At 47.3% G+C, this 72089-nt stretch overlaps 2 protein-coding genes across 3 annotated transcripts in view; both read right to left on the bottom strand.

The window, feature by feature from the left end:
- Window positions 1-11227, bottom strand: part of LOC135804890 (inositol polyphosphate 5-phosphatase OCRL-like) — a 23978-nt gene extending 12751 nt beyond the window's left edge. Inside the window, exons 1-12 of the mRNA XM_065318860.1 lie at window positions 10577-11227; window positions 10227-10321; window positions 8728-8834; window positions 8255-8290; window positions 7614-7730; window positions 7083-7298; window positions 6451-6603; window positions 5718-5765; window positions 3821-4184; window positions 1721-1822; window positions 1239-1359; window positions 727-843 (exon numbers count right to left, since the gene is read on the bottom strand). Coding sequence (XP_065174932.1) covers window positions 727-843; window positions 1239-1359; window positions 1721-1822; window positions 3821-4184; window positions 5718-5765; window positions 6451-6603; window positions 7083-7298; window positions 7614-7730; window positions 8255-8290; window positions 8728-8834; window positions 10227-10321; window positions 10577-10642 — 1542 coding nt within the window. The 5' untranslated portion in view covers window positions 10643-11227. The remainder of the gene's footprint in view (window positions 1-726; window positions 844-1238; window positions 1360-1720; window positions 1823-3820; window positions 4185-5717; window positions 5766-6450; window positions 6604-7082; window positions 7299-7613; window positions 7731-8254; window positions 8291-8727; window positions 8835-10226; window positions 10322-10576) is intronic.
- A 7884-nt stretch (window positions 11228-19111) lies between these two features.
- On the bottom strand, window positions 19112-63499 carry LOC135804888 (GATOR2 complex protein WDR59-like). 2 transcript variants are annotated; one of them, XM_065318859.1, is made up of 24 exons: window positions 63088-63498; window positions 62606-62769; window positions 61818-61867; window positions 60230-60371; window positions 59538-59623; window positions 59136-59216; window positions 58365-58402; window positions 57166-57254; window positions 56785-56901; window positions 56267-56350; window positions 55676-55841; window positions 54593-54672; window positions 53850-54215; window positions 53456-53620; window positions 52827-52913; window positions 51466-51613; window positions 50187-50365; window positions 49740-49822; window positions 43030-43233; window positions 41253-41427; window positions 35858-36231; window positions 35171-35319; window positions 21154-21264; window positions 19112-20607 (listed from the first exon to the last, which is right to left on the bottom strand). In XM_065318859.1, the coding sequence occupies exons 4-24, from the start codon at window positions 60305-60307 to the stop codon at window positions 20492-20494; spliced, it is 2976 nt and encodes a 991-aa protein (XP_065174931.1). In that variant the 5' UTR covers window positions 60308-60371; window positions 61818-61867; window positions 62606-62769; window positions 63088-63498; the 3' UTR covers window positions 19112-20491. The 2 variants fall into 2 exon arrangements, with proteins under 2 accessions (XP_065174931.1, XP_065174930.1); XM_065318858.1 differs by lacking the exon at window positions 62606-62769 and having other exon boundaries at window positions 63088-63499.
- Window positions 63500-72089: the final 8590 nt, after the last annotated feature.

The following is a 72089-nucleotide window of genomic DNA, read 5'->3' as shown; positions in this document are numbered from 1 at the left end:
TCGAGTTTCCCTACTGTTTAGAAGCAGCGATTTCACGTGCAATACGGTAAGTTCAAGCCATGCCTGTGCTCATCACGTACAAAGCCATCCGAAGTCGCGGAGAAATACAGATTCGGAAGCAGGAAACCAAAGCAGATCAACAATGACTCAATGGCCCAGCTGGTTCATCAGTTTGTGGCCCATACTCTCGGGGTTATGTACTCTTGCTAATACGCCAAAATATTCTAAATCATTTATTGCACTCGTGGCTCATGCCACTAATCCTTTTACTGCTGCAAGGTCGAGCACCAAGCCAGATTGCCTACGCTGCATACAGCCTCGTCTGCACTGAACATACTGAGACCAGATTGCCTACACTGCATACAGCCTCCTCCCGGCTCCCTGTCAATATACAGTACCAAAGTACGTGCTGTTGAGTGTACCCACCCATCATGTGCACAGGTGTACGAGAAGTCGAGAACAAGAAGTCCGTCACACACGAGTTGTACGTCCTATCAGAGTGTATGGCACCCGTATACATTGGTATACCGGTATGCGCGCTTATGGAAGGAAAGTTCGTCTGGCGAAAATGGACAGTACTAACTAGGTGTACGAGCTACGTGAGTTCCACTGTGCATGTGGTACTCTTGATACAAGAGGTCATAGATCAAAATCAACCAACTTCTTCCAAGCACGGCCCTCAAGCCTCAGTGACACTGGTATCGAGACGTCCACGGCAGAACTTACCATCATGCCCATTAGCCCGGTTCCTGCCATCTGTGCTTCCACGTCTTGCACAAATTCCACGTGCTTGTCACGCACATAGACCACCAGCAGCATGCCAACCAGGCGAATGTGCTTGATCTGCGCAAATACAGTGAGCCAAGCACAGCACACACATACACACACACACCACCATGTACCATGTATGCGCCTGACGCAAGAGAAGCACGCAAATCTGCAAATGCACTGGATGTGCACCCACAGATTTTCTCTTATAGCACCGATAGCGGACAAAAACTGAATGAAACAGATCAAGACACGCGCCAGATAACTGCCTAATCCACACAATTGACGAAACCATGTGAAATTACAGACACACAGACACACACACAGGCTCATGCACACAGACACCGACACAGGCACACAGACAAAGTGACCAACTCGGTGCATTGTTTCAAGTGCGAGCAAACAAATGTTACGTTCAACAACTGTTCAGGCTCTTGAGGGGAGCATGCGGCCATGAAGATGCTTCTCACCTTCTGATACCGAGCACCACCTCGCTGGTTCAGCCCCACTTGGATGGCTCGAATCCACTCGTCTTCCCGACTGCTGTCGTTGAGCAGTAGAGCTTCTGCACTCAGGTCAAGCTCCTGAAAGCTGAAAGCATTCCAGCACACAGATGCATGGGTAGATAGTTTTAAAACGAGAGATAGAGAGAACTAAATGAAGGGTGTTCATAGCAAAATTACAGTCATACACTCTGCTGGTTGAGGACAAAGATGATTCTCCACCAACGCTGATTAAGGTGGACCGGAGTGGTGAATTCCACTGCAACTGCCGAACTATTAGCTTTTTATGCAAGCGTGCACGAGCGCGCGCATGTGTGTTTGTGATGGGGGGGGGGGGGGGGGGAGAGTGTACAAGAAGCCAGTAGCCAATGGGGTGAATTACGCGTAGGTAGTTCCACTTTATTTAGTACCCGGTACGAGCAGCTCATCGAACAGCCGTTTATACATACCCAATTGAATACATATCTGGTGCGTCCGCATCCAACCCAAGCCACGGCTGCAATCCTTCCTTTGGGTACTGGCCATTGACATTCCACGTGCCGCAAAACACACTGACAACAAGCACAGACACAGACACACACACACACACAAGTAAACCATTAGTATACCGAGAAACATACGCCAGGGCAAGTTTAAGTCCAATACTGTAACATACGCCAGGGCAAGTTTAAGTCCAACATTGTACAGCAGGGACTGCACATGTATCATTAGCGAGGTCAGACGCGTGACCAGTTCACGGACTTCGCTTGTCGCGCTTGGACCATCCCCGGCCCATTGAAAATCGATGATGTCATGGCACATAGGTTTTTACTCGATTTTTCGATTTTTACGGGAGGCATCAAAACTGACCTGCGTTTGAACTTCGCTTGTGCAGTCTCCTTGCTCTTTTTGGGCGATTTCAAGTTTCTAGTCCTTTGGTAAGGATATGGAGCAATGCCTCCACCCGTTCGCGCGGCGTCCAGACGTTTCTCTGTCGACGCGCTGTCTCTCGCTTTTTGCCAATATTCGAGGGCGGGTTTCGGTCCTTGCGCCTCTTGTTACGCCTTAGGTTGTTGCTGCATCGTGTTCAGCACCCCCTAATCCTTCGGACTACCAAGTTTCATTGGCGTAACAAGAGGCGCACTGACGTTATGGCTCCCGACTGGTGTCACTGTCCAGCAAGGAGGATTGCTTTGGGAAGGCATGTGCACCAATCTAAAAAGCAACAGAAGCAAGCGAATCGCCATCAATCCGATTAAACTTCGCTTGCGTCTGGTGTGCAGCATTTTGTATCTATTCAGAAGCTTGTTGGTGATGAAGGTAAGGAGATGGCTACTTCAGTCCCGGTCCCAGGTACTGTTTCGGAAAGCTATGTCTTTCTTACAAAGTTTTGTCCAATTGTATGCATCATTTCAGAAATGGAAACTATTTCCAAATTTCCAATGCTGTCAGTGTTACTCAATCAAGGCAACACTACAAATAGTTGTCAGCCAAACATAACCTGTGTGAGAGAGAAAGTGAGGAACGTTCACTTTCACACAGACCATGTCTCTAACAAAGTCTCTCTACTGTACTACTCCAGAACAAACAATACGTTCGAGCACAATTGTGTTTTCAAATTCCTGATCGTCTGCAGAAACTTGTCTTGAGAAAGCGCTTCTTCCGACATCATCCATCAACAGCAGCCACCGCTCCCGTTGCCACCAACGCGTCATTGGATCCCAAATATCTTACCATCACCGGTTCACAGCAAATAGTACATGCACTGGCGCTCCTTGAAGACAATTGCACATTTCCCTTCTCTGCAGAGGAACAAACATTTTCTCTTCAGAAAGTACTAATAGTTTTCGGCTCGAGTGCTGCACGCAGCGCTAGCGGTGCCGCTAGCCGCTAGCATAGCGAAGTACACGCACGTGACACGCAAGATTACATCATGCACTCTCCGTCGCGACTTGGGACCCGAGTGCCGGGTGCCATTTTTCGAGCTCCCACGCGTACATTCGTCGCGACAAAAAAATCACGTAGTCGGGCTCCTTTCAACACCCATAACTCTCTTCCAGTTGCTCTAACCCAGCCCAAATTTTAGATTTAAACGCCTGAAGCTCTAAGCTTTCCGTAGATACCCAATTCGATAGGGTTTTCCAAAATTTAATTTTCGCCTGACCTCGCTAGTATCATGCTGTACTGCGTTGTCTGCCTGCGCACATTGCAATATAGAAAGACATCAGCCATGGATTTGCACACAGTGGTCAAGGTCTGTGTAACTGTCCAGCCCTCTACACCAAAGCGGAAGAGCTTAGCCACATAGCCAGCACAACAACGGAGAGGAGTGGTTCGTCACCACCACTGCGAATGTCATGCTGTCACCAATTACCAGTGACATACTTGAAAAGTAGGTTTGCTATAGTGTTCAGGATACATAAATCCGGCATACTCAATCTCATGTACTTATGGTAGGTCGTAGTACGTACACAATTTACATTAACTGCATTGTTTAGAGCATTCTCAGCATTCTCAGCAGCAGCAGCAGCAGCAGCAGCAGCAGCAGCGGCAGCGGCAGCAGCACCTACCGGAAGCCTTGCTTGTACGTGAATTGATCTTCACGATTGGCCATCTTCATCCCTAGGAAGGAGTGACGGCTGTAGGTCGGCATGCCCGCAGCCGACCCAGTTTTCGACGTTGACGCCTGCGTAGCCTGTTTTCGACTCAGCAACGGAGAGTTGGCCAAGCGGCCAGCACGCTTCATGATGGTCATTGGGCTCTTTCCCACGGCCATGGCAGCATCGAAAAAGTCCTTCTTGCCACCTTTCTTGCCGTCGGTTACGGTAAGGGTGTTATTAGCCTGGCCATTGTCTCGCAGTACTAATGCTGAGTCAACACTGCCGGGAGATCCAGCCGCCGTTGTTTCCGAGAAAGATGCCGTGGACCGATCGCCTGAGGTGGGGACAGGAAACACAACCGGGAGCAAGAGATCAATGGGAGGTATGCATCTAAGGGTGTGTTCTTCAATCCTCTCGGAAAAGTTGGAGACTCTCCGAAAGGTTCGAGAGCTGTTCTTATATTCTCTCCGACTTTTAGGAGGCTGTCCAAAGCTCTCCAAGCTTCAGAGGTGGTTGAAACTTGGAGATTCCCGCGGTTTGGGATCAGCGCATGCGAACTACGGCTAAAAGCCACGTGTTGATCACGAGTGCACGCATTTCCCTTTTCTAATACGCACATGTGCATGCTACGGTCACAACTCAAGATCACGACCCCTTTGGCGCTTCATATTGCTTCACATGTGCAAAATATCTCCGAATTCTTCGAGACTCGTTCTACAGTTATCCCAGTTTCTTCGACTTCTATTTTCTTCTTCTCCTAGAAGCTAGAGAATATAAGAACGCACCCTAAGATGGCCGTCACGTTTTGTGGGGCAAGTTACCGCATACTTGGCAGGTACAACCCACTATAGTACATTTTATGAGTATGACCTCACAAAGTTCATGACCTTTTTTTCCAGAGTTGGTATCAATGTGTGTACGGTTGTGCAGTCGTGGACTTGCACCGCAAAACCTTTTCCTGGCGGGAAATTGATGCATATAGGGACCTTTCGCATTTGCTACGAATCGAATGCGAAACGAAAGTTTGATTCGGCTCGTAATGGTTTCGTTGAAAACAGATTTCAGGTTTCGCAAGTCGTCATGCAAATGTGCATGGCAACTACGAATACGGCCGGTAGCTTGGCGTCGGGTTTTTACACGCACACGTGCATGGATCATGGAATCAAGGGGAAATGTGTACCTTGCAAAACATGTGTACCTATCCAAATAAATGTGTACCTGACGGATTCGGAGCGCGCCACGAATGAAGAGGCTTCCATTCGTGAAAACGAGTTCTCCGCAGGGACTCTGACGAATCCTCGAACCCAGGTGACGAATCAGCATTCGTTTCGTATCCGTACACGTGGTGCGAAAGGTCCCTTACGTTCCATTTCCCCTCCAGATGCTCTGGTGCCAGTGCACTCAGTAGCAAAAATGTGAGAACATCAAGCTGACGCAAGGCATTACGGAGTCCAACGTTGCATTTCTGCAAGCTTCTTGATAACTACAGAAGGACAATACGTGTGTGTGTGTGTGTGTGTGTGTGTGTGTGTGTGTGTGTGTGTGTATCGTTTCCTGGATTCTGGCACCTGCCATAGGTGCACTATGATCATCACACAGTCCCAAGTGAAGAAAAGCCCTGAAATAATGTATGGCACTTGCACGAAATAAACATTTCAACATAATAATTTAGCGTGATATGGCTGGTTATGTATCACCTGAAGCATCCTGCCCTGACGAGTTATAAACATTACAGTCATGTAACTCGTGCTACGTGTATTGGGTGCCCAGCCAGGTTCATACTTTCAACTAGGTATCCACACCCTCCGGAGAGAGTCGCCAAACTCAAGCACAGAGCAAGTACTGCACAGAAAGACCCGGGACTAACCTGAAGACGGAATGTTTACTGGACTAGCACCTCGCGGGGAACTCAAATCTGCACAACCAACCAACCAACACACAGACACGCACACACAGGGGGAAATGAAATAGCGGCCGAAATGGGAAGCGATAGCAGATGTACACATACAGTATGTGGTGTAAGCTGGAAGGATGACAGTAGAAAGAAGAAGGCAAGGACCGACCTACACAAACAGCATACTTGCTAAAGACCCTGAAAACGATGACCAAAGGCAGCCATAGCATGAATGCAGGCACATGCACATCGCAGACTACAGTGCTAGGCGTCGAAGGACTTAGTACAAAGCACACTGAATATGTCCATGCTGCAAAGCGGAACACTACTATATTATATAGCAGAACTCCCCTTATCTGGGCACATTGGGACTGGGCACTGCCCGTCACTCAGAACATACATACTGACCAAATGTAAAAAGCCACTTTTGCCGACCAGTATTTTTTTGTGCCATTTCTCATTGAAAAGTCACTTTTTGTGACAGAAAAAAGGTCAGAAAGGTGCCCCAGCAGACAGGACTGAGGAGAGTCCGGATTATTAGAGTTTTACTATACTTGACAGCTTGTCTGCAGGCAGGAATACTACTTGCCATGATAAGCTTCCAGCATCCCAATGATCAGCAACAATAATTGTCTTCACCTCTTACAACCTGGATAATGAGGTGAAAAGATTTGATACACCCACTATTCAGCCAGCTATAGCTCACCAGTATCAACTGTCCGCTCCGATAATGAAGGAGATGGGCACCAGAAATTGGGGGAGTCAAACATGTCGGTTTGAGAATCCGAGGAAGCAACGCTACCAGTAGTAACATTGGTATCGGCTGCTGCTGCTGCCACCACGTCTGGAGCAAACGGATCTGCAGACGAGAATGAACAAGCTAGGAACAATCAACTGCAGTGCCACCACACCAGCAAGAGACCATAAGCAGAGGGTACGGGCGGCCAGAGACAAGCAGTCAACTGTTTACACCGGCACTAGTATGCCTAACTTGCCCGTCCTCTTCACGCCATGTCTGATTACTAGCTGTAGCGCCACCGCGACCGCCACACACAGACACACACAGACACAGACAGACACATACGCGCGCACACGCACACCAACGCGCTATGACTAGACCCAGATACATGTACATTGTGTCAAAGTATGCTGGGCAGTACCATATGGGGCTAGGCTGGGCAGTACCATATGGGGCTAGGCTGGGCAGTACCATATGGGGCTAGGCTGGGCAGTACCATATGGGGCTAGGCTGGGCAGTACCATATGGGGCTAGGCTGGGCAGTACCATATGGAGCTAGGCTGGGCAGTACCATATGGGGCTAGGCTGGGCACACTCACTTGTACTGTAAAACGTCGATGCACGAGAAGCACTGGGTGGGTCCGATGCCGACGCCGATGCCCGTGCAGATGCAATGACATCATCACCCAAGTCTATTAGTGCGCCGGTCTCTGGAGTTATCGTAGCAGCATGTGGACGAGCGAAGGACGTTCTCTTCAGTACCTTACCAGCGTAGGTATCAAGCCAGGACACATCTGTGTGGTGCTTCCCAAAGCCTAAAGAGTTTTCACAAGAGAGACAGCGAGACTTTAGGAGAGAATGATGATTCCAGAATGACACATACCAAGGCAACAAACAAACTGAAAAAGAAAAATGACAATATTCAGACTGACTCCTGTCCATTAAAAACGTATATTGCCTGGACAGGAAACTCATTACATTATAGTTTCTCTTGCCTTCACAGTGCATGACTGCTTGCATGCAATGTATCGTGAACAAAGCATAAAAGGTACTAAGTGCAACATATATGGAGTTGGGATGGCCACAAAGAGCATTGCTGACGACAACACCAAGAAAAGTACTGAACATACCGGCACGAACTCCGCCGTTGATTTCCTTCAGAAGAAACAAAAATGGCTGATCCGCCTCAAAAAGAAATGTCAAGCTGTCATTCGTCGAAATGCAAAACTTCACTGCCTGAATTGAGTCTGCAGAATAGCAATCACAAGGAAAGGCAAATGTTAGTACGAAGTAGGTGAAAGCAGCACATGATGCAGTGAGCTAGCAGAAACACAGTCCACTGAAATGTGCATTGTGCAAATGTGAGAGTAGGAGTGAAATAGATAGAGAGACGCGAGGTATCAGCAATGTGAGAGCAGGAGTGACATAGATAGAGACGAGGTGTCAGCAATGTGAGAGCAGGAGTGGCATAGATAGAGGGACGCGAGGTTTCAGCAATGTGAGAGCAGGAGTGACATAGAGAGAGAGACACGAGGTATCAGCAATGTGAGAGCAGGAGTGACATAGAGAGAGAGAGAGAGAGAGAGAGAGAGAGAGAGAGAGAGAGAGAGAGAGAGAGAGAGAGAGAGAGAGAGAGAGAGAGAGAGAGAGAGAGAGAGAGAGAGAGAGAGAGAGAGAGAGAGAGAGAGAGAGACGAGGTATCAGCAATGTGAGAGCAGGAGTGACATAGATAGAGAGACACGAGGTATCAGCAAAGTGTACAACACTTTACCTGGCTCCTTGATGAGGCACTCCGCCCGTTCGGTGGCTGCCAACACAAACAAGACGAAGAATTATTTTAGTTCATTTAGTTTATTGAAGCAAACAAGGAAGCTGTTGACCCCCCCCCCCCCCCCCCCCCATTCTTCCCCGTTCCGAATACGAATACTAGTACCACAGAGTCCCCCCGGATAAGCCATGGGGCTATCTGATTCAAAAGTCCACGGGACGGGCTTATACATGCATATGGGCATGAGTTTATACGCCGATCGAGATAATTATACGCGGGATTCTAGGGTACGGCCAATTGCAATTCCATATCGGCGACCAATCCACCGTATCGAACTAGCAAGCCACACCGGATGATGTAATACTGCAGTGGATGAAAACACGGGGGTGGGGGTGCTAGTATGCAGCATGACTGTAAGAGAGAACAAGACGGAAACCAGCAGCTTTGCATACAACTACACAGTACCTAGCACGTACCATTGAGGATTGTGACCGAGAACGCATCGTTGATGAAATAGACACCATCCAAGCTGTACACCGAATGAATGGTTGGCTTGGTGCCGAGAAATTTGTATATAAATAAACTGATGAACACGAAAGGTCAAGGGTTCGTAACGGCATTATGCATCCAAGCGGATGTACTACAGCTTTGATTGCATATGTACAGCTTTGATTGCAAACGACACAGACACAACACAGAAGAGATTGCATGCCATCTAAAGCGACTTGCTGGGGCACTGCAAGCAAGTTGTAGGCAACCGCCTGCAATGCTCAGTCAAGGATAGCCGCACGTTATTCGGCAAACAGCGTATACGGCATAGTATCAACTAGCAGCGGAGGCTGGCAGTTTGTACCGTCACAAGCATACACTCTCAGTCTGTGCCGACTGCACACATGTAGATTCACACTGGGACAGGTCATTTTTCTTATTATGGTTGGGGGAGATGCGGGGACTTCAAGAAACAGGCATCACTGAGTGCGTTCGATTATGCACTTGAATGGATTCATGAATCTATTCGCATGCATTCAAGTCGTTCGATTTTCATGTCATGCGTCCTGGAATAGGTTCGAAATTCATTCACCCTATTCACATCTGATGATGTGAATAGCGCGAATCGATTCATGAATGGATTCGCGGGCATAATCGAACGCACTCACTGTGTACGAACAGCATCTGCTGCTAGTATCAGAGTAATGGAGGCTATCCATGCGTCATCAGAGGTCATGAGTGTCACACATTACGTATACATTTCGCCGATACAAACGGGTAGTTAACGAATTCCTATTTTTAAATCTCTTTCTGGCAATGACTCGGATTTGGCACTGCGTTGCCCGAATGAAATATGGGGTCATAAAGAGTGCCGAGCTGTGTGCCACGGCCAGCCAACTCCAGTCATCCATCTGGATGTTTTCTTGTCAACAACTGTATTCAGTGTATTGGTATCTACATGTACTAGTAGAGAGATTCTGCCAAAAGAGGATGCTCCCAGACACGGTCGTGTCGGCAGTTATGAACAAAAGGAGATGTGAAAACTTCTCACGAAAGCGCTTTGTTTCAAATCACAAACTAAGCACACTGGAGTCAATGACTTCTTGAAAATTAGAATAAGACATGAGAAAGCGACAGACTTCCGTGCATTCTGAAGTATGAGAATATTTCACCGGTGCACCGCGAATGTTCATTTGGCAGAAACTTTCTTTTGCTCATACTAGTACTAGTAAGTGAGAGGCTTGAGGACATAACTAAACAGGAGCCATCACCTCTCCAATGATTATGTACATGATTTATGCCATTTGCCTCTGTTCGTGCACAGTACATGACACACACGTGTACACTGATTCAACTACAAGTCAGTGTACAATGACTCAAATTTCTCATGTGCCCAGACTCAGAGCAGATCCGGATGAGGACAAGTACACATCATAGTTTACGAATACAGCACTAGTAATCAATGGAAGACGGAAGAGGAGGATACGCACATTCAGAGGTCTCCGACTGTCCAGACACAACAGCGACTACTCTGCTGGATCGCAGAGTTCCGCGACCCTCAAGAAGAGTGCCGAGCACAGCGTAAGAAACAGAGCGTCAAGGAGAATATCTCTTTTGGACAAAAAGCAACATAAATATGACACCACCCGGTTTCGAGCCTTTTCTGGACAAACGCCAAATTTAAAATAGCCAAATTACACCTGCCTAAAACTGTTAGCAAGAATAGCTCCACAGATAAATCAATCTCTCTATTGCAGTATTACTAGTACTAGTATTCACAAGCTGATCTCAAGGGAAATACTACAGAAGTAAAATAATACCGCAGAAAGTGGATATTGTCCTACATCGTTCCGCAGGATTCAGCTGTTTTTGAATGTAGTCCTCCAGAAGTTGAAACGCCATCAGTAACAGTACTACGACATGTGGGACACAGCTGCACCACTGTTCTCACTACCTACATGTGCCACCAAAACACTGTGCTCTATGAGAAAAAGAAGAAAGCCACCACTCGGGGTCAGAAGTTTTGAACTCCTCCTCGCCCACAGGCCGCGCACTGCTGCTGAAGCGTCCTTGAACTACAACACTTCCACGGCAGCTCCACTTCGAGACACTAGTAACATTGTGTGACAAGTCAACGAGTAACGAGAGAAGGGAGGGTGGCAGCAGGAATAAAACGATTACAGTCAGTACAAGTAAATGGTTGATAGCTGTAGGGGATTACAGCCATCTCCTCCATCCGTCCACACAGACACGCACGGTACATAACAGCTCTTGTCTGTCTCTGAGCTGACACTCGGCGACAAAAAAATATTGCAAAAATTTAAAACCAGAGGGACATTTTCATGACGAACTTTTGAAGTCAGCATGATGCTACGATAACGCTGACGGCGCTTCCAAGGTAACGAGAATGTTGTTTCCAAAAGCGGCACATCATGCACCCGGCGGGGCCAGCGGCCGGCGTCGCGTTGATCAAAGCTACGGTAAACTGCATACACCGCATGGCTACCGTATCGCGTACCCGTTACATACAGCGTAAGCGTACTTCAAGTCTACATGTGGCTCTGTCCGCAGGACATAATTGAGCACTGTATAATGTAGTCTGCACTGTAGCTCTTACATGGTAATATTGCAGTTATTGAATCAAGAACTGCAATAACTGACGAGCTAAGACTACAATGTACATGTAAGAGCTACAGTGCTCAATGTCCTGCGGACAGAGCCACATGTAGCTAGAGAAGGCCGCCATGGGCCCATGGCCATGGACAGAAGTTAGTTCAATAGTTGGAAGAAAAAATACAACAGAAGACAAAAAAAGAGAAAAAAGGAAGAAAATATGAAATTACAGAGAAAGTATCGGAACTGAGGGTACTGTGTACAACAATAGAACATTTTATAACAGCATAATTAATTAAAAGTGTGAACAACAAAGGAAGTGCTACAGCATTACATAATAGGTGTCAAACATAGTGCTAACGTATATAACTGAGTGCAGCCACAAAGCAACGGTGACGCGGAGCAGCGGTCAAACGACTTGTGATGCTGGTGGAGATGATGGAGCCATGTTGGAGGCTGATAAGGAGTGCAGTGAGACTGAGCATCAAACGGATGATGAGGAAGTGACTGATGATGATGATGGTGGTGATGAGGACGATGATGATGAAGATGAGACGGAGGACGAGGATAAGGCGGAGGAGGTCGAAGGAAAGGAGCGGGATGAGACGGAAGAGAGCGACGTGAGCAAAAAGTCAGCTGTATTTTGTCACTTGTTATCACGTCCAGATTGTCTTGTTGTGTACGATGATTCTCACTTTTCTGTTTTGTGCCGTGCAAGTTATGTTAAGCAGTTGAAGGTTCTGGAAGCTGTATGTATTCGTGTGCATAATCCTGTTCTTTGTAAACAAAAGAAGCATGTAGTCGCGCTAAAGTTGTTCTCGTAGCTGGTTATCAGATGTAAATGTTGTGTCATGTTGCACTGTATCACCTCTTGCTTTGTGGCTGCACTCAGTTATATACGTTAGCACTATGTTTGACACCTATTATGTAATGCTGTAGCACTTCCTTTGTTGTTCACACTTTTAATTAATTATGCTGTTATAAAATGTTCTATTGTTGTACACAGTACCCTCAGTTCCGATACTATTCACTGATGAGCGGAACACGAAAATCGATTTTGAATTACAGAGAAAGACAAAAATTAACAACAATACCGTGACAATAACTAAAAAAATCATTGACAGACATGGACCCAACAGCGGCGACAACACAACATCGTCAACAACGACATGTCGACACCACCACCACCAACGACAACAACACAACATCAGCAAAATACAAAAAAAATACAAAGTCAACCCCCTAGCCCTAGCCCTAGGCCCTATCCGTATTTCCTAGTAAGTTAGTTGTAGTACAATCGTACATGTACGTAGTTCAAATGGTCGTCGGGAAGTGTGTGTGTACTCAGAGTCATGCTCTACTGACAGTACATGTACTGTATGTCTATGATCAAGAGTACATAACCCTTATGTACGTACTCTTGCTATGATGAGTCTACAATGTACTAGTACATGTACCGGTACATGTACATGTATGTCCAGGGAGTCGTCAAATACCGTGTTACCGGTATTTGACGACTCCCTGTGTATGTCCATTACATGGACTGCATCATAACAAGAGTACATAACCCCATGCACTCTTGATCATAATTATTATGTATATTACCAGGGAGTCGTAAAATATTTTACGACTCCCTGGTATGTACATGTAAAAGTCATGCACATGGCTAAAATTAAAATGATAAAATAATGTTAAAATGTACTTATTATTACAAAAAATGTATTATCTACGCATGCATCTACGCAAGAGTCACCACCAGCCGGACATGTGTCAAAGTATTGAACGTTTTCGTTCCCTTCTTGTCAAAATACTACAGGGAATGATGGAAATAAGCTAAAAGACTACAACTATAAGGAAAAGAAGTTCAGAAATATATCACTCCAATTATGTGTAGAAGTGACACGAAAGAATAGATGTGAAGAATCAAGAAAACAGCATGCAAATCCAATAAGTGACAAAAACGTAGTGACAAGAAAAAGAGAGAAATATCAAGACTGACAAGAGATCTATTTCGCACCTTCACGACGAACAGTGCCAAACAACTGCAAAGACAACACATTCTCCTTCTGAACACAAAGCTCAGGGTCTAACTTACGTATGTACAAAGCTTCCAACACGGCAAGATGTAACAAAGACCTACCACGCGACAAAACAGAGAATACATCATCGGAATACCACTCACGACAACTAGCACTGCCCGACAGGTGACACTTGATTGCCGAGGTACCGTTTCCCTGACCCGACGACTTGGCCGTTGTCACCTCCGATATTGCCGCTTGCGAATCTCTCCCATTACGCCCTGCGTCCCTCCTTACATCCAGCATTAAAATTCACATCAGATGGTGAAAACAATGGTACCCTTTCTTTCCTGGATGTTAGTATTTCTCGTAACATGGATACGCACAACATGGACACGACCATTTATAGAAAGCCCACTTTCACAGGCTTGTAAGTTGTATATCCCATGGTCAAGTTTTACTCCAACTAAGTCCAAAACACACCTCGTCAAGGCCCTTGTCTACCGTGCACATAGGATACGTTCCCCTCATCTGCTGGACGAGGAACTAGAACGACTCTTAACCATAATGACAAAGAATGGCTATCCAAAGACACTTTTAATGAAACTCATCAACCAGAAACCGACCTTGGAAAAGACGATCACTTTTGGACCAGAGAGATGCCCTGTGGTACTACGTTTGCCATGGGTTGGTGCCGGTTCTTCGCGCGTCGAGAAGGAGGTGCGGAATATTGTTTGTTCCTCTTATCCGTGTGTCAAATTGTATGTCATCTTTGGGACGACCCGTGCGTTCAGCGTGAAGAAGGACGTTCTACCTACCCTAAGCAAAAGTAATTTAATCTATTTCTTTCAGTGCCAAAATTGTGAAAATCGGTACGTAGGTAGAACCTTTCAGCACCTGGGCGCACGGATTCGTCAACATGTACCGTTGAATCTTGACCCTGTAGCTGCACGTGGTTCTCGACCTCGGCGTGGTCGTCCACCGAAGTGTCCAGTGCAGTCTGAGGTGGACTTGTCCAAGTCCGCTGTGGATACGCTTGCCGACGCCTCCTCCTTTTCGTCGGGCGGAGGGCTGGAGCCAACCCAAACAACAGTCAACAAGAAGAAGAGACCGATACGGAAACCATCGAAACTGACATCTGGACAATCGAGCCCCGGACGAGTCACCAGAAGTCAATTGAGGAGACAAATTGATGAAGAATCAAAAGAACCAATACTGGAAATGACAACAACGGTTAATGTGAAGAAACGAGGTAGACCACGGAAGCAGGACAGACTGGACGTGGAGCAGCACACTGATCTCGACCGAGGCAATCGGAATTGCAGGAGGGCGTAATGGGAGAGATTCGCAAGCGGCAATATCGGAGGTGACAACGGCCAAGTCGTCGGGTCAGGGAAACGGTACCTCGGCAATCAAGTGTCACCTGTCGGGCAGTGCTAGTTGTCGTGAGTGGTATTCCGATGATGTATTCTCTGTTTTGTCGCGTGGTAGGTCTTTGTTACATCTTGCCGTGTTGGAAGCTTTGTACATACGTAAGTTAGACCCTGAGCTTTGTGTTCAGAAGGAGAATGTGTTGTCTTTGCAGTTGTTTGGCACTGTTCGTCGTGAAGGTGCGAAATAGATCTCTTGTCAGTCTTGATATTTCTCTCTTTTTCTTGTCACTACGTTTTTGTCACTTATTGGATTTGCATGCTGTTTTCTTGATTCTTCACATCTATTCTTTCGTGTCACTTCTACACATAATTGGAGTGATATATTTCTGAACTTCTTTTCCTTATAGTTGTAGTCTTTTAGCTTATTTCCATCATTCCCTGTAGTATTTTGACAAGAAGGGAACGAAAACGTTCAATACTTTGACACATGTCCTAATTGGCTGGTGGTGACTCTTGCGTAGATGCATGCGTAGATAATACATTTTTTGTAATATTTTCTGCCTCCGTCCTACTTTCAAAGTACTTATTAATAATAATTATTATGATTTGTAAGAAAGGTTTGCTCCCCACACCGGAGCTCGCGCTATTCCGCCGACTTTACTTGACACTTGACTGACTCACGACTGCCATCCAGAGCACACGAGAAGTCCATCGAACCTTCGACTCGGCAAACCTGCAAGAAAGCACCACTCCCTGCTCAAAAGCAAGTGTCAAGTAAAGTCGGCGGAATAGCGCGAGCTCCGGTGTGGGGAGCAAACCTTTATTATTATTATTTAAATAGGCGTCGAGGCGACAATAGTTTTAGAATTGCGATCAACAGAACGAGCTGAACCGACATTTTCACAAAGGCTTTTATTGTATTCAAAAAACGAGTGGATACGAAGGCAGTGAAGAACATGGAAGAAAGAAAAAATGTGATATGGAAGATATTGTTTTAGTAGAAGCTTGTTCTGTCTGGCCATGGTGTCATATCTTGTGTCACAGCTAGTACTAGTAGTCCTTACAAGTTCGTTAAGTGCTTTCGCAGTTTTTCCTGTTATTACCTTAGTGCTAGGATTATCATTTTCATAGGTGTTGTTTCTTCTCACTCCATTTCTCTTTATTAGTATCTTTCTGGATTGTTTTTCATTAGTACAACGTAGCTTCCTGAGGAGTGTTGTGCGAAAACTAGTTCGAAGTACAATTTTTTGTTCATCATTTCTTCCATATCACATTTTTTCTTTCTTCCATGTTCTTCACTGCCTTCGTATCCGCTCGTTTTTTGAATACAATAAAAGCCTTTGTGAAAATGTCGGTTCAGCTCGTTCTGTTGATCGCAATTCTAAAATTATTATTATTATTATTAAGTAGTGGTTGCGACTTCGGCGATGATTTGTAAGAAAGGGTTTGCTCCCCGTGAGTCAGTCAACTTCTCAAGTGTCAAGTAAAGTCGGCGGAATAGCGCGAGCTAGCTCCGGTGTGGGGAGCAAACCCTTTATCATTATTATTATTATTATTATTATACGCATTCCCGCGTTGAAGTGTAGCAGCAGTATGCTGGGTCCACAGCTTCGCTTATGCAGAATGGCTTGGGTGAGAGGAGAGGGGAGAGAAAGCAACAAGGCAACCAACATCTATGAAGTAGGTCACAATAACATGAACTAGAACCAAAATGTACTCAAAGACATACTTTTCCTGAACATACATGTAGCCACGAGAAAATCATTACGGTTCAAAACAACTACGTGTTGCTCTGTGACTGCGAATGACTGCGTTCACATTTTCTTCAATATACATGTAGATAATTATCTACATGTACATGTATATTGAAGTTTCTATCTCCTCGTCGCCACCGAGTTCATATAAATGAGTCATAATGCCTAAATGTTATTGTACAGTGTACATGTACTTGCTGCAAAAGTCCATATTATGGACTTTAGCAGCAAGTACATGTACACTGTACAATAACATTTAGGCACCCAGGATGGCAGAGGTCGTATCTGTTCACGGGGGAGACAGATGAATCCCGGGACATACCACCCTGGGGCCTAATAAATTACAACTCCGAAGAGAGGGCAACTTTGTCTAATTGTTGTTTATTGCAGCGAGGTCGCTACAAACACACAAGCTATCACGGTATGTTACATGTACCTCGGTACTACTGGCACTGCTGGGCATGATCACAATTTTCCGCGTACTGTAAAAGCAGAAGTTAGTTTTCGGTGGTGTTTTATTTTCGGTAACTTCAGTGCCGACAGTTTTTACCGATAATAAAACGCACCGAAAATTTCGGTACAACCAAGAGTAGGTTTATGTACTCTTGGTACAACCAAGAGTACATAACCCCCGGCTTATGTACTCTTGGTACAACCGATACCAAGAGTTCATAGCCCCCTGGGGGTTGTGAACTCTTACCGATAGTAGGGAGGTTTAGTCCCACGTAATCCGTGGGTACTTTACGTGGGTGTACCACGTGATACTCAGTGACCCACGTACAGACGTTTTCTGATTCACGACATGCCGTGTATGGAGGCTCACCCACGTTCCGCCAGAACGTGGGTGAAAATCAGAATGGAGCGCATTGTGCAAGCTGTGAGGGTGCTCAGCTGAAGAAGTTTCCGAAGCACGAAATCAAAATATTCGATGAGCTTCTTAGGCCCGGGTAGCTTCGTCTTTGACCAGGTTTGGGCCTTTCGCTTTATGCTTTTGTTTGTTCCGTGTGAGCAACGTGGGTGCCCTTCATCCACTTTACGTGGATCACCCACGTACGCGTTTCCGTTACGTGGGAACTAAACCTCCCTACTGTATACAATAGTACTAGTACACTTACCTGGAGAACGGGTTTTACCGAAAAATTTCCCTCTACCGAACCGCTGATTTTGGAGAATACCGAAAATATTACACCACCGAAAATTTCTGCTTTTAAAATACGGTAGACTTTTAATACATGTACAAATGTACATGTACAGGCAACTTCGTTTATAACGACACTCGGCGGGGCATCAAAAAGGTGTCCTTATTCGCGAAGTGTCGTTATACCCGAAGTCTCATTATTGTATTACAGTGGGATGGGACTTTGCTCTGGGCATGGAAATTCTGTCGTTATTCGCGAATTGTCGTTATATCCGCAGTCGTTATTAGCGAAGTTGACTGTAGTTCCGTATTTTCACTGCGGCTGAGAGCGAAACAGAAGAAGCACGATTTGGAGCTGATCAGTCACTTGACCGGCACCAGGGACCGGAAGCGTAAGTAAAAACACCTTTTACTATCCCTGTTTTACTGTTACTCTAATTTACGTTCGTCATGGTTATGATTGTTGTCTTGAAACTGACAGCCCTGGTCCTTTGAAGTAAAATTATTGTGAATCATGATGCTTCCATGCCAATAGTTCATCTAATATTATGGCTTTAATAGACTAGTCTAATTTCAGAAATTTTAGGTGATCAATATTTTCGGTATGAGGGCAAAAGGCCAGGCTAGGTGAACAGAAATGTTAGGCCGGTACAGAGAGGCAGTTAAGAAAAAAAAAGTAAATTATCGTATCCGTTCCCGAAAGGAACTCAGAGAAAGAGAGGCAGTTAGCTATTGGATTATGTGTGTAAGTGTTTGTTCGGTGTATAGAAATTTTAGGTATGAAACAGACGCACCGAAAGTACCGGAAATAAAAGTACAATGTATACGGAAAAGTTGGGAAATTACACAGTATTCTATAGTGTAGGCCCGACTCAGTGCATGTACAGTGAATACTCCACAACCGTGTAGATCAAAGGGTCACCATTACTAAAATTTACTATTGACGTTACTCCATTGTACATGTTTGTAAGTACTAGTACATCATCACCCCCCCCCCCCCCTACTTGTACACAGCACTCAGTTCAAGCAGTCATAATAATAATATAAATCCACACGGTAATATAGGATTTCCTGGTTGCACAGTACAGACTATAGAGGTGCATATTGCGGGCAAGTGAACATGCTCATCAAAAAAAAGACCAAGTGAGTATAATTTAAATTATCTTTTACTTCACCTCCAATTCGCCTGATGGTGTCCTCCTGGGTGAAAGCTTGGAAACAATTACTGTACGTGGTGTAGCCAAGCCAAGGACTGTCCGTGTGTTGCAGATTGGACGTGAAGTAAAAGATGACAAGGCTACAATAGAGCTTCAAAGTTCTTTTAAAAAGTATAATAATTATTATTATTCTAAAACTTGTGATCCCCCTCCCCTCCCCCAGGCAGATTGGCCCGTCAAAAAATCTCCCGCCGAAAGGGGTCGGGGTTGGGTCAACAACTACAACTCGCTGCCATACCACTACAGAGAAGAAGCACACCAGTTTTCTATAATAAAAATCAAATCCACTGAAGCATAACTTTGTTGTGCACGAGCATAGAACGCCATGGCACCGTTGATAGGCCCACGGTGAAAAAGAAGACTTGAAAACAAAACAAACAAGACGACGATGAGGATTGGAAGCGGATCCAATTTCGAAATTTGAAAGTAGAGTATGCATTGATGCAATCCACACCAGCCATTTGGCTGTCTTAGAAGCATTGTATATTAATTTTGTAGTGAAGTAAGTTAGTTGGTCCCCAAATTGTGTACTCAGAAGGAAAATGGTTGTCACTTCAGTTGTTTGACGTTAGTTCTCGCGAAAGTTTTAGGAATGTTACTCCTCATTGATACGTTCAACGTGTTTTGGTCATTTCCACATTCATGGTGTTTTTGATACGCTGTCGAATACTTCTTCACTCCGGTAGAATGATGCTTCAATCACATTTTTCCCTATTTAGTTGCTCGGGTTTGACCATTTTTTTCCATATTCGCTGCATCAACTTCTGAAGACTCGAAGGGAACTAAAAACGTTCAGTTCGGAACCTTTGGTTCTGCTTTGAAGTACAAGACTGGGGTGGATGGCACTGATACATACACTGCTTTCAAAATACCACAAAAAATATGTATTGCAAACGCACCAGTATTTGAAAGGGTGCAGGGCATATACAAAAGAAATTGAAAACGAATAGCAACTGTCTGCAGCTCTTGGTCTCAGCGTGCACATGCCATGGTGAACACACATCATGCCAAACATACGGCTGGACAGAATGACCTGAGATAACGATGCAGAATCCCAGGGAGCGTGCGACGTTCTACGTGTGCAAAGGCTACACCTAGACATGACTTGTGACAAGACGACATGAACAATAGCAAAGTGTGATCAAGAAAAGCCTTCACTACCACCAAAAACTAAAAATATACTTAACTATTGTGCTGAACTATTGTGCTGAACTATTGTGCTGATACTGCTGAACTATTGTACTGAACTATGATAAAAATCTTCTAAACAGCGTATGTGCAAGCGTACCCTATGCATGTTTACATCTATCCCAATACATGTAATATGTACAAGAGATTGGGTTGGAGAATGAATACGTAGACAAGCTCCAATCTGTACAGTGCCGTACACAATATATTTACATAAGGCCAGAACGAACAGACCTATTTATGTACATGAGAATGGGTAGAACATGTACACGCACATCAGAGCGAACATCATACAGATAGTGACTAGTGCAGGTTGGGACACAGGGAAAAAGTATTTTGTCAATAATATTTTTCACAGAGTTTGGGAGAGATGCAGGCGAGCAGAGAGCAGAGTGGAGAGGATACACATTGGGAACAAGCAGCCCCTGGGCATTGGCATACTCACGGCACTCAGGACACGCAAGCACAGCCACAGCCGGTCGGACAGACCTTGGACGCCTCGAACCAGCTGGCCATGTGATCCCAGTGGCCGCCGTGGCAGCAGTCAAGGCAGAAGTGAGAGAGGCCTGCAGACAGGCAACACACATGGAAAGAAACGGACAATTTTAATTGGATACTAGTACAACCAAGAATAATTTTATTTTCGTCGTCATCACAACACAATGTTTATAGGATCAACGGTAATAGTTCAAGTATATCGATGAGTTCATAAGGCACAGCACAATGTGACTTATGAACTCATTAATCTATGAGTTTTGATCCTACGAAATTCAACCTACACTTTTATTTCCTGAGATTGAGTGGCTGTTCACATGCAATGTAACATTACGCATGGTCGTGACATGCACCATCTGTGAAAAGCTCAAGTCTAGGGGTCGGACTCGCCTACATACCTTCTATTTCACACATATAAATTGGAAATAGACCAGGCCCCACCGGACAAGCAACCATTTCACGCAAAGCACTGAAAGAGAATTGCAACAGCAGCACACACAGCAGCACACACACAGCAGCACACACAAACAGGGCCGGGGTGTCCTCTGGCACGTGTATTCTTAGTTACCAGTACATGAACTGCAAGCCGCAGCCTGCCAAGTCCTTGTCCTCCTTACCTTTGACTGGTATGTGACAAATTGCACATTTGACTCTGGAGGTTGTGTGACACCTGCTGCAGTTGGGTCCGGACTGCACCTCTTTACAGTTGGAACACAGCGTCTTCACAACTACATGTACATTGTGCAACATGTGAAGAGAGCGGAGGAGGAACACACAACCAGAGAAAATGCATGTCAAGTGCCACATGCACACTTTTTACCGTTCAAAACGGGTCCTGTTCGCTGAGCAGCCAATGCAACTCAAAGTACACAGGCTCTGTAGTGGTATGCAGCCATCCAAATAATGGTACAAAAAGATAAACATATTGTACCTCGCACAGCCTCCATCCTCCCCCCCCCCCCCTCCAAATATGTGGACTCTAAGGCCAGTTAGGGTTGCACAAAGATTTCGTGTCGTACAGTTGAATGCTTCTGGACTTGGTGCATCCATGGAGCTATGAAGTCGAGATCTCTGGTCGGCTGAGCTTAAAATGGGCCCCACCACCACACTCCATTACTCACCCCAGTGTCTGGAGATATGTGGATTTTGTATGAAAAAAATCCCAGCACGATGGAAGCAGTGTGCAGCAAGCTGTGACTGTGTTGTGAAAAGAAAGGGTACGCCGACTGCTACAGCCCACAGTACTCAATTATCATTCTTTATCACATGCACAATATGTGCCGGTACAGGTGGAATAGGAGTCTACGAAACCCAACCAAGGGCATAGGCCTAGCCCACGAAGCACTACAGGTGGTCTGCAACCTAACAACTCTACACACACACACACGCACGCATGCACACACACTAACACACACACACACACACACACACACACACGCACACACACACACACACACACACACACACACACACCATTTGACCATTTGATGCCCATCACCGGAGGCGATGATAGCGATGCTACAGCAGGAGCCATAGCAACTTGTGCTGGAATTGCACCATTCAACAGCTTGCAAGGCTGAAGAATTGACCGCCACTATTCAGCCTGGTCTACCCCACACAACTATGAAGTGGCTTTTTTCTGGCCATGACTGTGATAGGAAAGCAAGAGGTAAATTTGCAGCCAAAAGACAAGAACTGAATAGAACATGCGATTGCTAGCGCCACAAACACAATAATTTCTCAAACTACGGGTAAAAGAAGTGGAATGCCAACTGGCTATAGAGTGATCGATGCATGGCACAAAGAAATACTGTCGAACATACGAAGAAAAAAAAGGTCTACTAGAATCTAGTTCATTCTCCGAGCTTCTTTCGAAAGCAATCACTGGGCAATTGCATCAGTGCACGAACTGTGCATTGTGACGCTTCAAAGCCTGCTGACCAAGAAGTGCCTTTCCCCAGCTGATGATCTCCTCATCGCTGGGGAGTTTGGGAATGTCACGGGAGCCTGGGTCGAGGTGCAGCTGCTGCTGAGCTTCGGCAATTGTGTAATTTTTGCCGCCGCAGACGATGAGAATTTGGACAGATGGATGATGATAGACGGTGTTGTCGTGGATTTCGGGAGGAAAGAATAATTGTGGATGCTTGGTATCGCCGCAATGCGCGGTCTCCGAGACGTACAGGGATGATCCATTACGGAACACAGCTGTGATGTTGTAAAAGCCATTGGTGTAGGACGGGTCAGCATACATGGATGGTGCACCTTTGATTCCCTGGTCCAGGTAGGCGCGGACATTGTGATGGTATTTCAGCCCGCCGCCGCCTGGTTTCGGGCCCCAGCCATACACCTCAAAGTTGTGGTGCACTTCGTAGAATGTTGAACCATCGTCGTTGTCCATGCCTCCCTTGTAACCGCCGTAGTTGGACACAAGAAAGTTGTGGTGCAAATTATTGTAAAGAGGTATGACAGATGGCTCGCCGGTGCGAACAGTAGTGAGAAAGGGTTGCCTGTCCCAGCTATTCATTGGTCCATGGTCTGAGGACTCTCGGCATGTGTTCAAGATCAGATTGCCCACCACTTCAGACCCGCCGCCGAAACCGTCGTTGAAATTCACGGCGGTGCGAGGCATGTTGAAGAAAACGTTGTTCATCAGCAGAGTCTGGGCAGACTTTGCCTGGAACCAGGCCGATGACTGCTTCTCCCAGATACCTAGCTCACGTACAATGTTGTGTGCAACTGTAGTGAATCGTGGGAAATCCCCTCCAGTACCATCCATGCCATGGATACCACCATCACTCAGCTCATCAGTTCTACCCCAGGCAGTCATAGCTGTGCTACCTAACCAGGAGAAGTCGTTCCACGAGAAGGTGGCGTTGCGGTTGTACCCGTTAAGAATCAGGCCGTTGCCATCGATGCGTTCAAACTTGCTACCGTTCACCAGAGCCATCTCGGTTCCCTCTAGTACGATGCAGGCCATGCGTTCCAGTGCCCAGTCACCACCGCTAGGCACACCATGCGGGTCCAGATACGTGTATGCTGTGTCACGGAAACCCAGTCCGTTGAATTGAACGTTACGCACTGGCTTGCTCTGTGTGCCACTGATGTTGAACAGCACCTTAGTCTGGGTTGCAACAAACTGCAACGAGGCCGGTGGTGGTGTGCCAGCCGATGCGTTATAGTAGAAATACAGTTGTTTCTTAACCGAGTCATAGTACCATTCGTTGGGATTATCCAACTCGTCCAGTACGCCATCTGCATACCAATCTGAGCCGGGACCGCCACGGGAACCCTGGAAGCCTCCCTTCGTCCAGGTTAGGGTCTGTGTTTCGTAATCAAACTTGTCCAGGGCAAACATCCAGCTTGCCCAGTGGGCCCGACGCCACGCCTGGATAACAGCACCGTCATACTGTTTCCAGTTCTTCACTGTACCCGGGTGTGCTGTAAGACCCGATGGGATGTAGTACTGGAATCCACCACCACCCGCCGGCTTCAGTTGGCACCAGTAGCTGACAGGTGGGTCATAAACAGAGCACGGCCCACCAATGCCTACACCATAGTACAAGAAACGGTTACTGACGTTACGTGGGTGATCCGTCACAAGGACTTGTGTTGCATTGCCGTAGTCGTGTGCAGGTAGCCACTTTGATACCACTTCACTGGCAAACCAACCCTCTGGCCATAAGGTTGTTTCTGGGTCGCCATTAGGCACACGAGCACGGGGAACTCGCTGTAGATTGTCACCAACCCTCAGTCCAGTTATCTGCTCAAGATCAAACGCTGACAAGTCGGCAACGTAAACGTTCAGCGCCATAGGAAGGGTCTTGTAGCCACTAATATGATTGACTTCCTTCTTGGGACTCCATACTCCATCGGTGCGCAGGCAGCAGTTGTAGGCAAAGCGCCCAGTGTGCTCGTCATGCCACGTGAAGCTGGTACAGTTACCCTCCGACATACAGCGATCCTCACATTCCTTCGCTGTCACGGCCTTAGCACAGGGTTCATCGCTGGCGTTGAATCGTCCAATGTTGCTTGTATCGTTGAATACCACGAGGCGAATGGGTTGTGGCTTGCTGGTGTTGTAGACTTCCCACTTCAGATTGTCCAGCGGCCAGCCACCGCTTAGCCAAGCCTCTGCTCCCTGGTAATTCTGGAACGCAAGATCACTATCATCAGCACCCAGTTGTACCGTCTCCTGGATGTAGTGCGTTCCTTGCATGAAGTAGATGACGGCTGGTTTCTTACCACCTCTACTCAACTGCACAGCATGACTGGTAGTCTTGACTGGGTGAGCAGCATCTGTACCACTGTTACTATCACTACCCGATGACCAAGAAACATAATACTCCGCTCCAACATCGTCGGGCTCGGGCAGGTGCGGTGGGAATATTTGCTCGTGGGGCTTTCCCTCACGGCGATGGTGTTTTCCCTCCGACTCTGGTGTCTGGCAGAATTGGTCCAGTTGGAGGGCATCGTGCAGGTATTCATGCACATCAGCTCTCAAGCTAGTGCCATACTCCAGAGCATACTGGCGCCAGGCACACAGGAAACTTGCTGGAACAGTGCCAGCCGGTGGGTCGGGCTCATAAGTGGCCGAGCTACTAGCAACAAACAGTACGACTACCAGTGCCAATGCTGCCAGTCTGCTCCAAATATTTCTCCCGTTTCTGTCCACTGTACTCTCGCTACAGTCACCATTCCCAGAGTTTCCACCCATTCTTCAAAAATATTGAACGCAGCTCAAGGCTACCAATTACGAATCAATGATATTGATAACAGGAGACGAGATGTTCTAAGGACAGCAGATCGACTCGCTGTTGACGCTCTGGTCCAACGACTTTACTGTCCTTAGTTGCGTCAACAGAAGGAGCTGGGTAACGAAGGGTGACTTTTGCTCACACACAAACCTCGTCAGATCAATCGTCTGCTGGCTTGCGTTCGCAGCGGCTAATGAAAACGACGGACAAACCGAACGAGACAATCACGAGTACTGCACCCCACCAACGTTCAACGTACCTGAGTGTGAATAGACGATGTTCAGACGTCATGTGCCGGACGATTCGGTTGGTGGTTGGCACGGACAAGTGACCATTGCCATTGGTGACAGGAGTCTGCAAGTATCGATGGCCATGGTCGATCACAAGACTAGGAGATGACGTGGTCAGGATGCCCGGTGCCTTGTACTTGTACTTAGTTGTAGCGTAGACCGGGCCGTCTACGAGTTTTTAGGTTCTGTTGGGTTGCGGTCCACTCTGCAGATCTACCACAATCTACCACATGCACAATGCCCATGACCGGTGGAGGATTCATCACGACTGGTATCATTTCGTCGAATCGACGAGGCTGTTCTACCACTACTAGCACTAGGCAAGAGCGACTGTCGAGAGTGTGTCGCGCGCGCGGTCCATTCCACTTCCAGTGATCCTTCACAAAGAAAGGTTATTATTTTGGCAAACTGCCGAAAAAACCTGGACCTCTCCGGCTCCCTCTGGTCTATAGGCTACTAGTACTAGGCTAGCTCTCTATCTTGTTGCTTCGACGTAACCCAGGTAACCAGCCATCTCGTTGCGTGCGTTTTCAACGCGCATAATCATGATAATAAGAGGGCAACGTCGAAGAAAAGCGTGAGTTTACCGAAGTAATTCCAACTGTTTTGCTATCAAATCCTCGGAAATCTTCATTAGTATTGATTTACCACAACTCGGTGGTTTGCATTTATTTCGGAAACGAGCACGTCACCCTGGCCTGGGCCTCGTCGTTTACAGCAAGCTTGCAGTCGCTTTTGGTTGGAGAAGGAGGCAACGAGTCGTTGTTGCTTCAGTTTGTGGCTGGAGTTCAACATGACTGTATTACACTTGAAAGGCTTCAAAGCCCTATGGGTCTGGCTGCTGAACCAGCCGAACCGGCAGTGCTTCCAATTAAAAAAAATAGTTTTCTCAATCTCAGCGGCTATGGCAGCAACCAGTTCATCGTCGTCCAAATCACTAAGCCCAACTGCAGCAACAAAGAGAGCTCATCATCGCTTTTCAAATTATTTGGTCCTGTCCACAACGAGATGAAAACGAAAATCACTCTCGAAAGTAGATCTACATGACATGTCACCATACTACAGTACACATGTATGATAGCCTCGTTGACTTATGCATGGTTTGTATGATCAAGGTCCGCATATCCTTGGCTTGGGCAAGTAACTACCTACTTACTTTACTTACTAACATACAGTGCTGGCAGCTGAAATCCGACCACTGGGCGGCGCGGCGCGCCCCCCAGGGGGGGGGGGGGTCGGATTTCAGTTGCCAGCACTGTAGTACTGGGCTTGGTATAAACTACCGGCATGATGTGCGCAGTGTGGTGCGACGTCGTCGACTCAACCGACGGCGCGTCGACGATCGACTTTTCCACCCGCAATCTCTTTATTTTTGTGTCTTGCTCCAAACTACAGATTATGTTGTAGTGGTGTAAAGCAGGCCACCTTGATCAGAGGCTCCCTTCATAATTATCAGTAAAACCGAGCTTCTGCATGATATTCATGGCCATTTCCTGCTCTTGATGCTGCAGTCGACTAGTCGTGTGTCACAAGTAACGTTGTGATTCCGCGTGCAGTCCTGTCGCGTACAGGCCGACAAAAGCACTGGCGGCTAGCTGTCGACCACCGAAATGATCCGATGGCTACTTCTCGTCTAAGCACGGACGGTAGAGTGTAGCTGACCTTGTTCGTTGCGTCCGTCAGCTTTGTTATGAATGTACGGTGCTAACACTGGAAACGGAAACCAGTACCACCGACCGACCGATCATACTGGCCAACGTTGCAACGACGAGATAAACATTATTATTATTAATTTTGTTCCGTCCGTGAAAGGTCCCATCATCACTCCGTTCACGAACCTTAGCGCCAAGGCAGCATTTGGTTCGCTGGTCTTAGAGTAAATACTGGAAGGACAAACTCTGATCTCTGATGATCATTTATATATTTTTTTCAGGTGGAACTTCACAGTCTCTCTATGCTCAGGGCCAGTACTATAAAAACATTTGCAGCTCGAATCTGACTTTGAACGTGGAAGAATGATGGAAGACTGTTGGAATGATTCCTGTAGCTGGTGTCGTACAGGTGACAGAACATCAAGATATGGCCTTAGGAGGTTGGTGACATTGTCATTGGCACTGGTAGTTGTACTGTTTGTTACTAGTATTGGTAGCTCGGCAGCGCCGTATGGGCCCGATCCACCGGCCGGCACAGTTCCAGCAAGTTTTATGTGTGCCTGGCGCCAGTATGCTCTGGAGTATGGCACTAGCTTGAGAGCTGATGTGCATGACTACCTGCACGATGCCCTCCAACTGGACCAATTCTGCCAGACACCAGACTCGGAGGGAAAACACCATCGCCGCGAGGGAAAGCCCCACGAGCAAATATTCCCACCGCACCTGCCCGAGCCCGACGATGTTGGAGCGGAGTATTATGTTTCTTGGTCATCGGGTAGTGATAGTAACAGTGGTACAGATGCTGCTCACCCAGTCAAGACTACCAGTCATGCTGTGCAGTTGAGTAGAGGTGGTAAGAAACCAGCCGTCATCTACTTCATGCAAGGAACGCACTACATCCAGGAGACGATTCAACTGGGTGCTGATGATAGTGATCTTGCGTTCCAGAATTACCAGGGAGCGGAGGCTTGGCTAAGCGGTGGCTGGCCGCTGGACAATCTGAAGTGGGAAGTCTACAACACCAGCAAGCCGCAACCCATTCGCCCCGTGGTGTTCAACAACACTAGCAACATTGGGCAATTTAATTCGAGTGGCGAGCCCTGCGCTAAGGCCGTGACAGCGACTGAGTGTGAAGATCGCTGTATGTCGGAGGGTAACTGTACCAGCTTCACGTGGCATGACGAGCACACTGGGCGCTTTGCCTACAACTGCTGCCTGCGCACCGATGGAGTATGGAGTCCCAAGAAAGAAGTCTCCCATGTTAGTGGCTACAAGACCCGTGCTATGGCGATGAATATTTACGTTGCCGACTTGTCAGCGTTTGATCTTGAGCAGATAACTGGACTGAGGGTTGGTGACAATCTACAGCGAGTTCCCCGTGCGCGTGTGCCTAATGGCGACCCAGAAACAACCTTATGGCCAGAGGGTTGGTTTGCCAGCGAAGTGGTATCAAAGTGGCTACCTGCACACGACTACGGCAAAGCAACTCAAGTCCTTGTAACGGATCACCCACGCAACGTCAGTAACCGTTTCCTGTACTATGGTGTGGGCATTGGTGGGCCGTGCTCTGTTTATGACCCACCTGTCAGCTACTGGTGCCAGCTGAAGCCGGCGGGTGGTGGTGGATTCCAGTACTACATCCCATCGGGTCTTACAGCACACCCGGGTACGGTTAAGAACTGGAAACAGTATGACGGTGCTGTCATCCAGGCGTGGCGTCGGGCCCACTGGGCAAGCTGGATGTTTGCCCTGGACAAGTTTGATTACGAGACACAGACCCTAACCTGGACGAAGGGAGGCTTCCAGGGTTCCCGTGGCGGTCCCGGCTCAGATTGGTATGCAGATGGCGTACTGGACGAGTTGGATAATCCCAACGAATGGTACTATGACTCCGTAAAGAAACAACTGTATTTCTACTATAACGCATCTGCTGGCACACCACCACCGGCCTCGTTGCAGTTTGTTGCAACCCAGACCAAGGTGCTGTTCAACATCAGTGGCACACAGAACAAGCCAGTGCGTAACGTTCAATTCAATGGACTGGGTTTCCGTGACACAGCATACACGTATCTGGACCCGCATGGTGTGCCTAGCGGTGGTGACTGGGCACTGGAACGCATGGCCTGCATCGTACTAGAGGGAACCGAGATGGCCCTGGTGAACGGTAGCAAGTTTGAACGCATCGATGGCAACGGCCTGATTCTTAACGGGTACAACCGCAACGCCACCTTCTCGTGGAACGACTTCTCCTGGTTAGGTAGCACAGCTATGGCTGCCTGGGGTAGAACTGATGAGCTGAGTGATGGTGGTATCCATGGCATGGATGGTACTGGAGGGGATTTCCCACGATTCACTACAGTTGCACACAACATTGTACGTGAGCTAGGTATCTGGGAGAAGCAGTCATCGGCCTGGTTCCAGGCAAAGTCTGCCCAGACTCTGCTAATGAACAACGTTTTCTTCAACATGCCTCGCACCGCCGTGAACTTCAATGACGGTTTTGGGGGTGGGTCTGAAGTGGTGGGCAATCTGATCTTGAACACATGCAGAGAGTCCTCAGACCATGGACCAATGAATAGCTGGGACAGGCAACCCTTTCTCACTACTGTTCGCACCGGCGAGCCATCTGTCATACCTCTTTACAATAATTTGCACCACAACTTCATCGTGTCCAACTACGGCGGTTACAAGGGAGGCATGGACAACGACGATGGTTCAACATTCTACGAAGTGCACCACAACTTTGAGGTGTATGGCTGGGGCCCGAAACCAGGTGGCGGCGGACTGAAATACCATAACAACGTCCGTGCCTACCTGGCGCTGGGAGTGAGGAGGGCACCATCTTTGTATGCCGACCCGTCCTATACTAATGCATTTTACAATATCACGGGAGTTTTCCGTAACTCTACCGCGTTTTATATAGTTGAGCCACCACACTGCGGTAGCACAAAGCACCCGCACATGTTCTTTCCTCCCGAAATCCACGACAACACCGTCTACCACCATCCATCTCGCCAAATTCTCATCGCGTGCGGCGGCAAAAACTACACAATTGCCGAAGCTCAGCAGCAGCTGCATCTCTGCCCAGGCTCCCGTGACATCCCTAAACTCCCCAGCGACGAGGAGATCATCAGCTGGGGAAAGGCACTTCTTGGTCAGCAGGCTTTGAAGCGTCATGATCCACATTTTGTTTACTGATGTTGAAACTGTACTTCTGCAATTAATATACCAGTACCAGTTTACTAGGTTTTCAGCCAGCACTTCCCCCGGTCTTGTACATGTATTCGAGGAGGCCTTTGATTGTTTCAACCCTATCTTTCTGAAAATGAAGATGCAATACTGGATACGTAGCTTTACTGCTATAACGTTAGCTGTCCAGTATTTTGGGTCCAAATTCGCTGTCTGCTACTAGTAATCGAGCATTGTCTACATGTTTCTTCTAGGTCAGAAACGAACGATGGGATTGATGTTTTCCTTTGGAAAATTTGATGAGGCCTTTCACACCGTCATCTTCAATGAGGTAATAGTCACAACAGGACCAACGGAAGAAGTTATTGATTGGTCCGGCCATACCAGAGTCAATATCCATATTCAACAATAGAATTTCATTCCTATCAAACCAGCCGTGTTTTAATATTTTAGTATTCACATACTTTACCGCTAGCTCATTACGATACGCTTCTCGGCAATCAGAAATGCAGAAGCGGAATGAGGTATTACTTTCGCTACGCAAAATATTTGATCTCTATTATGCAAACCTGTACAATAATAATAAATAATAATAATACCAGAGTCCTTTAAGTTTATACGTTGTGTAAGATATGGCAGGCAAACATGACCTCCTTGGCAGTAAACATGGGCTGGTGGCCAAACAGTTGGTCCGGCCGGCTATGCCTCAACAGGCATCTGCAGTGTATGTGTTATCACAGTGCATGTAAGCGGCCGTCCATGCCTCAACAGGCATCCTGCAGTGTATGTGTTGTCACAGTGCATGCATGTGCTATGCGAGTTTCGCTGTAGTAAAGAGAGAACCACCATCCTCAAAAACACCACCGGCCCACTCGTACCAGAGAGGAGTCTCAGTAAAGTGTGACAAGCACCTCAGCTACCGGTAATAGCCAACCAGACAACAAAGTGATGGATAGTGCAGCTAGTGTGAAAGTCCAGGCACGGTGTAGGGGGTCGCTTCACACCACTGAAAGATCATACTCGGTGCTTTTAATAAGTTATAATACACATCTAGCTGCTGAGCGTAATTAAAGTGCGTTTCAAAAGTCCAGACCTCTGGTTTCAAAAAGCTGTTAGGCCAGCATCTATACCACATAAAATCTGTGATCACTTTGTGCATACAATTTTCGAAATTGGGTGTCTGCTATCCAATCGCTTAGAAATTTAAATGAGAAAAATTGCGTGTGCTGCCTGAGTAATATTCCGAAGAAATTTCTCAAAAAGCTCAAACCAAATTTGAATTATTCGAAAAAGTCTAGAGGTCTATACTTTTGAAACGCACTATAGTTTAACCTCTGTCAGTCACTCTGAACGGCATCATGTATGCTGGTGAGATTATAACAATGTCAAAAACAGCTAGCTGTTCGGAGACAGAGTATCATGCTCGCTCGCCTTCCTTCGCCCCTGGCTTGGCTGCACTCTTGCTGGCCAGTGTGGAACTTCTCTGCCGGCCTCCTGCAACGCTTGCTGTGTTTCTCACAGGCAGAGGCACTCTCAGTCTGACTTTGAGGCTTTGAGTTGATATAAAACTGCTTTGTTATTCACAAGACTTGACTGTACTTGGTCGACCAGCCATTCTGACTGGAAAATACTCATGACCATCAGAAAAACAAAAAATCTGGACCATGTCTTCTAAACCGAGAAGGTCAAAATTGGACTTTTCAGGACTAGTGTCGGCAGAAGGTCAATTGTCGGCAGGTCCTGACATGCCTCTGAAATCGGCAGTCTACCGACATGTCAGCAGGTGTGGCAACAGAGCTGATGAGACTTAAAACAATGTCAAAACAACAGCTAGCTGTGTGGAGATAGAGTAATTGTTTCTCCTCTTTATTGCAAGCATGGATGCAGTGAATGGGACTTTCGGTCTTTGGCCACTTTGGTGCGTCCGATCTCCTCACCTTCCACCGCTCTAGGAGCTGCGTCTGCGCCTTGATCCTTGCAGGGTGGTGGCGTTCCTACGGCTGCGGAAAACTCGGCCTCCAGCCGAGTCTCACGCGAACCTTGAAAAGAAAAGTATTGTGTTCTTCTTGACACTCTTCTCACACCATCAGTCAGGTCCTCAGCGCCCAGTACAGAGAAACATAGTACGTCTCCAGTAGTGGTGAAACGAATATCAAAACCCAGTAGCCGAATATTCTTCGGCTTAACGAACGAACGAACGAATATTATTTCGTTAACATGGATGACATCACATGCCCTCCTCTCAGTCATTTTATGGGATATTGTCACTATTATTAGGCATGACGAACGAAGGCATATACTTCTCCATCATTTCTAGGTCATTTTTCACAAAAATCCCCAGCTGAAGTGCCTTTCACAGGCTCAAAAACCAGCTTGAGACGTGATTTTCGTTCGAGCGCCATACCTCCCCTCCAGGACCTCGGATTGTGTTCGGGTGGCTTCTAAACAACAGCTGAGAGTTTGCTAATGCCGATAGATCTTTCAATGAAGCGATTCGGTCAAGTATTCACGAAGTTACGAAAGTTTGAAGTCGCCCGGTTGATTCTGCAGACCGGGTTAACGAATATTCGCCATGAGAAATATTCGTTCCAATGTGTCAAACCGAACGAATATTCGAACATTCGGTATATTCGTTTCACCATTAGTCTCCAGGTACATGTATTAAACATCTGTATATGATATGTACTTTATACATGTAGCAGAGGCATTCTACATAGCCAGGACTCGGCAGGAGGCGGGTAAGCAGCAGCAGCTTTGATGCCAGTATCTACTAAACTGTATAAGCAGAAATTTTCGTCTGGAATTTACTTTCGTCTTTTTCGTCCAAGGAGCTTTCGGACTAAATTAAATGCCGGACTAATGTCGATTTGTCCAGCTTCTCAATACACTCTTATGATCCATGGACGGAATCTACAACCGGACGAACTTCCCTTGCTTTGGAGTTGGACGAAATTATTGACCGACAACATTTTCTGCCTGTACAGTAACTGGGAGTCGTGTTGCTGGTGTGGTGGACGAGGTCGGTCGGAGAGCGCATGCGGTGGGGGAGTACGGGCTAAGTACGGTATTCTACACCCCGGAGGTCACATGATCGGAAAAGAATACGCAGCTAGGGTCCTCTACATGTACTTTACACCCAATGCCAAGCAAAAAGTATATTACGGCAAGGGTGCTTTACGTATACACGTCCTCCCTCGTTAGCAGACACATGCTTTGGCCATAGAAATATTAGAGAGACAACATATTTTAGATGCATAACAGGACTTGCAATTATACATGCAGTGAGCACTGATTCGTGCTTACCGCAACACGTTACCACAACTCGTTACTAAATAGTTTCAATTAAATATTTTCACAACAGGTTTGACTGTTCATATGTCAGATACGGAAGATGTGACGTTCTTTGAAAGTACATGCAGTCCTTCCAGACTAGAGAGGTTAAGATGCACGTTATTCCCGTAGCTATGCAGAAGACGTTACTTCAGTAACGTCTGGCGCTAGCCAGGGTCCACACAGCTTTTAATTTGGTGTTTGTTTGTTTGTGTCACGCCTGGCGCTATCCCGTATCTGTCCCGTACCGTACCATCAAACACAGCTAGCTGGCCACATGCAGCTGGCCGCAATATTCAAATAGGGCTTTCAAACGCAAGATCATAACGTGAAGCAACTTGGAAGAATGAGTATGAATGCGAAGTGTATGAGGGAATGCATGTAGGGCGATAGTGCGGGTTCGAATCCCAGGTTATGCCTGAAAAAAAGGAGAATTAAAAAATATATAACATCCCTATGCTTTTTTTTGGCTATGTCATCAATGCGGTAGACGGTGTCGTATTACGTCGACCGTACCTGTCCCGTACCGGGCCATCAAAGACGGCTGGCCACAATGCATATTCAAATAGGGCTTTCAAATGAAAGATCATAACGTGAAGCAACTTGGAAGAATTAGTATGTATGTATGCGAAGTGTATCGGGGGATGCATGCAGGGCGATAGTGCGGGTTCGAATCCCAGGTTATGTCTTAAAAAAAATGAGAAATTTATAAGAATTTATAACATCCCTATGCTTTTTTTGGTCTAGGTCATCAAGGCAAAAAAGCATAGCGTAGGGCCCTGAGCTTCCAAGCTCTCTCGTTTCTGACGTGACGCGAAAGTTCAGCTCGCGTTATTTGGCTCGCGCGTCGAAAAACAACGCGAGTGACCTGCAGCTCATGTCGAAATTTGGAGTTTTATGCCAAATTTGACGTGAAATTGCGCGTCACGTCGGAAATGAGGTGCATCTTAACCTCTCTACTATCAAGTATATCCACACTGAAGAATTAAGAAAATAATGTTACGTGTGTCTCCCTGCTTGATTATCTGTCTTGTACCTGCATTCGGAACATTTTGAATTTTCTACCTTATCAAGATGCTACCTTCCCCAGGGGCGAGGAAAGATGGTTGGAGTAACGGGTTTTTATCTGCACATGAATAATGTTGCGTCCGGACTGGTAAACAGTCACGCACACCGCATTTTAAAAGGGGAGAACCTAGATTTATACATGTATTTAGTACTATTTACTAATGCGGTTTCTGCACTAATCGGACTCGCTATAGCAAAGGAAAACCTATTCTGAAGCTTCACCGCACAGGCGAAGATGACCATGATGGCAGAGGTGAATTTATAGCCAACACCCAGTCCCTGCCAATACAATGATGCGCCTAGCAAGCCTAAGTGCCATGGCAAAGAGAAAGTACATGTACGTGAGCATACCGTGCCGATCGGTGGATTCTTGCGTGGAGATGGCACCGACACAATGCAGCAGCTCTGCCCTCTGTTCGAACATCTCCCAGCGGTGCAGTACCTCGGCATACCACCAGCAGCACTGCAGACACCTGTCTATCGTATCCGCATCCAGCAAGCTACAGCAGAACACACGCAGGCGTCAAGGTGACGAACACAATAGTCACGTAAACACACAGACGTCAAGGTGCATGACGAACACACTACATGTAATCAAAGAGCACATGCTGAGATGTACAGTCGTGGCAAGTGAAACTCACACAGGTGAAAACTACTTTCTGTGCTGAAAACACATTTCAAGGGGTGGGGTTTTCATTTCAAGTGGATAACCTTGGGAAGGGGTTTTCATTGCACATGGATTACTTTGGTAGGGGTGCAAGGCTGCATGACATTTGGCACTGCAAGTTTACATCTTTTCGGACTTCACTTGCCACAGCTTCAGCTTCCAAATACATTTTGCACGAGTTTGGTTTTATTTTAAGGGCAGGCAATGACCAAAATAATTTCAATAAGTGTATGGTGTTGCAAGACTGAACACGTTTTGACTGAAAGTCAGAATATATTTAAAGAAGCCTGAACCAACCTGATGTAACAGAAGTGGAGAATCAGAATCTCCTGGCCCCATTGCATACAAAGATCACGCCCTCTAAGCCCTACCTTGTCCGCAGAAAGTGCTCGTCGTCTGAAGGGCTATCTCCATAGCCCGGCGACATCAGCTCACCGGACAGGTTGTACGGGGTGCTGAGCGTCGGCGACGATGCTAGCGTGGTGGTGCGTGGCATGCGGGCGTCTGGCAAGGCCAGCGTCATGGAGTGGTACGCGCTGGCCAGTGCTTTCCCGATGCCACGCTGCTGCTGCAGCCCTCCACTTCCACCTCCACTGCCACCAACACCATGGCTGCCGCCGTGGCTGCCATGGTGATGGTGATGACTGGGAGAGGAGTTGCTGCTGTAGAGGTGGGCACCGGATGGTGTGGAGGCATGGTACGGGGTCGAGGCCGACGATGAACTGGAGGCGACGAATGATGAAGACTACAGAAAAGCCAAACAGCAGAAGAAAACTTGAGGGGGGGGGGGGGGGGAGACAGAGGCAGAATTACGCAAACAAGATACCATGAGCATGAGGGATGATGTGGAAGCGTCACGATCGGCGAGGGCTAAGGAGATTACATCTATCGTATGCCACTTTCCAAACTTGATTGCTCTTACGGGTGGCCACAGTACATGCGCATCGCAAAATAATATGAAGTAATCTACAGCATGTACAAAAGTGAGCGAACATCATGGGTATTCATTCCCCACAGCAGCCTGTACATCCAGTCCACTATAGCATCATCATGGGTATTCATTCCCCACAGCAGCCTGTACATCCAGTCCACTACAGGCAGCAGTGGAGACCTCTATCTAGTAGGCACGGAAAACACTGCTTGGATGGGATCATTCGACTAGCTAGGGGCAAACGCTGTTGGTGTTTTTAAACAATTGAAAAAGTGCCCTTTTTAGCCATGTCCATGCAGTGGTGGAAATCCGACACGTGCATTTTTATGTATGAGTGCTGCTGAGCCAAAAAGAATCATTGGGCGCGTTCGATTACACGCAAATCGGTCAATTCTAGAATTAGTTAATGTTGATGCACAGTTCGATTACACAAATTCCGTCGTTAGAATTAATTTTATCCAATTCCGTCAATTCTGAAGAGAGAGCGGAATTTCTCTAATTCTGGCGCCAGAATTGCACACTCGGTGTGTTACCGGTCTGGTCATGCATGACTTAAGGGGTCGTCGCAAAAGTTTTTCGTCGTCCCTGAAACGAACATGATTCATTTGGGGGGGGGGGGGGGGGGGAGGGGCTGCGAGCCAAAATCGCAAGTCGACCGACACTGTACATATGACATGCACATGCATGCGATTTTCGTAGTCCAGCATAGCAAGCTGTGTTCGTTTCAGAGGGAGGGGAGGGGGTCCAAGTACGAACTGAACGATGTTCGTTTCAGGGACGACAGAAAACTTTTGCGACGACCCCTAAGTCAAGGAAGAGCCTTCCTGGCCGGTGTGGCACGAAAGCAGAGCTACAACTGCATGTAGTTGCTACTTTTGTCTTCCCGAAAAGCTAATTGCCGCAGTTGAGTTCAGGGTCCGCAGCCAACCAAGCACACAAAATTCCAAACTTTTTCCAAACTTTTTCCAAACCAATTTCAAGAATTTCCAAACCCACTCGTGCAGGAAAAATAAATTATAAATCTCTTCTGCACGACTGTCTTCTCCACTACGAGTACAACTAGGGAGTCGTAAAATCCTCCCTGGTACTACTACCATCAACAAATTCACCAAGGTGCATTGCGATGATATCGCCTTCAGCAGCTAGAGCCCCTGAAAATAGCAGGGGAATTCATACGACGAGAGTTTCCCTCCGTAAGTTCAAATCCGCCTCCAGAGGTGTTCCAATGAAACATTTACATAGCTGGTGTCCATCTCAGCGCTAAAGATGGCTTCATCCTCGCCAGCAAACTCGTCTGAGTCCGAAAGGACCTCGCCATCCTGCTGTCCCGACTTCAAAGAATCAAAGTCGAGCGCGAGCGCCAGAAACAAAAAACGGCCAAATAAAAGTCATCACCGGCTGCGCTTGAGCTGCACTGAAATGACTGACTCGTACATATATGGACATGCAGTGAACACCACGCATCGCCAGCGCGTCTTCTATCGCGGCACTCAAAACGGCCACTTGCACTGCAGCAGTGCAGGAGTGCAGCACATCTGCGGCCAAAAAATCGAAATTCAAAACTTTTTCCAAACTTTTTCAAAAGGAGCGCCTTTTCAAAACTTTTTCCAGACCTGGAAAATTGAATTATAAAATCCAAACTTTTTCCAGACTTCCAAACTTCGCTGCGAACCCTGTGAGTTTCCGCTGGGAGCTGATCATTAGACCAGATCATTTTGGGTGGTCCTTTCGCACACGCGTTCAGCTTTATCGAAGCCCAATATTGTTGCTGACATTGAGCCTTCACCGGGATAGACCGGTACGCGAAGCTGGGTCCACGTGCGCGCGAGGGTGTACGCGATCTCTTTCTACGACCAATTTCGTTTGTGATATGCCATGAATAAAATGTGTTGTGAATTCCAGTCGTACGACCGTTCGTTTACATGGCCGGAATGCGTACATTCTGGTCATTCGAGAATTACAAAACCCAGTTCCAAAATTGTGTAAACGTGTAATCGAAAGCGCCTATTGAAACGTTTCCATAATACAGTTATACTAGTACTTGAAGTAAATCTAGAAAATATTTGTTTGATATTCGCATACTGGTATTGAGTGTGGAGGTGTACCAATATGGAGGTAACCTGGTTATACGATTACATTATCAGTTGAAATGCTTGTGCAAATCAATTTACTGGCTCATGCGAAACCTCCGACTCTGTCTGTTTGTCGGTCGGTCTGTTTGCCTGTCTGTGTATCTGTCATTATGTGTGTACGTGGTATGACTTTGGTTTCTGCTAAAGATCATCACATTCCCAGAGCTGGATGATCTGGTGGTTCACCAGCCTCGCTGGCTCCTGCAAGATGTCATCGGATTCATTTACTCTTCGCACGTTTTCCCATCCAAATCTGAAGGCGCAGGTAGAGTATTCAAGATCAGCGAGGACAATTTCATCCGTGCCCTGACTGCCTTTCCCAACTGGGTGAAAAAGTCCCACTCTGCGTGCACATGGTCTTGCAGCTCGGCTTGACCATTCGCCATGAGAAAGATATCCTTGCCCTCTCCCTGTTTCCTGAGTGCACACAGCCATTGCAGATGCACAGAGCCTTCATGGTTGGCTCTGTGCACACCTTCAATGGCTGCGCACCATTTCCCTCTGCACTCATTGTGCAATGCCAAGCACGTGTGTACGACTAATCCGCCTGCTTTGTCTCCAGTACTGATCTCATGTTCTTCAAGAATGCCATCATTGTGACTGTGCACCCGTATCCGCACACAACAGCGCTGCTTGTGTTTTCGTCCAATCATCAGCGTTGCTGTATTGTAGTGACGTCCAGTTGCAGTGGGTACCTGCAAGTAGTTCACCATGTCCACTGGCTATTTCAAGCTCTCTTCCGTGATCTACTCAAGAGATGTAGCCGTGGTACTTCTGTAGAGCCAACTGTACTCAGCTTGAGCAGCATGCATCAGCTTATCGAGCAATCGGCTTTACCAGCTGCCATCTGTTCAGCTGTTGCGTCCTACTCATCCGAAGCCGTCGTTCGTGCTGCCAACAGCCCGCAATGCAGACAGGTTCAAGACACCGGCGGTGAATTCGTTGATTGCGCGATAGATCTCCACTACGTTCCTGCCACGTACATCAGTATGCTTCCTGCCCAATGTATGGATCGACTGGAGAGTCTGCGAGATTCTGCATTCCTGAGTGATCTCCAATCACATGTAGACGTGAGTGAGAGGGAAATCAGCAAGCTTGCTGGTGCCACGTCAGTGTCATCCGCTGGACCCAGTCGGCTGAATGCCTCACTGGTTTTGCTGGCGTGGTGCAGCAAAAGTCATCGTCATACATCCACTCTGCTATTTAGCATGATAGCACAGCGCTGCTCTTCTTCACCATTTGCCAACTTCTACCGAGAGGTCTGCAGGATGCTTGTGGAAAATGAGAACATGGTGAGTGACAATTTGATTCGGAAGTTTTTTTTCTCATTTGTTGAGTTTCTCATGTCAGTTTTCTGGAGTTTTTCCTTGAAAACAGGAGATCACTGCCTTTTGGCTAATGGCAGGACTATTGATGTCTGTTTTCCCGTTTAAAGTTTTTATGATTTTAGCCTAGCTAGACAGAAGGATAATAAATTAATAATGCCTCCATACTTTGTTCTCCCGAGAAATCTTTGGTTTCTTTTCTAACATTTTTCTTGTGTTTATGTATGTATGTATGTGTGTGTGTGTGTGTGTGTGTGTGTGTGTGTGTGTGTGTGTATGTGTGTGTGTGTGTGTGTGTGTGTGTGTGTGTGTGTGTGTGTGTGTGTAGCATTTGGACGCCGGTGAGTTCGCGTGTCGTCTCATGCCGCCTGAAGTTTGAACTAGCTGATGGATCTGCAGAATGGCTTACCCTGGCGTGCTCCTATGCTCCACCTTACGGATATAGTCGTGCGAGCAAGGAACAATTTTATGACGACCTGCAGGTGTCCGGGACAACCACGGCATGGGCTCCCTGAACTCTTCAGGGACAGAGCTGTTGTCCTTTGCTGCCATGAACCAGTTATGTGTCACCAACACCTGGTACCCCAAGCGAGACGTGTTCAAACGCACTTGGCAGCACCCGGGTGCCCTGCAATGGCACTGCATCGAATACATTCTGGTTTGAGATGTGGACCACCGGCACTGTTCGGATGTATCTGTGATTAGAAATGCTGAATGCGGTAGCGATCACCAACTGTTATGCATAGTGTTTGAACTGTCCGGAAGGCTGCGGCCTTTGAAGTGCAGCGGCGGTAATGGTCCCCGGCGATACGATGTCGCGCAAATACGGGTGCGGCCTACCCGTGCGGAGGCGGAAGAGCCCACACCTGCTGAGATATATCAGGCGACTGTTGTTGGAGAACTAGAGCGAACATGGGTAGAGGACGCTGACGTGGACAGCTAGTGGCCTGTCATCAAATCCACGCTGGACTTGGCTGCATCTGCCACGCTCGGTCACACTAAGCGATACCAATCGGACTGATTTCGCGAGGCGATGCCTACGCTACAGCCGATTCTAAATGACCGCAATGCTGCCTATCGTTCCTGGGTGCACCAGGGTCAGCAGCGCGATACCCCGTCCCATTGCGGGTTCAAGGCGGCCAGGACAAGGGCACGGAGCGCGGTGGACTCGGCTAGGGTGGAGTGGATTCGGGCCAAGGCACAGGAAGCTACTGAGTCTCGCTTTAAAGCACCGAAACCCTGTTCTTAGGGTGCTACAACTCCAGGGGAAAATCCAGTTCTTAGGGTGTTGAAGACTCCAGGGGAAAACCCAATGCAAGTATACTGATAGCCTCGCGGAAGCCAGCTGACACACCAGACACAGACCCAGTGCACATACCCTAGTTTGAGCCGGAGCTGGGAGAGCTGCCGCAGTCACTGCTGCCGGCCCGAGAATGGCGGGAGGCGGGGGCGGTGGCGGCGGTGCGGGCTGCTTGCACCTCAGATAGGTGAAGCAAGCGCAGGCCAGCAGAGCCACTGCCTGGATGTCGTTGACACTGCTGTAGTGGCGGATCCTACACAGCGGAACAATACAGTCACAGGGACAGTCACAACTAGAGTTATACTGTAAGACCAGATATTTTTAAAACGTGAATTAAAGTTAACAATCTCCGGATTTTTGTTGGTTAGCGAGGTGAAATTCTAACGAATTCTGTCTCAAAAGCGGCAAATGACTGTACATGTACATATATATCGTTTTGCACATAACGACTTCAAATGCTAATGATTTTTTTAAATTCGTTAAATCGTTGGAATTAAATGTTCGTTAACATCACTGGTCTTACAGCAGTCATTATAACAGCAGTCGCAGCAGTACTGAACAGAAACAACCATACGCTATCATACACAAACAGGTTGTACAGCTACCAGTGAACGTGCATACATGTACGGACACCCATCCACAAAACGCATACACAATAGCACATCTGAAACATGTACACGACTTAGTGCAGTCAAGGCCAAACCTAAGTTCAGCATTGGGGACGGAACCTGGCGCTAAGCGGTTGCGGGACCACAGCATACACTAGGTCTAGGGCCAGGAAGCGACACAGTCCCCGATGCTAGCGGGCTGGATTTCTCCATCCCAGTGTCTGCTCCAGCGCCGGGTGAGCCGGGTAATCCACCCGGTTGGGCGGCGCTTGGACCCGGTTGAAAATATAGTACCGGGTCACCTGTGACCCGGCTGGTACTTTACACTTTCGAACTTTGAAAGGACTGACTACATGGCTTGTATGTGTCAGATACTTCTTCTCCTTTCGTAATTTTCTAATTCCTGTCCTCTCTTTTCTAAAGGCGGCTTATCCATTGGCCTTTATATCATTGGGCCTAGTTCCCGTTTATTGTCCGAATTAAAATAAACCAACCAACCAGTTAAAGCATGTGACTCGGCTGGTAAGACAGCGCCAGGTACATGTGTACCCGGCTGCAACCCGGTTGAAACGGTTGCGCCAGGTACACGTGCACCTGGCTGTGCTACAATTTTAGAGCCCCCAAAGTGACACAGTCCCCGATGCTAGCGGGCTGGATTTCTCCATCCCCAAAGTGACACAGTCCCCGATGCTAGCGGGCTGGATTTCTCCATCCCCAAAGTGGCACAGTCCCCTATGCTAGCGGGCTGGATTTCTCCATCCCCAAAGTGATACAGTCCCCTATGCTAGCAGGCTGGATTTCTCCATCCCCAAAGTGATACAGTCCCCTATGCCAGCAGGCTGGATTTCTCCATCCCCAAAGTGATACAGTCCCCTATGCTAGCAGGCTGGATTTCTCCATCCCCAAAGTGATACAGTCCCCTATGCTAGCAGGCTGGATTTCTCCATCCCCAAAGTGATACAGTCCCCTATGCTAGCAGGCTGGATTTCTCCATCCCCAACTGTAGCAAACACACAGATAGTGCAGACTCCATAGTGACTGAGACATGACAAAATACAACACCGGCGAGAGCACAAGACAGACGCAAAGACATGCAGACAAACACACAGACACACACACACCACACACACAGACACACACACCACACACACAGACACACACACACACCACACACACAGACAGACAGACAGACACACACACACACATGGATAGATACAGTGCAATTGTGTACAGGTACAGGCACGTACAAGGACGCTGCCATCTGCCGCCCGAACGGGTGCTGCGGCCACGGTGTGACCAGGTCTTTGCTTTCCGCCGTCAGCGAGTCCACACAGGTGTGAGACTCGGTGACAGCCTGCATCACCTGCCAGGCACGGCGCAGGTCATCGCGACCCTCCGCCAGTGCCGCGTTGCCATTGTGTGCACACATTGCCTTCACGTCCTCACTTAGTCTGTGCATGCATACAGAGAACAACAATAGCAGAGCACCATGTCCTCGCTTAGTCTGTGCATGCATACAGAGAACAACAATAGCAGAGCACCATGTCCGGTGAAAAACAAGTACCGTATTTTCAGGAGTATAGGGCGCACAGTAAACATTCTTAGTTCGCCCAAACACAACAGCCGGTGCGGCTTATCCTGCGATGGTCAAATGAACGGGTACACAGCTACACATACAGGGTAGATGTCTGTATTTCCTGACAAAAAATCTGGATGCGGCTTACGCTTCGGACAGTGCGGTACCAGTTTGTTGTGCATGGTGCAGCATACAAGCTACTGATCAGGCTGTACAAGCCGCAGTGCACACTGCACAGCTACTGATCAGGCTGTACAAGCCGCAGTGCACACTGCACAGCTACTGATCAGGCTGTACAAGCCGCAGTGCACACTGCACAGCTACTGATCAGGCTGTACAAGCCGCAGTGCAGACTGCACAGCTACTGCATACTCGTATGGGTACGCCGTGATTGAGGCATTCTGCACGGCGAGCAACGCCTCTTCTACACCAGTCCCTGCAAAGCAGAGGCTAGATAGAGGCCAGCATGGACTACCAGGCAGCCGCAGAACTGTCAGTACGTGACACTCTACTCTCAGTCTTGCCGCCTGGTCAAGGCACTCAAACACCACCAAAACATTGCCCATGATTGTAGCAGTTCTGCGAAGCCTATCATGACTGTGTGATGCAGCAGCTGGTTCTATGCAGTATGTGAAGTACCAGTGTACAGCGTACAGTGTACGCTCACAAGGTATGAGAAACAGACACACAATGTTAACGGAGAACACAGAATAATCCACACCGACTACTTGATACAGGTAGACTCCCTTTAATTCGAACCCTCGAATTGCCAGGCCCCAAATTATTTCTAATTATCCAAATGCAGCCCCATGCACTGATACGTATGTCAAAATGCTCAAAATCGCATGCTGAATATTTTGCACATTTTACTTGCATCAACGAAACATAGGGACGTGTTAATGTACAGACATGTACAACAGACCAGTTCATTTCATCAAAACACTGGATCGACACAGAGTCATTTGACAAATTATCTTCATCTTCTAGTGAAGAAGTTGTCAGTCACTGCAGCTGTCCTGAAACAATTTCAATCGAAAAGTACAGCGCTTCCTAATCCGCGTCATGAAGACCGCTGGACAGCAGCACGTCGTTCTGAAGAACGGAAGTGGAGCATACTCGGCATAGACAATTTTTACGACTTCCAGTGTTGTTGTTCGCCAACCCACTGAGATCCGCGAAGGGAGTCAGCCACCTGGAAGAAGTCGTCTCCAATCAAATCTTTGCACTTTGCCTCGCACGGGCTTGAATCAAATTTCGAGAGAAGGTGGGTTTCTTGAACGCTATTTTCCATCCTGGAGCGCATCAGGGATCGATGTTTGAGCTACTCTTGGCTAGAGAAGGAGACAAGAATGAACTTCGAATAACAGGTATGCAACTGCCTCTCACTTCGAAATGAGCGTTCGAAGGACATAGTCACTAGCACTGTACTACTGACCGATCCCCTTATTATTGTCTGGGTTCGAGCAAGGGGGCAACTCCGCAGCCGCGTGGGATCCTGCTGCACACACGCGACCAACCTCACCTCGGCCGGCTGTGCGTGACTTCTCGCATGCGAAGTGCAGAGCACGCGAAATCTACACGCAGTGAAAGCCTGTCTACAAAAATGCCACAAGGACTTTTGATTTGAGCTGTTTTGTTTTTGTTTAGATCTTTCTTTTTACGACTTCAGGATGCCTTCTCAGGATCATTGCTACGTTCCTCACTGTCAGAACAGGAGGACGAAGCAAACAAGTCATTTCACTCCTTTCCTCGTGTGGAGCCACAGCGGCCTGGAGCAAGCGGATCCAGGCTATTCCCCGTGAGGAAGGACGTAGTTTTAGGGTCACTCTGAATATTTGAGTTGCAGCGATCATTTCGATCCCGAATTCGAAATCGTTTTGCCCAGCTCTACAAGGGCAGGATGAGTCCAGGAAACCAAACAGCTGTCCTACGGTACTAGGTTTGCTTTTCGCAAGAGAGTGGAGTCTGGGCGCTCTGCTCCCCATGCTCGCAAAACAGTATTTGCTGAGCCTAGTGCAGTTCGGTCATGGAAGTGCAGCGTCTGCATCACGAGCTCCCCATGCTCGCAAACCAGTATTTTGCTGAGAGGCAACGGCATTTGGAGTTGGAAAGGAACCTGGCTTAGTGCAGTTTGGTCCTGTAATGGAAGTGCAGCATCTGCATCAGGAGTTGGCAGCAAGTAGAGCTCGTGTACAGAGTCTCGTGGAGCAGTTGGACGATGGGGTGAAGAAAGCCGAAAAACAGCTTACGTACAATAACATAAAGAAAGACTCTGAGCCGCTCCAGTTTCTGACTGGTTTGCCTTCAGGTGTTTGGACCGCTCTGTGGAACTTCTTTGAGCTTAGCCGAGAAAATGTACTGCGCCGAGCCAGATCTGCGAAGACGGAAGCTGAGGGACGGCGGATACAGTTGGAGGTGGCCGTAAATCGCCAATGAGCATGTAATGGAGGATCAGCTGCTATTGGCATTGATGTGTCTAAGCCTGGGCCGAATGGAACAGAAGCTGTCATGCGTGGCACAAGTTAATCATCCGTTTCACGGTATATACTATATAGCTAGCTGAGCTGGAAAGATGTCTTGTTCCTCCGTTTGGGCATGATCCCCATTTGGGCGAGATGTTCAGTCATCAATGCCATGTACCGCAAGACATTCTGCATTGTGGATGAAACAGTTCTATTTTGCCATGCACTTAGGGCTCTCGCACCGGCACAACAAGACCCAACAGATCTTTGCGCTCTTATTTTCGGTAATCATGCAGTTTAGGGTCCCAAATTATTTCGCACTTTCCCAGTGTTCAGTGTACTGTCACACGCGTTTTCAGTGTGCTTTCACTATGCTTCTTCTTTTCTCGTGTGAACCGTTTTGTTTCCTTTGTCAAAGTTTTGTTTCCTGTGGATTCTGCCTGGCTCACGCATCATCTCTGACGGCTGAGCCGCATACGCGCAGATCAGGAACATCGACGGTGGCGTATACCAGCACGACGACAACTTTGTGGATCCGGACGACCGAACGATCCACACCAACAACGTGGAAAACATGTGGATGCGGGCCAAGCGCCAACTGAAGCGCAACTTCGGCACCTCGCGAGAGTTGTTCCCGACGTACCTCTGCGAGTTCGTGTGGAGACAGAGAGTTCGCGCGGAAGACAACACGTTCGGCTCCCTGCTCCGCAGTGTTCACCAGCAGTACCCAGTCTGATCTGTCCTCGGTTTTCATGAAAATAAAGTTCATGATGTGAAAGTACGCTGAAAACGCGTGTGACAGTACACTGAACACTGGGAAAGTGCGAAATAATTTGGGACCCTAAACTGCATGATTACTAGTGGTGAAACGAATATCAAAACCCAGTAGCCGAATATTCTTTGGCTTAACGAACGAACGAACGAATATTCTTTCGTTAACACAGATGACATCATACGCCCTCCTCTCAGTCATTTTATTGGATATAGTCACTATTATTAGGCATGACAAACGAAGGCGCATATTTTCCATCATTTCTAGGTCAATTTTCACAAATTCCCCATCTGAAGTGCATGTTACACGCTAAAAAACCCAGCTTGAGACGTTATTTTCGTTCGACCGCCATAACTCCATTCCAGGACCTCGGATCGCGTTCGAGTTGCTTCCAGACGACAGCTGAGAGTTTTCTCATGCCGATAGACCTTTCGATGAAGTGATTCGGTCAAGTATTCGCGAAGTTATGGAAGTTTGAAGTCGCCCGGTAAACTCTGCATACCGGGTTAACGAATATTCGCCATAAGAAATATTCGTTCGAATCTGACAAACCGAACGAATATTCGAATATTCGGTATATTCGTTTCACCACTAATGATTACCTTATTTTCTCCCATGGTAACATTGCTGATCACAACACCCGGTAGCCAGTCGCAGATGCAACCAAATCAACCAGGTTCTCTTACTCTTTTTTTCCAATACTGAAACCAAAGGTATACCAATATTTGCATCGAATGCAGGATGATTTCAATACTGTCCACTAGTACAACGCATTACCAGACTGGCATATAATCATGATAATATTATCCATTTCGCAATCACTGTCATTGCTTTCTTAGATCTTCAATCATCAATATCGGACCATAAACCGTCTATCATCTTATATTATATCATCATTAGTATCCTGCTACTATCCTCCTCTAACGATGAGCTCGAAGAAAAGAAACAGCGGTCTAGAGGCGTAAACAATATCTGTCAACGGAAGTGTCCTTGCTGTGCTGGTGTGTTTATGCTTCGTGCATAAGTTCGGCCAAGAGCGCATGGTGGTGGCGGGTTGAGGATGTTAAATATACTAGAAAATAGTTCACTCTGAACATGCAGGGGGGTATATTCATAGGTTCGAAAGAACCGCACACACACTTTGCTGCAGACAGCGGCAAGCTTTGGCCCTTGTGCTTCGAAGAGGGAGCAATCCACTGCACTACGCTTGCGATTAACAGCAAGCTTCGACTTTTCAAAGGTACGACTCATCATTGGCTCTGGGGTAATGTTCCTGGAACAAATGCCCCATTGCCAACTGAGGGCCAGGGAGCACGCAATCTGCCTTCCTGGGCGAGAAGTGTTCCAGCACAAGAAGCAGCACGAATACATGCTGAAAAAGACCACCATCACCACCAGCCGGCACACAGCACACTGTTCTTCAAACACCATCCACTCCGTCCATGTGTTTGCACTGTCCTCCTCTAGCTCTTCACGCTCAACAAATACCACGCACTGCTCATCGTTTTTTATGCTTCCTCTGGGTTGGCTAGCCCTTCGACTTGACAAAACAGCGATCACCACTGCACTGCTATCGTCACCTCATAGCAGTCGCTTCCACCAGTGGCTTTTCCTGTCTTTGCAAGGTGTCCAAGGATGGCTGCTGTTGTCACTACAGGCAAATCAGAAGTACTTTAGTGGCTGATGTCCAACCAGATCGTTGGAAAATCGATTTTTCCACTTCAGGGCTGCTGATCGCGACTTGGTGACTTGGCAGCACCACGGTAACCTTCATAGAAGATGGCTCTGGAAAGGAAAAGACAGACCAGAAAAAGGTTACTATTATCTTCATCACCGATCGCAAGGAGAAAGAAATATGGTCTGCTGTAGCCTAGGCACAAAATAAATCTCACAACACGATTCGCGATTCGAATATTTCAACAACAAAAAAACTCACCTCTGGAGTAACTTCTGTTTGTGGCCCGAGATCATTCCCTCCCGCGCCTTGAAAAAATCCTGCAGCGGCATCACAGTCCATGTCTCTCTCGGAGACTCTGCTCCTACCAGCAGGAGGTTTAGCACCGCTCGAAGCCATCGCAAACTACTTGAACTAAGCAGAAGACATTCCAAAACAAACCTGAAACACACTGTCAAAGATGCTGTCACGTTCAAAAACTAGCTCGATCGCGAGTGAGGTTGCCCCCGTGCTCGAACCCAGTATAATAAGGGGATCGGTCTATTGTAAGCTGCTCTTCTCAGACTTCTGTACGAAGATTGAGTTCGATCCAGCGGGCACACTTTTCGTCTACCTGGCCTGTAAAAAAGCTGTATGTAGAACATGTAGTTTTTTTTTTACAAAATCCACATTATCTCCAGACACGTACGTACGTATGGCCGGCCATGGGGTGAACAATGGAGTACTAGTAATAATAATAATAGAGAGGTTCCGGGGTACGATTTTCCGTGCCAAAATCCGTACGGGCGCTACGGATTTTTTCCAGGCGTGCTCCATACGATTTTTCGGCACGGAGAATCCGTGTGGACTGGCTTTCATACGAACCATGTTTCGTATGGAGATTTTGCGTCATCGGGTGCAGAAAGATTTTTCGCGTACAAATTTGGTACGAGAAACATCGATTTTTCGCGGGAAGTTTTGATTTCGGTACAAATTTTCAAAATAAAAAGGCATTGCGCGGGAATGTGACGTGTTTGCGATCGTAACCTAGGCAATGACGGCAAACACATAAGTTCCGTACCCCGGAACTTTTCACTGCTCGAAAACGACGTATAAAAAATCCGTAGAGCCTCCACGGATTTTGGCACGAAAATCTTACTCCGGAACCTCCCTAATATTCGCGGGATCCGCGTCGGCATCGCTTGAATGTTCAGAAACACACAAACTAGCCTGGAGTACTAGTCGTACTGTAATTTTCACAACTTTTCGGTGTACATGTACTTTTATTTTCGGTACTTTCGGTGCATCTGTTTCATACCTAAAATTTCAATACACCGAACAAACACTATAATCCAATAGGTAACTGCTTCTCTGTACCTAAAATTTTTGTTCACCTAACCTTGCCTTTTGCCCTCATACCGAAAATATTGAGCACCGAAAATTTCTGAAATTAAAGTACTCAGCGTAGCACAGAACAGGATATGTGTACGCACCGTGCCGATAGTGCCAGTGACTTGTGCAGCTTGAGCAGCAGCGCTGTCTCGTAGATTGCTATGGGCTTGACTAGCGACGGGCCCTGAAAAGAAATGACAGGCATGAGATCAAACAAAGCCTCACTGGAGAGCACAACGCATGCATCATAGACATACATGATACCGTAATGTCGCGTATTAAAGCCGGGCGTATTCCTGTAGAAGCCGATGTCAGGGCTAGGCTTCTACCCATATCAGGCTTCTATTTCAAACCAGGTATTTCTATGTGCGTCAACACTAAAACCAGGCTTATGTGCCGACAGTGAATCTTGAAAATCAGGCTTGTAGATACATGCATATGCAGACAATGTGTTCCTACACTGTAATACTGGCTCACAGGGAAAGGTGTCAACAAGCCGAGAAATCCGCCATGTGGTACATCATGTGATACGGCCGTGATAGACTTACAGAATCTTGATTGAGGCGATAGTAACCGGAGATGGATGCCGTCCTCTGCTGAAGAGCGGATGGTGGTCCGGGCCGTCGGTAGCTGTTACAGATCAGAGCTAGTTCGGCCAGCGAACGAGGTGTGGTGACGTTCGGCGGCGCCTTTAGTGTCTCCGGACGCTTGAATATTACCAGAAAGCCTGCACCACAATGCAGTACACCAGAATATCAGAATAAAGGGAGTCTCGTGTATGATGTCAGTGCACCAAACACGGACTAGTCTTGCAATTTTCCTAGACCGGAAAGAAACAACTGACCTACATTGGACTTGCTCCAGTACAATTAATACTGAAGTATTAAACTTTGTCGTTCCCCAAACCAGATAGTATTAAACTAAACACTTGGTTATGGGCATCTATCACAGTACTACAAGGCCTCAGATCACGGCCATTATCAAATTACGCAGCTATAGTTTATTTGTCTTCAATGGATAGCAGTTAAGAGACCTTTCCAGGAAGCCTACGGTTGTGAAGATCGAGTGAGTAGAACTGAAGTTACGATATCCAAAGAAGAAGAGGTTGGTGCGACTTCGGCGATACTTGGGGAATTGTGTGTTGCTCCCTACATGGGAGCTCGTGCTTTTCCTGCCGACTCCAGTCAGTCAAGTGAGAATTCAAGTCGGCAGGAAAAGCACGAGCTCCCATGTAGGAAGCAACACACAATTCCCCAAGTATCACCGAAGTCGCACAAACCTCTTCTTCACATTGTTGTCCCCAGCGCGGGCTTGCGAATTAGATGGTTCGGAGGCAACAGCGTTGTGAATGGCCAACGGTCCCCAGTGTTTGTTCAGCACCTCCATGAGCGACACTGACTCACGCTGCTATCTGGTGTTCACGAGGTGTTTGTCGCGCTGGAAACGGAGCGTCTCTGTAAGTGTATCCCTAGTGATGTTTGCACCTGGAGAGCACTATATAAATGGTGCTCTTCACGCACAATATTCCTCAGCCTACTCAAGCTCAACTGATGAGGGGTGAATTCCCCGAAACACTGTGTATTGAGCAGGGAGTGGTGCTTTCTTGCAGGTTCGCCGAGTGGGCGGTTCGATGGTCTTCTCGTGTGCTCTGGATGGCAGTCGTGAGTCAGTCAAGTGAGAATTCAAGTCGGCAGGAAAACCGCGAGCTCCCATGTAGGGAGCAAAACACGATATCCAAAGAAGATGAAAATATATGCAGAATTTTGAAAATCCCAAGCGGCCCTTAAAGGGTTACGCCATTCCTTTCAGGCAACACAGCCGCCCTACCATTGCCACAGAACCGTGCTCCTGATGTCCGCGGGAATGGCACATGATCATCTAATGTGTTGCCGTAGCTGGTCACAACGGACGTGGCCGGCCGAGACAAGCCCAGGCTTTGCGCTCGGCTCACACTGTTGATGGGACGCAGGCCCGACTGAGGGATTACACACACGCACGCACGCACCCAAGCACGCACGCATAAACACAGACACACACACACACACACAAGCAAGCATGCAAATACACAAACACACAATCACGGATACACACCCACACAATGTGAAATGAATGTAGAAAATTACAACGAAACATCACTAAACCCAGCAACGCACAAGTGCAATACAACATTGAATGATTGTCTCAAGCAGCCTAGCCAGTTTTAACGTTGAAATCAATCTCTTCAGAACTCTACGATCTGTTCTCGGCCGACCCACTCCATTTGCACATCACCACTATAGCGAGGACAATTATGTCGAGATGTTAACATTGCCAGACCATCCAGACAGCTTTTCTCTCCAACAGGGCTCATAAGTGGAGGTGGTAGACCATGAATGATTGTTTACCGCAAATGGATGGTGTTATACAGGGAAAGCTGACACAACTACGCACTTTCTACGATAGAAAGGTTAAGTAGCATGCCCTAGGGAACTGAGGTGATAAAGGTGGTAACAGTTCTAACACAGGTGATAATGCAAGCACACATTGCTGGGACCTGCGCTAGAAGACAGTATAAAAGTGCGAGAGGTTCTTCTAGTGACCTACTTTGCCACACATACAGGTACGTACAGAAAGGAATATCTAGAGGTTGATGCACAAGTGTGTACTGGACCCGGTGATGTGACAAGGTCAGACAAACTGAAACTACATGTAGACAGACTCAGAGCAGGAATCTCGGAGGCTCCTGGGGCCCTTCACTGATGAGCTCTGTCGGAGAGAAACAGCTGTCCGGTGGGCCTGACAATATCAAAATCTCAACGGAATTGTCCTCGCTATGGTGGCGATGTGTAAGCCGAGAGAGCCCAATGTCAAGTGGTGAAGTGATTGATTCCAATGTAATGACTAAGTTTGTTGCAAATTTAATTTCTAGCTTTCCTCTGGAAATACCGTAGGTCGTACAGGGCACAAGATAATTATAACTCTGACCGTAGAGACCCAAACCACCAAAACATAAACACCATCCTCCACGTATGTAGGTACCCCATCTGCAGCTATGATGACGATGAAGTGGTTCGTGGGAGTGGAGGCCAGCTGACTTACCACCCGGCACACTCACACAAACACAGCTGTGTGTTGGCTGGAGGCACTGCATTGAACAGCAGTTAGAGACACTGCATTGAACAGGAGTCAGTACATGTACAATAACTCACTCGCATATGTGCCACGAGGTCACGAAGACACGGCTCCAAGCAGGGTCGATTCAAGCTGACAAGTGACTTTGATGTGCTGATGAGAACCTGCAGGGCACGCACGAATGCACACGCAAGATCTGATTGAAACCGAGCAAGACTTGCACCAGGTAACTACCCGATCCACATAACTGGTGAAGCCATGTGAATCGACCCCCCAAAGCACACCGGGTCTACACCACACGGAGCACATCGGAACAAACAGACCAAGACAGCTACCTATGTACACCCCACACTTGCTGGGGTAACCAGTATAGACAGCATTCTGCTCTTTAATTAATGGGAAGCAGACACTAGATGCACTGGTACAGTCAGACCTCGCTTATCCGGTCCTCTTTTATCCGGATCCCTCGCCATCCGGAAGAAAATCGCTGGTTACCGATTTACAGCATACATACAGTGTGTGTGTTCGATTATCCGGTTCCCTCGCCTATCCGGATATTTTTGTGGAAAACGGATGTGTGCGGTTAAACGAGGTCTGACTGTACCTTGAAGTGGAATTGGAGTTACCATCCACACATTTACAAGGAGCACGCAGAGAGCACCTAGTTCAATAGTAAAAGGCACGTTGTCAGGCCAGGAATGCTTACACTGGTGAGCTGCGACTTGCCACTGTTGTCGATGGTGGACTTGTCGGAGAAGTGGAAGGATGGTGCGGCGTCGTTGGGGTACAGCGCGGGAAAGCTGATTGTCACCTGGGCATACAGTTGTGCGCCGGTGACGGATGCAATGCAGATCCGTTGTCCAGCGTCAAGCTGCAGCATTGCAAAAAGCCAAAGCAAAAGCTAATTGGCGATACAGTCATGTACAATTATAAGCCCATGCATCAAACAATTAAAGCAGCATATACAATGCATGGCACACACCTACATTCGCGCACACACTCAAACCCACACCCACACACGCACACACATGAACACGGGCATAGAACAAAGAGCACACACGCACACGGTGGGACGCAGACGGCACGCAGTGCCTGCCTACCTTGTCGACGTGCAGGCCGTCGATCTGCAGGTTGAGCAGTGCAAACTCATGTGCCAGCGTGTGCGGCTGTGCAAAGACGGCCGGTACCGGTCCAGCACTGGTGTCAGAGCTTGTCAGCGACATGCCGACGGTGCTGCTGTCAGCCTGACTCAACACGGCGGCGCCCAGGGCCAGGTCGTGGCCGGACGGGGCACGCGACACGTTCTTGCCGTCGTCCTGCTCGCCCGCGCCGCCCAGCTCCATGCCATCGTGGAAGCTGCCGGACAGCTGCGCCACCGCCGACAGCGGCAGTGAGCTGGACAGGCTCAGCGATGTGCTGCTGCTGACGGCCAGGGCTGCCCTGTCTCCTCCTCCTGGCGTGCACACCTGAACACACAACACGGTGGGGGTACACAGTACAGAGAACCAGCAAGCAACGGTCTGATGCGTGCACACATGAATACAACATGGCAGGGTGGGTACACAGTACACAGAGAGCCAGCAACGGTCTGATCAGTGCAGGTACCCCTTGTCTTGTTTAAGTAATTAACGTTAATTGTCATCCACATGTTTCCCAGTAGGGCTGTGTTCATAGTAAAAAATATTTAAAAGATTATGTGCAAGGCCAATGGGAGCATACCCAGTATAGATCATGTGAACTGGCTGTTGAAAATCCCGTTTTGCTGACGAATGGCACAGTTTGTTGGGGCCATAATGGGCACTCTGTGAAATTAGGAATTGTCGCATGCTGCGAGGAAGCTCACCCGTCGAACCTGCTCATCAATCATCCAACTTCTCAACGTCTGATCCTTGGAGGCGGACATCATGATGTAGTTTTTGCGATCTGCACACAGCCATCCGAAAAGCAACCAATCAGAGCAAGTCACTTATTTATTCCATACCACATCAAAGAATACAGTCATACTAGTACATGTAAATATAGACATAGTGAATGAAATCACACTACAGCTGTACTTGTACTCAGCAACAGTACCAATGTGCACCGTATACAACCTCATTACTATGCTCACCCCAATGTGCACAGCCCTGCCCACCGGGCACAGCCCTGCCCACCGGGCACAGTCGCAACGAGTACAGAAAACGGCTCCTTCTGCACATGTGTGTGTGTGTGTGTGTGTGTGTGTGCGCGTGTGTGTGTGTGTGTGTGTGTGTGTGTGTGCGTGTGTGCACGCACGAGCGCGCGGAAGGATGGTCTGGAATCAGAATCAGTAGTAGAAATGGTGGTAGGATTGGTATACACAATTCAACCGCTTTCCCTTGGAGCAAGACAAGGCCAGCTAAGAGTCCACTCCGTCCTGTGTTGCTTCACACGGTGATAATCTACATCATCTGGCTGGCTTCCGTACGGATGTTTCTGAGTGGTGGCGTTTTGCTTCTTGAATCCCACAGTCATACCAGTGTTCACTGTTTGACAGTACATGTAGTCACCGAGTAGTGCAAACATATTCCCTGCACAACGGGGATGGAGATGCCTATGCAATGGCAAACTATAGTATACCTACTAGCCGATTGCCCGTACTTGTACTGTTGTGTACCGTAGAATCCCGCGGATAAGCCCATGGGCTTATCTGTTTCACAAGAACATTTCGGTGGGCTTATACAAGAACATGGGCTTATACACGGGCATGGCCTTATACGCCGACACCAGGCCCATGGGCTTGTACAACGAAGCTTCGCGATGCTCGAACTTGCCCTGGGCTTATGCGCGAGCATGGGCTTATACGCGGGTGGGCTTATCCGTGGGATTCTACGGTATGTGACTGCAGGCTTGAACTGGCGAGGCTATTCACACATCGTCACACAGACCGGGCAAACGCGCTACTGACCACCACTGTTTTTCGTCTGCCAAGTAAAGTCCAGCACAGCATCAGTGTGCCCACTGTAAGAATGCACCGGCGCTGAAACATCGGCGAGGTTCCACAGCTGCAGGTTGTGCTCCGGCACTCCGTGTAGCTGTGAACGCAGCGTTGTCACCATGCCATATCCAAATGGCTGCACAAAACGACAACGGGAAAGAGAGTCCAGAAGACATCAGCAAAGAAAACTTTCACGTTTTAACACAAATAACGGTAATAGTTTTCTACATTTAATAACCGGAACACTAGCAGAGTGCATCTTGCATTCAGACTTGGTACAGCAGCGATCAACATCAGACATAGATTATTGCTACCTGTACAAATCATGCCGAGTAATTGCATGATTTGGATAAAACTAGCATTCGTTTCTCGGAAAAACCACAAAAATAAAAGCGATAAAAGCGGGAACGACTGTGTTTCTGCACATTGACAAAACGACCATAACGGCATAAGGAGTAACCAGGCTGAAATTCCGGACAGTCACTCTGTTAATGCATGATTAACACACAATATCTGTAAGGCCTAGCTACGGGCAGTCAAAGAATCCATGGTGCCACTCACAGTGAATTTCGTTCTCCAGACAGGTGCTCCAATGTTTAGCGTGGTTTCTGGCTGTGAAATCCGAGCCTGCTCGGTATTCCACACCTGAGAGAAATACGGAAATAGATTTTTTTATAAAGATACGGTAATTCGCATCAGCAGCAGGACAAAGAGGTTGCAAGAGCCACACAGGCATATAAGGAAACCTGAGGTGAACGCATTTTTATTTTTATTGCGGTGGCTTTGTTGACTCCATGCACTGCATACAAGACCTTAGTCTAGGTAGACCTGCACTTTTCATCCATAGAACTTCAAGCTTGTTTGGTGGTGTGTGACATGCGCCTTGTAGAGGATGACGTCACAAGAGCAAAAACGAAACAAAACTGCAGTTGCTTAAAGTAGTACAGACGATCTCCCCAGGAGAGTTACATGTACGTTATGGGGCCAGCGCCGAAAGATACACACTGAGACCATAACTGTGGAATACGGTCATCACAAAGTTGCACGGTGGCCAACAACACACTGCCGTTACCACCTACCTGGACACGACCATCATGACTGCACGTACTGAGCTTGTGAGCAACGGTGGGACACCAATCCATGCCGTGAATCTGCTTGATGTGAGCGCTGATGTACTGTGATGCAATTTGGGGTTTCTGGGGGCACAAACAAAACCAAACACTTCGTCAACAAATACCAAATGCCACCATGGATACCATGCATCCATGGTGGTGAATAAGACACATATATGCCGCACGGCACCGAACTGATATACTAGCACAGAAAGAATCTCTTGCCTCGGCGGGAAAAACAGAACATGAAAAATGTGGAGGAAAGGGGGAGAAGGAGGGAATGGGCAGGGAATAGGCAAGAGTGACACGATCAGAGCAGATCAGTTCGAGAACCGGTGACCCACTCACACGTCTATCCCAGAGGCGAACATCCATGTCGTGAGCAGAGGCAAGGATGTTGTCATTGAAGCTGTTCCACTTCACTTGTGAGCTACCCGCTGTATGCACAGACAGCAGCATCAAACATCATCAATCATACTTCTAAATGTACGTATAACTGATGCTGTTTAACAGCAGGGAGTCATAGCATAGGGAGACGACACAGGCTAAATCATGTGGGTTTCGACCCTGGGCTGCCCGTTACATGGGGCAGGGCCGATATATACACGCTCGTTTATAGCATCGCTTGTCTGGGTCACGCTTGGGGTTAGCAGATCAAGGCCGGGATCTTGATCGCGAGTTGCACAGACCACGGATGGCGTAGAACTTCCAAACCCGGGGTAGTTTCAGAGTGAGCGTGCTGACTTTCTACAGGGAAAGCAACGCGTGTAGCAGATAGTACTAAGTTCTACCCGAAGTCTTTAACTCTCTTTGTAGCTTTTATCATGTTGACCAACATCTTATAGCATCCAAGTGCATACAGTACATACACCCCATGAACAAAACTAGCATAGCTGCTCCACAGCAGTCCTCAGACACAATGCTGCACCAACACACCACGTGTAAGTCACTCCGTGCCAATATTGTATGCAATTACACAGCAGCAGCAGCATCATCATCTACAGCAGCAGTAGCAGCAGCACCACCCCCAGCAGCAGCACCAGCAGCAGCACCACCACCACCACCCCCAGCAGCAGCAGCAGCAGCAGCACCACCACCACCCCCAGCAGCAGCACCACCACAACCAGCAGCAGCAGCACCACCACCAGCAGCAGCACCAGCACCAGCAGCAGCAGCACCACCACCACTACCACCAGCAGCAGCACCACCACCACCACCACCACCACTACCAGCAGCAGCAGCAGCACCACCACCACCACCACCACCACTACCAGCAGCAGCAGCAGCACCACCACCACCAGCAGCAGCACCACCACTACCACCACCACCAGCAGCAGCACCACCACTACCACCACCACCAGCAGCAGCAGCACCACCACCACTACCACCACCACCAGCAGCAGCAGCAGCAGCAGCAGCACCACCAGCAGCAGCAGCAGCAGCAGCAGCAGCAGCACCACCACCAGCAGCAGCAGCAGCAGCAGCACCAGCACCACCACCAGCAGCAGCAGCAGCAGCGACAGGCCGATACAACACTGGGTATGTACCTATAGTCTTCATGGCAGTGCACGGCTTCCTTGCATCTCTATACGGCACAACATAACGCGAACGCAGGCAAGACAAGCAAATACAAGAAACAGATCGACATGAAGATAAAAGAACAGACACAATCAAAAGGAGCGATAAAATCAGGTACCGCCCATACTAAATCAACTCCTCCTGATCAGAATGTACGGCGCTATGAGCTATCATGCAATGCATCACCAATCAAACTCCAGCAGCCATGTACATTCATGCTCATTGAGATCCCAGTCCTGTGAATAAGCTAGTGCCCAGCCCAGCGTTCTCAGGAACAGGGCTGCACAGCGCCCGGTGCTAACTGACTCGCACGGCTGGACTTAATTGTGCAGCACCATACTTCTCCTGCTCTCTTACAGGAGCAGGACACTGTATAGCAGGAAATTTTTCGGACGGAATTGATTTTCGTACGATTTCGTACACGGCCTCTTTTGTACTAAAATTAATTCCGTACTAAAATGTGTTCATGCGAAATTATGAACACTATACATGTACATGCGTGCTGCATGCGAACACTTGCATTTAGCATGCAGCACAGTAGGAAAATAAAATCCAAATGAAAGGTCGAAATTCGGCTTTGTCCGAAAATATTCCCGTCCGAAAATTTCCTGCTATACAGTGACTTGAAACTATTGAACACACAGCGGAGTGCAATCATGAAAATACCGGGGTGAGAATAGGCAACTCACGTAAAGAAAACCTTCTTGAGCACAACATACAATGGGCCTGCGATGACTCACCGTAAATCCCAGATGTAGACGAATGCATCCATGGAGCAAGATGCGAATAGATGAGGTTCGGTCGGCGACCAACATAAGTCACTGCAAGTAGCCACATGGAAACAAGAGAAACAACTGATTTTCAAACCAAACGGGCTCAATGACATAAAGGGAAAAAATCAGGCATTACTGCTGGCGTTGTGATGTGCCTATGGGCCCATTTCCAAGAATTCAATTGATTCCAGTTTCGGAGATGAACCAACGGCCTTTCCCACACACCTTACACCAGGTTGGTGAAATTTAACCCAATATGCAATCTACACTCAGTATAATCTCATTCAGCTAGGTACATGTATAAGAATGCCACACGGTACACAACATCACAAAAAACACTACTAGTATTGGTGATGCCTGATGACCTACCTGACTCTGAGGGTGTGGGCGCGCAAGAGTTGACGCTTTCCGGCATCGGCACTTTCTGTTCTCCACACTTCAATCTTGAAGTTCAGCTATGATATGCAAAGATCACCCGCATGCACACATTTTTGAATACAACCACACAAGTGAACACCAGAAAAAGGAAGAGAGACACAAACAAATAGAACACTTAAGCCCCCCCCCCCCCCCCCCTTGTTCAATTCCTCCAGGTAACAACCAGATGGTGTTGTTTTTACATTTTCCCCTTCTCTCACAACCTCGCGAGTTCTATGATATATCTGATTTCCGGCATACGAACCTACAAAATGTACAGCTTGGCAGAGCGATGCTATAATGATACATGTAGTACATATGCATGTACACACACAAAATACACACTCACACTCACACACGCGCACAAACACATACACACACACACTCACACACGCGCACAAACACATACACACACACACACACACAAAATACACACTCATACACACGCGCGTGCGAGCGCACACACACACAGACGCACACACACAAACGCACACACACACAGATGCACGCACACGCGCACACACACACACACACACACACACACACACACAGACGCATGCACGCACGCACACACACACACACACACACACACACACACACACACACACACACACACACACACACACATACACACATATGCTTACCGATGCCAGAAGCACATCGCTGTCGGACGCATGGGGGTTCCAGCGCAACGTATGCGTCTCCCATTTGCTATCACGCATCAGCTTACGCCGACCACTTGGTTCTGCAGCTTTGTCAAGATCGATGAGTGCAATCCATTTCTTACTAAACAGAAGAAGGAAGATGATAAGAATGATAATGATGGTAACTCATTAATGATACAATCTACACCCATAAAGCAAGAAACACGCCATGACAATGACTGCATTTCCAAACGCCATACTTAGCCATAGAGCCTGGTGGCAAATACAGTGCGGATCGGCTATAGGGTTGTCGGCTATAGTAATATACCTCTTATAGTGAACGTATTCTCAAATTCATTTTCGTAAACCTCCCCTTTCTATACATATCGGATCGGCTATAGTAATATATCGGCTATAATGATACGATTTCTTTGTCAAAATGATCTTATTGCATACATTTTTCATCGGCTATAGTGATGATCATAAAATATTATAAATCGTACATAGCGAGATCTGATCGTGGCAGCCAGGAAGCGCTGGTACGACTATGATATCCCTCGGAGGAAATTCGAACTGTTTGGCGTTGGCTGTGCTTGTTGTTCCGGGGCATCCTCGAGCGAGATTGGAGGCAGTAATGAGTACAAGCGCTGAAGCGCTACCGTGGTCTCCGCCGAGATGTTGGAGAAAGCATTAAGGTAACAGCGAAGACGATCAGGGACGCGGAGAAGCTTCTCCGTGACATACGACATCACGCGTCGATCGACCTGCCACTTGGAACGGTTTCAGTGGTGATGAGTCGAGCGATGGCGACCCAGACTGGGACTCTACTCCCACTAATCGATCCTGTAGATATTGTTGATATGTCGATTGAATGTGTTGAAGTGTTTCTCTTCCAAAAGAACACATTTGTTGAGCACAGCAACTCCTTGAAAACTCATGTCAAAAAGTCACTAAGTTTTTGTTTCCGCAGGAAGTAGCTCTGCACTGCGCGTATTGCACAGTCACATGCACAGCACGCTTCTGCACGCTGCACTGATTCGAATGACACCATACACGCATTTGTCAGGCATACCTAAGTATGCATATCGCCTATAGTATATCGCCTATAGTGATATTTTCACGAAAATCAAACACCAACGCTATAGCCGATCCATACTGTACAGACTCGGCAAGGGCAGCTATTGCCAGCTAACACACACCTAGTCCTAAATGCCCCCCCCCCCCCCATCTTTCTCAGCTGCAAACATCAAATCGCTAATCAACCCTTGGAAGGTTTTCGTCCTTGATCATTGACCTTTTTTTCGGGAAAAAATATTTCGCTTGAAGGTGGCATATGGGTAAGCCCAGCTTTGTTTTGAAAAGAGAAAAAAGCACCAGGGATTGGTGGGTGTATCTAAAATAAAACCTGTCCATTTCATTAAGAACTACAGTAATCGCAGACAAACTTTTAGTTAATGGTACAACCAAAAGACCTTGAGCTTCTCTCTCTCTCTTCGACTTGCACTCAGAATCTACACAGCTACATACATGTTAAACCCTGTCCTCACACAAAACACACGCAGACACACACACGCGCGCGCACACTTACGATGCTAGGGCTGCAAACTTGCCATTGCAGTCCACATCCAATGCCGAAATCTAAATCACAAGACATGGTATAACGACATGCAGCATAGAGAAAGAGAGAGAGAGAGAGAGAGAGAGAGAGAGAGAGAGAGAGAGAGAGAGAGAGAGAGAGAGAGAGAGAGAGAGAGAGAGAGAGAGAGAGAGAGAACATACACACACAGAGCAATGGCGGACCTTCCAGAGACGCTGACTTCTATTTGTCACTATTTTCAATACATGCATCCATGCAAAACAAGCGGGTATCAGTGGGAGGTTACTAACCATGTCCAGATGACCAGTATCCCAACTTGAAAACTAAAAGCCCATTCAGAGACACTAGAGACACTGAGATGGTTCAATGTGGATAGAGGTATGCGCCTGCAAAAAACGGCGACTAAGCCAAAGGAGTGCCCGTGTTCATGGCATGTGTTAAGACAGCACACCAACAGCAACGATGCCAATGAGTGCAAGCTACTGTTTATTTTTTGCTACTGCTGTGAATGCAATGAACTGCTGTGAATACTGCCGCTGAGGACGACTTTTCGCGTGCCACTGCTGACAGCTCCATATCTCACAGCCCGAGCGACCTTTTCAACCTGCTGCACATTCCAGACTCGGAACGATCCCACCTAATCGGTCTGTTGTCTGTTGAATGGCAATGGTGATGTCATTTCCAGGGAAAGTTAGACCAAGGTCAGTCAGCAGCAATGCCTCACACCATAAACACCGCACCAGAATGACCACTCAAACAACCACCGAGACCAGCCTCACCCTACATCAGAAAAACGAAGTCCAAGAGCACGTACAGGAGCTACTCGGCAACAACATCATTGGACCATCCAGCAGGCCATGGGCTGCCCCCATCATCATCGTGCACAAACCCAATACGTGCATCCGCCTTTGCGTCGACTATCGGCGTTTGAATTCCATCACGACTAAGGATGCACAGAGAGAGACAGGGTTGCTATTCGGAGAGCTAGACGTAGCTTTCCTGTTACAAAGTACACTCTCGGTCTGTGTTTTGGTACCAAACGTCCAAAACTCTTGAACCCTTTGGTAGAACTATTGAAAGTACAGCTACACCCTACGAAGTATATTCTGTAGTTAAAAACATGCCCTGGCTATCCCTACTAAAGCACAATGCACAATAATAGAAAATGGTGCTGAGCTGGAGCTGTTTTCTATATTCATGAGGCTCGATTTATTTTGACCACCAGCTGCAATAAACATTATCTTGAAACGACAGAACTAACCGTCCAGTCGTAGTGTGCAACGATATTGTCATCAAAGCTAGCTTCATCAGCTGCATCCATGATAATGCTATGCTTGTCTGTCCGCGAACTAAATCTATGACTTGTGTGAAAACGTTAACTTCTGAGACAATAATTATTACAAATAAAATGCAGGAGCTGTTCTGACGTACTATATTGCCCACAGTATGATGTCTCTAACAGTGCCAAATAATTATTGTAGCTAAGTTCTGATCCTAGACGGCACATTATCCGCAGCTGCGTTCAGTAGTGAACTCCTGAAGCAACACACAGTGATTGTGAACATAGTCATTACTGACATTAGAACATTGCTGACTAATAAAACAAGGAGTAAAATTAATCTGGTCTCTGCTTCTTTCTCTTCTGAGCTGCGCTGATCCGTCTTATTTCAAAATAATTATCAGACCTGCAGGCCTGATCCACGCTTTCAGCGCATGCCGGCATATGCCTTGCCTGCTGCTAGCTGCTAGCATACATGATATTATATATGCGCATATAAAATTTAATTAATAGATGATTCGCGATATGCAGCGCGAGCGCGATACGCGATGCCGATGGACTCTTGATCCAGGTTCCGTTTCCATAGCAAAACGTTGTACGCGTCACATTGTTTGGTTGGCAACAAAACAAAAGCGACACCGCTACCGACGCGGTACGGTGCAGCTAAGTGTAGCTAGCTGCACCCAAATTTAATTCAAAACTACAAAATAATAATTTATTATGATTTAATATGTAAATGTCGGAAAAAGGATGAAATCAGGGAGTCGTAAAATACGGTATTTTACGACTCCCTGGATGAAATGACTTCTTTGTTTGGTGTGGGCGGCCATGGACGTTTTGTTGATCACTGACAGGAGTGACCAGTCATGGCCGCCAATGTGGCTGGCGCAGCCGTAGCTGTGGAGGATATTGTTCAAGCCTTCCCGTCCGGGAAAGGTGCGGATACAGCTGCGTTGGCCATAACGAGAGGATGTCGAGATTTTCTGTAAAGCCAAGGCCAAGCGTGTCAATGTCTGCCTCACTGGTGCAACAAGGAAGGCTGATATTGTGGAGCGCCTCCTCAGCATGGCCAAGCTTGGCTGTGTGAGGGAAGATGTAGACGATAGCAGCCTCAGCCCACAAGTACTTTGCCCAAGTACAGGGGGAATGGCTGTCATTGGTGTCCGGTGGCGCGATTTTGTTGTGTTCTCTGGCGGTATGGTGCATGTCCAACGTATTGCATTTGACGCTGCATGTTGGAAGCAGAAGCTCCTTCCTAAACTGGAAGAGTTCCACAGAGCCTGCGTTGTCCCTGAAATCCTCTGGGGCAAGCAATACCTCGAGTGTTATTTCTCACCAGCTGGTAGTGAAAAATGCAATTTTCAGAAAGCATTGAACAAGTGGCTATGTGTATGCGTCTTTGTTCTATCTACTCTTGTTGACACTGTCCTCTCCGTGTCTATCTCTGTCTGTCTGTCGGTCTCTCTCTCTCTCTCTCTCTCTCTCTTTCTTTCTCTCCCTCCCTTCCTTCCTGCCTCTACCCTGTGTCTCTCTCTCTCTCTCATATCATTGTATCAGTGGAGCGACCGCACTGAGAGCCTCTGGGACTACTGTAAGACATGTTATTATAACGAGTCGCAAATTTAACGATTGTCCAAAATTCATAGGTTAACGAGAAGATATGTTAACGATCTTGCAGTATTCTGCCATATCCACACACAGCATACTGTAAGACATGTTATTATAACGAGTCGCAAATTTAACGATTGTCCAAAATTCATAGGTTAACGAGAAAATATGTTAACGATCTTGCACTATTCTGCCATATCCACACACAGCATACATGAAGCAGTACGGCCTCAACGGATCTTATTATAACGAAGAAATGTCATCCGTTAAAACGTTAGATTTGCTTCCTCGTTATATATACATGTCTTACAGTATATGAAGCAGTACGGCCTCAACGGATCTTATTATAACGAAGAAATGACATCCGTTAAAACGTTAGATTTGCTTCCTCGTTATATATACATGTCTTTCAGTACTGCACTGCATACATAGGGGAAGCCCAGGGAAGACGAACTGTCACAAACCGAAAGCCAATATCCTACTAAACTCCATGTTGATGCCGGTAATGATGATGGACAAGCTTGGTACAATAAGTACAGGTTCTTGCACGAGTACGAGGGCAGTACCGCGGAATCCAACCCGTGCCGCGATAGCGGCAAGGGCTGGATGAACAGGGGCACTGGCCGAGTATGAGTGACTGGAACGTGTTACCTTGGTGGACTGTTAGTCATATACTACATGTATCTATTATTGCCCTCATAATTGGTCAGTAGAGAGGTTGCGCACAACGAAAATTCGTAGCGCCGTAACGAATATTTTTAACGAAAAAAGCTAACGAATATTCGTAAACCGTGAGGTTGCGCACAACGCGTGAACGTTTTCGTAGTGGGTCGACGCTGCGGCCGCGCGGGTACGAAGAGTCAAGGCAAGGAGTTGTAAAATATCAGTATTTTAGTACTCCAGGTAACGAAAAATATTTTCGTAGATCTGCTCTGTTTCGGTCACATTTGGGCGGATCTTCGGAGCAACTTTCGTTACTCGAACCCGGACGGTCGAAATCTAACGAATTTTCGTTGTGCGCAACCTCTCTAGTATATGAAATATAGACCTCGTAAAAGACCTCGGTCCCGTCAATATAAGCGGTCAATATATGCTGATATTTGACCGCTTAGAGATCACAAGTTTCTGTGGCGGTCAATAATAAGAGAGTGATACGTATTAGTGTAGAAAGGAAAAGGACGTAAGGATACGAGTTAAGAGTACCTCTCCATCACTGTAACTGGATGCTATATACAGTCAGAAAGTGCAATAACTAGGCACACAACTGACAAGAGTACTGAGACATTCGACGTCCTGACACCTAGCTTCAACACATCTCCGTAGCGCTAACCGACAGCCTTCCAACTTGGAAGGTTCAAGGTTATCATGGTTATGGAAAGACCAAAGGTGGGAAGGCAAGCGCAACGAAAACGAGCAAAAGCTACAGTCCCAACGGAACAAAGAATGTCGATTGTCACTGGACGATGACGAGACCAGTACGATATTTGACAAAGCGGTCTAACTACAATTCGAAGCAGCAAAGCAGCACACCACCCAACTTGGGTGGGTCATAAATATCAAAGATAAGTAAAGAAAGGGGAAGCTTTGCGAAAACGAAAACTTTGCGCTTGCCTTCCCCTCTTTGGTCTTTCCATAACCTTGAACCTTCCAAGTTGGAAGGCTGTCGGTTAGCGCTACGGAGATGTGTTGAAGCTAGGTGTCAGGACGTCGAATGTCTCAGTACTCTTGTCAGTTGTGTGCCTAGTTATTGCACTTTCTGACTGTATATAGCATCCAGTTACAGTGATGGAGAGTTACTCTTAACTCGTATCCTTATGTCCTTTTCCTTTCTACATTTATTTATGGGTCAACATCCGAGTTTCAAATACGTATTAGTATTATTATTATTATGCACACACTCCTGGCCAAGGCCAATCAAAGAGGAATTGAGGGCGATTATAGCCAGCCATGGCAAAAAAAATGCAAATCAGAACAACAACAATAAAGCAGAGATTGGGCTGCAAATCAAGTTAGTTGTATTATTAGGTTTACGGAAAATGGTCCGAGAGATCACGAACAAAGGCAGAACTGTTTTCACATGATTTCAGTTTTTGGGGAAGCGAGTCCCAGAGACAATAGCTAATGAAAACAGGCGAACGACTCATTGAGTTATTTCTTGAAATAGGGAATCTTAGTGAATTACGACTTGACGAAGAAGAGTTAAACCAGTTAAGCACATTTTGAATATGCATTGGGGCCTTCAGCAGTTTAATCCGATGGATAAATCTACAGCAGAGTCTGTTAACTATGGTTTGTAAAGGACAGGTTTTGCATTGGGAATACAGAATTGTTGATGGGGTGCCAAGTGGGAAGCGAAATATCGCTCTCAAAATCCTGCGATGCATTAGTTCAAGCCGCGTAAGCATTCCTGCTCCAGCACTGCACCACACAATGCTACAGTATAAAATTATGGGTAAGATATAGGAGGCGTAGAAAGCCCGACGACATACTAGTGGTAAATGGCTCATGTGACTGTATAACACCAACAGCCGAACTTATCCAGCGCTCGAGATACTCCAGATGGTGGGACCAACTCATGCCTGAGTCAAAGCCTTTGACTGCCTTGAAAAAGGAGGCTCCTTTTTCAAGGCAGAAAAGTCGACTCTCCACTTTCAAACCAGGAACCAGACATACCAGTGGTCCTTTTCAGCTGCTCCACGAGCGCAGGAAATGTTCACCAAGGGGCGCAGAGCAGCATCCATTCCAGAAAAAGAGCTAAAATACGAGTGAGACTGCATGCCTGAGTACATGAGTACATGTATGAGTACATGCAGAAAATAGTCAATTTCAGCGTTTCTGCTCCAAACAGCAACTAGCTTCGACTAGAAACAAAGATTACACCAAAGGATCAAACAACAACCATTTTCTGCAGTTTTTTTGCAGATGGTTTCCTTGTGCTTGGCCCAGCACGCCAAAAATCACACCTCGGAGGAGTACAAAAATTACAACTCTCAGATGTCCTCGATTGCTGGCCATGATGACTCCAAGGTGTTTGTGGTGGCTAACAATTGGGATGGGCGTCCGGTCGTCAGGGAAGTGGAATAGGTGCTGGTCGATGTAGGAAAGATCAGAACGCGGATGAGGTGGAATACACAATATTACAGTCTTTCCAGCATTAGGTTTGTACTTTGTACTGTTGAGGCAACGAACTGAAATAATAAAAACCAACCAACCAACCAGGTCGAAGTAACACCGTTAGTTTCCAGAGACGCATCCATTCCGACTGAGCGAATTTCCGACTGCAAAGAATTAATTACATGCCATGGGCAGAGAAAGTTCAGATGCCACAAGAGTAGTATCATCGGCGTACAGGGACAGCGAACCTGACACCCTGACCTGTTGGACCCGGCAGGAAAGGTAGCTTTCGAGCTACCGCAGAACATTTCCACCGATGTTAAAGGTGGCGACTTTGGCCAGCAAACCACGGTGCCACACTGTATCAAAGGCCTTTGATAGGTCGAAGAAACAAACTAGGCTGAAGTTGTGCTGATGTCTGCGTTCCAACAGGTTCTGAGTAAAAAAAGTGTGCAAGTAAGTTGCCACGCGGTAGAATCCCCTTGGAGGGAAATAGGATGGTAATTATTTGTTGGATCGGATTTGCTGCCCTTATTGTTGTAAATGGGGACAACAACGGAGCGTTTCCAGAATCCAGACAGATGGAAAAACACCTGATGAGAAGGACAGAGTTAAAAATTAAACTCAATGGATCGCAGATTGATGGACCAAGGATCTTGACTTTAGTAGTTCGTTTGTACATGTAATACCATCCAGGCCGGCTGCCTTGTGCAGCTTGAGGCGTTTGATGTACTTAGCAACGCTGGTAGGAGTTGTTCTAATGTCTGTGAAGAAGGAGGTGCTATCAGCGTCAGAAATGGGCGGGAAAGTCCACTCTGGATTGTTGGAGGTGCCGAATGCTACGAACTGCTTGTTGAAAACATTTGCAATGTCAGAAGGTGACGTACATGTACATGTATGAACGTTTCGATCCTGAACAGTTGTAGTTGCGTTGTGGACTGTCGCTGGCTGGGTGGTGAACGTACTGATCGGATAAAGGTATGTAGCGTTGGCCGTGATGTAGTAAACTAGTAACTACTCAGCACATAAATCATGTCCTTTTCTCTTTATTACTACTGGCTGACCATCCGAGTCAGTAGTTACCGCTACTACTAGTATCTACTGCTGTGTACACGTATGTACATGTACTAGGAAGTTAGTTTCCACTCTACTCCTGCTCCCACTGACCCAGGCCATGGTAGTGGCATTACAATCATTTTGTACTACTACTAGTGAGCGACGAGCGATGCGATCCCGAGTTTTTTCTGCTAAATTTTGAATCGCAGGTTCTCCGTCGCAGGGCTCATTATAAGTCTTGGTCGAGGCTTTGGAGACTCCTTCAAATAGAATATGAATGAATGATTCCCAGGTACAGTGTAACTCTACTCTCTGTCCGAGCCCACACTGTCAACCATGCATGGGCAACAGGAGCAGGGTGTGCCGTGCGACACTGAATCGAATGTTTCCCTAAACGTAAACAGCCGCTTTTCCTGCGCATAGTAATCGGTGACTGTACTTATTCCTGATTGAGGATTTCCTGGAGTACAATACATGAACCGGCGCGGTCACCCGCGAACACGTCACTGGGCTGCGAAATGGTGCAATGCGCAAACTATTAATATAAGGCCAAACTAAAGAAGGTGTGTGGTTCGACTCACCCGACCGACCGTAACTTTTTTTCGGCGGGCTGTCGTGTGACTGACGTACGTGGACTGAACACGTCCACGTCTACGTGCTGTGCGGCGTGAGTCTGCGGACGCAGGCGCTAGGCGCCGGCTCCTTTTGGACTTGACTTGTAGTTGTACTGCAGTGAAGTGCAGTGAGTGGTACGACTGCTGCCTTGTGCTGGTAGTAGAGTCTACTCGATACGCGTATACAGTGTATATCCATATAAAAATCGCTCTGTGAGCGGTTCTGAAAAACCTTTACTGGTACTGCCCCGTCGTAAAAGTAAGAAATTAGAACTGGCCCATTGTCCCCCCACATGCGAACTGATCCACCTAAATCGCGAATGACGGGACCCGAACGCACCAGTAGCACGAGGTCGGGAGGGCACAGGATCACGGCAATTATCATAGGGTAACACCAGTAGTAGCAGTAGAATTTATTATTTTGATAGGGAAGCCTACCGCTAGTACAGTACATGGCCTATGGTCCGGACCAACGTCCCCATCTGCATCCACAGGTAGGAACCTCGTGCTACTGGTGCGTTCGGGTCCCGTCATTCGCGATTTAGGTGGATCAGTTCGCATGTGGGGGGACAATGGGCCAGTTCTAATTTCTTACTTTTACGACGGGGCAGTACCAGTAAAGGTTTTTCAGAACCGCTCACAGAGCGATTTTTATATGGATAATTTCAGCTCTTTTTCCGTTCCCTCCCCACCCCAACCCCGAAGGTAAACATGATGACCACGCGCGCGATGTACTGTATGTAGCCATGCGACTGCAATAACACACTGATACATACCAGCCCTCCCCGCCTCGCTACCCCGCACACAGATACACAAACATGTGTATGCACACGGCACACACACGTGGCCACGCACACATACGCACATGCACACGACACAAACAGGAAATTCTTCATGTATAATGCCATGCAAAGCAGTGGCCACCGTACTTGAGGAAGTCAGTTGTGAAACAAAAATAATTCAACTACAGCGTGTAGACAAGCTGACGGCCAAAGCACAACATAGCAAACATGACATTTGCCCAAGGATTGCAGTTTGCAGACCATGCCATGGAAGCAGCGAATACAGAATGTAATATCATACAAAGTGACAAGCAAGGACGTGGCCATCATACACCAGAAACTTGCAGAAAGTCACATATCCAACAGATAGAGAAGTGAACAGCAATCTGATACAGCCCACACAGGACAAAGCGGACCTGATACTCGTCCCAGGATCGCAAGTGGCAAACCCTTTTCAATGCATAACATGCAGGTGTACGTTAGACGCATGAACATCTGACCGTGTCGCCAACATACAATGTCATCACATGTTTACCCCACAAGTTACACACATGCACAGTAGAAGCACAATGAAAGCAATGGAAAAGTACGATGTGGTTGCTGAAGCATCTTCACACTTCAAATTCAGACTTCAATGTGGTCGTCACGGGATGATATACCTGCAAGATACAAGTGATGAAGAAAGAAAGCAGAAGGTCGTGAGGTAGGCTATGAGACACCACAAACGGTTCACCTACATGTCTGTTCAGGGCTAGTGCACTCACACGGAGAATTGTCATAATCGAGCATTTCCCAAACTGAGAAGTGCAGTGAAATCCACTTGCATGCACAGGAGCAATTTTGCAATATTATGATGCGCAATTCGACACGATCTGCGATGCTGCGTGCGATGTGCCCTGCTGTCATGATAGTGACAGTCACCGCAGTATGTTTTGTCAACGTCGCCCGTGCACTCTTCTGTCAAGTCCAAAGTGCTCACATACTTGGCAATGTTTTTGCAGTGATTAACTTTTATCCTAGTTATGTCACGGGTAACTTTAATGAAGTACCCGCAGGCCGTGTCGATCTGCACATCGTCCACTCTCTCATGTACTTGGCCTGCTTTGTCTGTGTATCCATTTCATGTGCGATCCACAAAATCGACTAGACAGTGGGTGCAATACGCTCTCTACCTGAAGACGTTCTTCTGGCGACATCTCGCCATGTACTTGGCCTGGCTTTGTCTGTGTATCCATTTCATGTTCGATCAACAAAATCTCAATGCACTACAGAGACTAGACAGCGGGTGCAATACGCTCTCTATCTGAAGATGTGAACCATTTTAAATTTTTTTGGAAAAGTTATACGTGCACCTGAAACGTAATGAAGTACAGGAATAGAGAGAGTGACTACAATACGCTCTCGACCTGATATAGTGATAACGTGAGTACAAGACACTCTCCACCTGATAACGTGTTAGAAGGTAACATGTCTACAGTCCCACCGTACCCTTCCGACACGACTGTAGACCATTAAATTTTTTTGAGAAGTTATACGTACACCTGAAACGTAATGAAGTACAGGAATAGAGAGAGTGACTACAATACGCTCTCGACCTGATAACGTGAGTACAAGACACTCTCCACCTGATAACGTGTTAGTAGAAGGTAACAGGTCTACAGTCCCACCGTACCCTTCATCATTCCTCATTCACCATCGCGCGATACCCTGGCACACACTGGCAACATATCAATGGCGTGCCTTACCGTCGTCTAGAGGAGACGTCTTCGCAGCAATATTTTCCCTCCTGCGCATTCAGTCGCCGACGCGA

This window comes from Sycon ciliatum, chromosome 1, assembly GCF_964019385.1.
Source record: "Sycon ciliatum chromosome 1, ocSycCili1.1, whole genome shotgun sequence".
Classification (NCBI taxonomy): Eukaryota; Metazoa; Porifera; class Calcarea; order Leucosolenida; family Sycettidae; genus Sycon; species Sycon ciliatum.
This window is presented reverse-complemented; position numbering and strand designations above follow the sequence as displayed.

Excerpts from the sequence above, each read along its gene's own strand:
- LOC135804888 (XM_065318858.1), bottom strand. The coding sequence starts at position 63,147 with ATGGATGCAGCTGATGAAGCTAGCTTTGATGACAATATCGTTGCACAC. Across the intron at positions 61,868-63,087 it reads TTGCACACTACGACTGGACG|ATTTCGGCATTGGATGTGGA; the intron begins GTTAGTTCTGTC and ends CTTGTGATTTAG. Across the intron at positions 43,234-49,739 it reads TCACTGGCACTATCGGCACG|ACTAAGTGAGGACGTGAAGG; the intron begins GTGCGTACACAT and ends ATGCATGCACAG.